This window comes from Vicia villosa, linkage group LG5 (genome assembly GCF_029867415.1).
Source record: "Vicia villosa cultivar HV-30 ecotype Madison, WI linkage group LG5, Vvil1.0, whole genome shotgun sequence".
NCBI lineage: Eukaryota > Viridiplantae > Streptophyta > Magnoliopsida > Fabales > Fabaceae > Vicia > Vicia villosa.
Window position 1 is genome coordinate 32,957,910 of NC_081184.1, and position 72,089 is coordinate 33,029,998.

Here is a 72,089-nt window from a genome sequence, read left to right on the forward strand (position 1 = left end):
TGCTACGAAATCTGCCAAGACTTGTGCTTTAAGGGCTTTTCTTCCCTCGTATTTGATGTCGAACTCCGCGAGTTCCAACGACCACCGGAGAATTCTCCCGGCCATGTCAGGGCGTGCAAGCAATTGTTTTACGGGTTGCTCAGTTCGTACGACTATGGTATGTGCTAGGAAATAGTGTCTGAGTCTTCGGGCTACGGTTATTAACGCGAGTCCGACCTTTTCGATCTGTTGATACCTGATCTCGGGGCCCTGGAGTGCTTTGCTTGTGAAGTAAATGGGTTTCTAGCCTTCCGAGGTTTCTCGTATCAAGGCCGCGCTAACGGCCTCGGTGGCCACGGCGAGATAAATGTATAAGATTTCTCCAGCTTCCGGTCTAGATAAAACTGGTGGGCTGGACAACGTCCGCTTGAGATGGGAGAGGGCGCGCTCGCATTCTTCCGTCCATTCAAATGTGGTCTCTTTGTGGAGGAGTTTGAATAGTGGTAGGGCATGCTGCGCGGATTTGGCCACGAATCTGGATAGTGATGTGAGCATGTCGTTCAAGGTTTGGATTGACTTTTTTGAATTTGGAGTGGGTAAGTCTGAGAAGGCCCTGCATTTATCCGGGTTGGCTTCGATTCCTCTTTCTGTTAGGTAGAAGCCGAGGAATTTTCCGGCGCGGACGCCGAATGTGCGTTTTTCTGGATTGAATCTCATTTTACACTTCCGGGCTTGCTCGAAAACTTTTTTAAGGTGAGCGGCGTGATCGGTTTCCCGTTGGGATTTAACGATCATATCGTCCATATATACTTCGAGCATATCGCCTATCTCTGCTTGAAAGACTTTGTTCATCATGCGCTGGTATGTCGCACCAGCGTTCTTCAGACCGAAAGGCATTACGTTATAGTAATAGTTGCCCGATTCGGTCATGAAGGCCGTATATTTCTTATCAGTTTTAGCCATGGGTATTTGATTATATCCGGAATATGCGTCCATGAATGAAAGTAATTTAAAACCAGCGGAATTATCGACTAATTTATCTATGTTAGGGAGAGGATAAGCATCTTTTGGGCAAGCCCTATTAAGATCAGTGTAGTCAGTGCACATGCTCCATTTTCCATTTGATTTTTTAACAAGTACAACATTGGAGAGCCAAGTAGTGTACTTGGCCTCGGAAATAAACTTGGCCTCTAGGAGGTCTTTTACAGCTAGTTCGGCCGCAACCGTTTTTTCTAGTGACTGTTTTCTTCTTCTCTGAGCGACGGCCTTGTAGGTCGGGTCGATGGTCAGGTGATGGCAAGCCACTTCTCGGCCAAGTCCGGGCATTTCTGCGGCGCTCTAGGCGAATAGGTCGGCATTCTCATGGAGGCAAGCTTTGAGTTGCCTTTTGGCCAGATCTGGCAGGTCTGCTCCGATCTTGACTCCCCTGGTTGGATCTTCTCCGAGGGCAACGAGCTCAAAGTCTCCGTCCGGAATTGGCCGGAGGATCCCTCCTGACGCGTCCGCGTTGATGCTCTGCTCGGGTTCTCCCAGAAAACGACTGTCGAGGTCGACAGTGTTGATGCGGGGCATAGATTTGCTGGTTTCCGAAGTAGCGTTGGTTGTTGTCTTCTCTTGGGCCGGTATCTTTACCGCGCTCAGGCCTTTGGCGGAGGCTTCGAAACACCTCCTGGCTGCTTCGATGTCGCCGTTGAGAGTTGCTACTTGTCCTTTGGTCGTATATTATTTGAGCTTGAGGTGTACGGTTGAGGGAACCGCGATTAGTTCGGCCAGAGTGGGGCGTCCGAGGATGCACTGCTATATTGACGGGCAGTCGATGACCAGAAATTGGACTTTTACTGCCCTGGTGGTCTCGCCGACCCGATCGAAACTATAAGTTCCACGAATTCCCATGGCTTGGTTACTGTGCCATTGAATCCTTGTAGGTTAGATCCTACGTATGGTGTAAGGTGACTGTCGTTCAGCTGCAATGTTTTGAACAATTAGGAGTACATGATGTCCACTGAACTTCCCTGGTCGACCAATATGCGTCGCACGTCAAAATTAGCCATCCGAGCTCGGATGAGGAGAGGGATGGTCGCGTTAGGTGCTCCTCCGGGTAACTCTTCTTTATAGAAAGATATTGAGGAGGGACTGCCTTTGGCGTGGTTGAAGGCCGAAGCTATGTTCGCGCTGGCCGAGATTAGCTCGTCGAACTTGCGTTTCACAGATCCGATGGTCAGTTTGCTGAAACCCCCGCCTGATATAACCATTGCGGACGGGAACCTTTCCCATGTGCTATGGGAGGAATAGGTGGTTGCTGCGTTTGCCCAGTCAGGGAGGTAAAAATCTTCCGGCCTGGTAACGCTCATGGCCACTTGCATGGCGGGCGTATCTTCCGCCGGCTTTTCCTCTGTGACTGGTTTAGCTTCTCTAGCAGCCTCTTGCTTCTTCGCATACTGTTTCAGATGTCCCTCCCTGATTAATATCTCTATGGCATCTTTAAGATGGATGCAATCTTCGGTGTTGTGCCCGTGGCCTTTGTGGAATCTGCAGAATTTTGATTTATCAACGTTTGGCCGGGCGGGCATGCTCTTAGGGAATCGGACCTTGCCCGTCTGAAACTCGGCGTTCACGCATTCGTTCAAGATGCGCTCTCTTGAGGCGTTTAGCGGGGTGTACTCTCGGAATTTTCTCGTTGGGGCTTTGTAGTCCTTGGGGTCTCGAGTTTTATCATCTTTCTTTTTGTCAGTTCCCCGGCGAGATTCATCTTGGCGCGTATTTTTACTGCTCTCTTCGTGCCTGGAATTGCGGACGGCGTGGGCAGCTTCTTTCTCCTCATATTGAATGTAGGCTTGGGCTTTGAGGAAGAATTCGTCCAGAGTGGTTGGAGTTTCAATTCCGACGGCTTTAGCGAAGTCCGAGCGTGGTCGGAGGCCGCGCTCGAGCAAGAACTTCTTCATTTGGACAGTGGTGGATACCTGTACGGCTTCTTTATTGAATCTTTCTATGTACGCCCGTAGGGACTCGTCCTTTCCTTGGATAATGGCCTCCAAGGAGGCTTCTGATTTTGGATGTCTTCGGGAAGCCGTGAAATGTCTGGAAAAAAGTTTCCCAAGCACCCTCCATGATGTGATGGACTCGTCCGGCAAACTTTTATACCAAGTCATGGCTCCTTTTCGCAGGGTGGTAGGGAACAAACGGCATTTAATGGCACCGGGCACTCCTCTATAGTCGAGAAGGGCGTCAATGTTCTCAATATGCTCGTCCGGATCCGTGATCCCGTCGTAGGTCCCTAACGGAGGGGGTTTTTCGAGACCGGTTGGCAAGGGAGCCTCTAAGATTGACTGGGATAGAGGACCATGGCGCTCCTCTTCGTCGTCGCTGGCGGATGGAGAAAAAGATCGGCTCTGGCTATGCCTGCGTCGCCTCCGGTTGTCTTCGTGCTTGGCCGGAGGTGATCTAGATTTCCTTCTTGGCCGAGGGGACTGTGAACGGTGTCGGGGACGTTGCTCGCTTGACCCTTTCTTGGAGGAAGGATTCACCTTCTCCCTGGAAGAAGGGGAACGTGGGCGTTTCTTGGTGATCATCTCATGTCGAGAACGAGTTTTGTGATCGGGGGGAGTTTTTGAGCGGCGCTTCTGCTCGAGGGCTTCGATCCGGTTACTTTGTTGTTGTAAGAGCGCATTGGTCTGGGCAAGAGCAGCTAAGACAGCGTTTATGGTCTGGTCCTGAGGAGGCTGTCCTTTGGAGAGAAAGGGGTTGCCCAGACTTTCTTCGTGGTTGTCCTTCCCGCTGGTATCTTCGAAATGATGAGATTGATCATCTTGAAGATCTTTAGGGGACGGGGACGCTGTGACACCGTCTCGAGAAACGGTGTTTCTTGACGGAGGAACGATCGAGATGTCGTTTTTCTTGAGAATTGCAGCGTCTATTGACGAGGGATCTTCGTTATTACCGGCCATGAGTAATGATTTGATTTGAGCTTTGGTTCCTGGGTTCTTGTAAGAGGCAAGAATGGATCAAGAAGGTGCAAGAAAAAGGAACGGGGGAGCTCGATTCCCACAGACGGCGCCACTGATCTTACCGAGCAGATCAGATGACCAGCAACAATGAAGGCTTGAAGTTCAGGATGACAAATATGGAGAAAAAGGGTGTTGTACCTGCAAGGCACTCCGATGCCAAAGTAAGTGCGTATTCCACAAGGTACATCAAAGTAATAGGATTTTAGTGGTAAGAAAAAGATTACCTTGCCCTCTGTATATAGAGGGCTATTTATAGGATGTTTAGAACGGATTGGACGCCTCCTTTTAGGGCGAATATTTAGCAGACGTGTGGATTGGTTGTGTACCGAGCACGAGGGGTCCTCGTGGTCGGTTACTTGGCACGTTTGCCCAGTCCGGTCGGATGGAAACCACCACGTGCGTTTTGAAGCGTATTGGGCCGAAGGCGAGAATGGCCCAATTGATTGGATTGGGCCGGTCCAGAACAGTAATCATCATATTATTTTTTCCTTACAGGCCTAAATTTACTTGCAACAGTGGAGACCGAGAAACATCCCCGATGTAGCCATTAAAGGTTGAGGTAGAGGTTGATTAGGCAGTGCGACAAGATCTAACGGTTGATTATGTTGGAAAATGGGTAGAGGTTGAGATACTCCTAAAATAACTCTTTGAGTAATCGTGTTTGAGTCAGTTGGATCTGATGGCGAAGTTACAAACATTGCATTATCTGATAATGGAGGAGGAGGAAGAAGACGAACCGTGTTTGTTTATGCCGCTGCAACGACATCGACCTTGGAAAATCTAGTAGACTTGGAATCGACCATGGTAAGAGTTTTCGAATTTCAAATTTCTAGGGAGGAGATCTATAACTCGACGATCGGAGATCTAAGATCTGAATCTTCGACGTAAGAATGAAGGTTTCTTGCTGAATTTCCTAGGAATCAAAAGTCAATGTCCACATACGACACTACTATCATGCGAGGGAACCAAAAATGTGAGATGGATCGGTGATTGGACTTCCGATGCGGTGCACTGAGCTTTTCGTATAGAGGCGAATGGTGTGTTTGCAAGGTTATCACTCCAACACATAAGTTAGTGAGAGAATAAGAAATAATGAATAGTGGAGATGGATTTGAATTATTTTTAAAATATCGTCTTCTCTCATTATATAACGAGGGCGGTTTTAATCGCTTCATGTGGAATGAGAAATATCATGCTAGGGACCATGTGATTGATCTTAATGATGCGTGATGAGCTAGGGGTAGAGATCGTCTATACTCGAGAACACGAAGGTCCATATCTATTGCGTAGTCCTTCATGATATTTGATCATATGTCTTCTGAACAACTCAAAACAAATATATATTATTTTATTTTTCACATATTTTTGGAAGGGTTTATTTTATCTATTTAAAAAAATAATTTTACTTTATTTTAATTTTTAATAATATATATTTATATCTTTTCTTAGACTCCTTTACTAGTTAATTTATAAAAAATAATTTTTGAAATAATTTGATTAAAATAATTTTTTAAAACATTACTTTTAAAGCTAAACCAGTAGAACCTAATGCAATTTCCAATAAAAACTAACGGAACAAGAGATTTGATTAAAATTGAATTCTATAGTTTTTGAGATTTATTTTCGCATAAAAAGTTCATTTAAAAATATATAACGTGGCGGCTAAATTGATTAATTTCTAGAACTTAAATATTTATTAAAAAAATTAATTGAGAACCTTCCTCGTACCGTCCAACGTTGACCGACCAACAAACTTATTGTTAGAGTTTGTGCATTTATATACATTGAAAAATGAAAAGTGCTTTAAATAACTAACATTTATTACCTTAAATTATTTTTTTTATAATTTTTAGTTGTTCTGTGTTGAACTTTCAATTGCGTTTACTCAAGTCAATTTAAAAAGACTTTAATGAACAATCACGTGTAAAGAAATTTTATAGGTCGTTCAATAAATAATCATCAATATTCAATACCATAGTTCGATTTCCTGCAATTACGATGAAAAAGAAACTGGAACCACTTGATGTCAGAACTGAACCCGAACCAGACTATTCCTTTTTTAAAATATTTAGTGGAATACATTTTGTATTTTTCGGTTTAAAAAATAATTTTTTTCTTTATTCTTTCTCTCTCATCCATTATATAGTGACAGAACCAAACACACGTTTTATGTAAGTGTTATAGATTCTAAACGGAGAATAGAGTGAGAGATTCAGAATTCAGAAAAAAATGGAGAAAGCAATTGAAAGACAAAGAGTTCTTCTTGAACATCTAAACCCAAACTCTTCAAATTCTGTTTTCTCAGCCTCTCATACTCATCAATCCACTGATATTTCTGTAACTTTACATGTTCTTACCTCTTACAATTTCATGTAGTATTGTGTTGTGTTGTGTCTTTTGATTTATAGGTGTTTTGTTTTTCATTTGCAGGCTTCATTCTGTTCTGCTGGACAAACAGGTGGATCTGAAAATGATGTAGTGATTGTAGCGTAAGTTTTTTGGATTATATAGCAATATGAATGTGATTGATGATACTATGTAGTATTCTGAGTTCTGACAAAAACATTGAAAGCGCAGCGCGCGTGTCTGGTGTTTTATATGTGTCTGTGTTAGTTAGATTTAGTTGTTTTTTTCTCAAAATACTACTGGTGTTGACGTGTCTGTGTTAGTTAGATTTAGTTAATTTCTTTTTCGTTTTGTTAAGGTTAGTAAATAGTAATTGACTTTTGATGTTAATTTTACTGTGATAATGATTCAGTGCTTATCGTACTGCTATTTGCAAAGCGAAGCGTGGGGGGTTCAAGGATACTCTTCCAGATGATCTACTTGCCCCAGTTCTCAAGGTAACTTCTTTGATTAATTAATTGGTATGGAGTATGGAGTATTGGAGTATAAGTGTATGTATTTGTTGATAAGCGAGAAGTCGCGCGAGCATGCTGTTGAAAACGTAGACTCAATCTTGTGTTTTTGTGTGCGTTTATTGATCGAACTCCATGATCAAATCTTGTGTTTATTCATGAGTTTTATGTAGGCTGTGATAGAGAAAACAAATGTGGAACCTAGTGAAGTTGGAGACATAATCGTTGGCACAGTTTTAGGACCAGGATCAGAACGAGCAATTGCGTGCAGAATGGCAGCTTTTTATGCTGGTTTCCCTGGTAAATTTTACATGCCTTACTCAAACATTCGTCAATCAATGATAGCAACTAGAATGAAAATCGCTAAACGTAGAGTTCACGTAGATGATCTCGTTTGGTTTCTAACAATTTCCAATATGTGATTATCTCTTAATTTCAACCAGAGACGGTGCCACTTCGAACTGTCAATAGACAATGTTCGTCTGGACTTCAAGCAGTTGCTGATGTTGCTGCTTACATAAAAGCTGGATTCTATGACATTGGTAAGAAACTAAGAATGATTCTAGACTCTATTTAAAAGCTAAAGTCCTTGAAATATTTTGGCCTAATTTTCTTCCTCTTATTCGATGAAGGAATTGGAGCTGGAGTGGAGTGTATGTCACAAGATAATATTTCGAGGATCGTCAAAACTAGCGCAAAGGTACATTGAAATTGCGCTAATAGCTAATTTCTATAATCTCTTTGGAATATCTTATGAAAACAGCTTACTACTTGTCTTGACTTTTTTTGTTGTTTTAACAGGCGGAAAATTTTGCGCAAGCCCGGGACTGTCTTCTTCCGATGGGAATCACTTCAGAGAATGTCGTACAACGTTATGGTGTGACAAGGCAGGAGCAAGACCAGGCTGCGGTTAGTATGAAATATGTTTTCAATGTACTATAAGAATCTTAGAAAAAATGATATAAGTGAATTAACTATATTAATTATGTGTAATTAGGTCGAGTCTCATAGACGCGCTGCAGCTGCAACAGCCTCTGGTAAATTTAAAGAAGAAATTGTTCCGGTTTCTACAAAGGTAAGTTCGAACTGCCAAGAAGAGTTTCCTTTTAGCATTTGCAATGCTATTATTTATATTGATGATTTTGTTTATGAAGATTGTGGATCCTAAAACTGGAGAGGAGAAGCAAATTATTGTTTCAATTGATGATGGTATCCGCCCAAACGCCAATTTGACTGATCTGGCAAAGCTTAAGCCTGCATTCAAAAAAGACGGAACCACAACTGCAGGGAACGCTAGCCAAGTTAGCGACGGTGCTGCAGCCGTGCTCCTCATGAAGAGAAGCGTGGCCGTGCAAAAGGGGCTTCCTATTCTTGGAATCTTCAGGTACCCAATAATATGTATACAGATAGTGTCCGTTTGTTCGCTTTTTTAGTCTGTCGTTTTCCATTCCCGATTTTGCTAGGTAAATATAGGCCTAATTTAAAAACACTAAATTCAATGTTGCAGGAGTTTTTCTGCTGTTGGAGTAGATCCGGCTGTAATGGGAGTTGGTCCAGCTTTTGCTATTCCAGCTGCAGTGAAATCCGCTGGTCTCGAACTCAGTAACATTGACTTGTTCGAAATCAATGAGGTAAAGTTTTAGTAATTTCCATGATAATAATAACCAATGACTATAACTTTCTGTTCTACATTTTCTGAGCATTTATCAATTTGATCGTCTTTTGCGTAGGCATTTGCATCACAGTTTGTTTATTCCAGCAAGAAATTAGGACTTGATCCAACAAAAGTCAATGTCAACGGTGGCGCCATTGCTCTCGGACATCCTTTAGGCGCCACAGGTAAAATCGAGATATTTAAGGCCCGTTTATATTAGAAAGGCACTAAGAAATCTTAAACTCACGACAGTTGAACAGATCGACTTATTTATCTTTCTGATGCGCTTACTACTGGTTAATTTTTCTGCTGTCATTTATATCAGGTGCGCGCTGCGTATCAACTTTGTTGAATGAGATGAAGCGTCGTGGGAAGGATTGTCGCTATGGTGTAATCTCAATGTGCATAGGTGATTATTTTTATAATTTTCGCTAAATCACATTCTAGAAAAAAGATTATTAAGAAAGCTTATAACTCAAGTAAAAGTTGCATTATTGAATTGTGCATCATTTCAGGTTCTGGTATGGGAGCTGCTGCAGTGTTTGAAAGAGGAGATTTTTGAGAATTTATAGAAGTTTAGAATGGCTAGAGAAATTATCAATCATGTGTCACAAGTATATGCTTGATCTATGCATCATTTGAAGTTATGCAAATGAAATAAGGAAAATAGAAAATTAAAATAAAAGAATAGAGTGGAACATCATTTTATCATAATTTACTTATATCTAGATGAAGTAATTAAGTTGCTCCATCTGTTGATTTTTATGTGTTCTTTGAGGTTTTTGTACACTGATCAAAGAGTTAATAAATTTTGTTGTTTTGGTTTTGGATTAAATTATTGTCTTTTTTGGTGATAATTTTTGTGTGTGTTGCTTTTATTAGCCCATTGCATATACATGTCTCAAAACGGATAGTTAAGGTTATAAATGAAAAATATATATTTAATGTAATTTTAAACTCTAAGTAATAAGTAGTTGCATATTTTGATTTTTAAATAGAAAATTAAAAAAAGAAATTAGAAAGTTATGATGGAATTAGAAAAAACAAACAAAGGAACTAAACTTCAAGAATTATGATTCAAATCCTTGAGCGAGTACAGGTTGGGCTTAGGATTTACATAGGCCCAATGGCTTAAGTTAGTTAGAGTAATTTTATCTAACAAATATTAAAAAATGAGAATTTCTTAACTCACCTTATTATATACTTGAAAAATACCTTATCTAATTTTAGAAATGACCCTTAATTTTCAGCGGTGTATCTTCGGACACACCTTTAGTTGTTAAACGTTAGATTGTTTCGGAGATGTATCGGTAGACCTTTATTTGTTAAGTGTCAGATTATTTTGGAGATATATCTACGTAAAGTATTCAGAGATATATCCCCATATCCAGTGCATATAATAAACTCTAAATATTTTAAGTGATTCTCAGATCAAATAGTCAGAAGGTTACTATGATTCGACAATACTAAGGTTATGAAGAATACATAAATCTAATGCAAAAGTTATAATAGAGTCGATAAATAAAATGCAACCCAAAATATATCAAAAGTACAAATACTATAATTTATTGTGTATGACGGACTCAGACTCAACCTCGGCCTCGTGCCCCCTTGTTCCTACGCTACCTCCTATACTGCAGTGCCTCCCGAGCCTCCGCCATCATGGCATCTACAACGCACTCGCCTCAGCGCATCTAGAAAGAGTCCTCCGTCAATACCTTCCTGCACAATCTCCATGATACAATGACATTTAGACAACATATCAACAACGTGACTTGTCTTGAAGTTGCTTGTTGTTGCTTGATGTTGCTTGTAGTTGAATGTTTGAAGTTGCTTGATGTTGTTTGATGTTGCTTTAATGTGGTTTGAGAGATAAAATGGGGTTCGAGAGAGTTTGAAAAAATGGGTTTTGAGAGAGTTTGAGTAAGTGGAGGACGTGAAGGACTTCTGGCGCGTTTTTGAAAGAAGAGCGTCCAGAGATGCATCTACGTAAGCTTTTCAAAAATGTATCTCCGAAATAATTGCACGTGGAGGTTAGGATTTTCTGACATGTGCGCATCTAAGTGTCAGAGTATTAGGACAAAATTAGTCTCTAAAAACCCTTATGGATTGTCACAAACAAATCCAAATTTTGACATCCCCTACATGAGTAGGTATGGAACCCATTGAGATCTATGATGTCGACAAATCAGGAACAATCTCAGATTCCCCAAGTGTCTTACAATGATAACTGGTTTACCTACCGAGGGCTTACTTGGCTCCTCAGGGCATTCTAAAATCATCAGCGGAGTTTAGGTTCAATAAGCTATGTTCACCTATGTGGCATAAGTGTTAGGAAGTGAAGATTCGCATGGGGTGAGGCACCACATCTCTATTTGTAACCAATAAGCTAAGTCTTATGATTAAGAAATAATATGCATTAAGGATCATAATAAGATAGTCAATAGGGCGTAGGGCTTGAATATCATACAAATCAAAAAGAAATTATCCAAAGTATTACAAAAATACATCCCCATAGATAACTAAAAATTAAATCATAAAAAAAGAAGAAACATAAGATCAGCCTTCCTTGTTCTCCTTTGCATGAACTTCATGAGTACCTTTACCACTCGCACCTTCATTAGATATCTCGGCGCCAGGGTTACAATCTTTTTCCTTCAGATATACTAGACAACCATCCACCACCGTCTTAAAGTAGTACATCTCAGATACGTAAAGTCCAAGATGAAGGCATAGATCCCTAGCTTTAGACCTTTCAAAGGATTCATCACCCGCAGAAAGGATTGTTAGAACAAGATTTGTTCTTATCAATTATCTTAGTTTTGATGATAACAATAATATGAATTTTGCTTAAGATAATATGGTACTCTAATCCAATGCAATTTCCCTTTCAGGAAATATATTAAGAGTACGCATAATTCAGCGCTCAGAAGATGTGTCTCAAATGGTTCAGCATGCAACATCAGAACATGGTCTGGCAAGACATCAGAAGATGGTCGAAGCAGAATCAGAACATGGGTCTATGGAAGCATCAGAAGAACATGAGATCAGAAGCACTGAAGATCAGAAGATGGTATCACGCTCAGAAGCACTTCAAGGTCAGAAGATCAGAAGATGCTGTGCACCAAGCTGTTTGACTCTGATGATATTCAAACGTCGTATTCACAAACATCAGATCAGAAGGAAGTACACGTGGCAGACTACGCTGACTGACAAAAGGAACGTTAAAGCTACTAAAGGCTACGTCAGTAGACACAGCGTGAACAAGGCTCGAGGTAGTTGACAAAAGCGTATAACATTAAATGCAAAGCTGTACGGAACACGCAAAGCATTAAATGCATTCAACGGTCATCTTCTCAACGCCTATAAATATGAAGTTCTGATGAGAAGCAAGGTAAACGATCCTGAAAAAAGACAATTCAAATTAACCTGCTGAAACGCTGTTCAATCTAAACTCAGAATCTTCATCTTCATCAAAGCTCACTACATTGCTGTTGTAATATCTTAGTGAGATTAAGCTTAAATTGTAAGAGAAATATCACAGTTGTGATTATCGCTTTTAAGAAGCATTTGTAAACTCTTGAATAGATTACATTAAGTTGTAAGGAACTAGAGTGATCAGTTGATCAGTATACTCTAGGAAGTCTTAGCAGTTGGCTGAGCAGGAAGTCTTGGCAGTTGGCTGAGCAGGAAGTCTTGGCAGTTGGCTGAGCAGAAAAGTCTTAGGAGTGAACTAAGCCTAGAGTGATCGTGTTGATCAGTAGACTCTAGAAAAAGTCTTAGGAGTGAACTAAGCAGTTGTTCCTGGAGTGATCAGGTTGTGATCAGAAGACTCTGGAAGACTTAGTTGCGGCTAAGTGGAAAACCATTGTAATCCGTGCGATTAGTGGATTAAATCCTCAGTTGAGGTAAATCATCTCTGCGGGGGTGGACTGGAGTAGCTTCGTTAACAGCGAACCAGGATAAAAATAATTGTGCATTTTATTTTTATCGTCCAAGATTTAAAGTCACACTTATTCAATCCCCCCCTTTCTAAGTGTTTTTCTATCCTTCAATTGGCATCAGAGCGCCGGTTCTAAGGTGCAAGCACTTAACCGTGTTTAGAAAAGATTCAGGAAGAGAAAAACGCTTCATTTAAAAGATGGTTGATGAAAGTGAAAGGACTATACCTACACCTGCATCTACATCTGGCTCTGCTGAGCAATACAACGGTAACAATGGTTATACTAGACCGCCGGTATTTGATGGTGAAAACTTTGAATACTGGAAAGATAAACTGGAAAGTTACTTTCTGGGTCTAGATGGTGATCTATGGGATCTTCTGATGGATGGTTACAAACATCCTGTAAATGCCAGAGGCGTAAAGCTGTCAAGGCAAGAAATGAATGATGATCAAAAGAAGCTTTTCAGGAATCATCATAAATGTAGAACTGTTTTGCTGAATGCTATCTCTCATGCTGAGTATGAGAAGATATCTAACAGGGAAACGGCCTATGACATATATGAGTCCTTGAAAATGACTCATGAAGGAAATGCTCAAGTCAAGGAGACAAAAGCTCTTGCCTTAATCCAGAAGTATGAAGCCTTCAAGATGGAGGATGATGAAGACATTGAAAAGATGTTTTCGAGATTTCAAACTCTTACTGCTGGATTGAGAGTTCTTGACAAAGGATACACCAAGGCTGATCATGTAAAGAAGATCATCAGAAGCTTACCCAGAAGATGGGGTCCTATGGTGACTGCATTCAAGATTGCAAAGAATCTGAATGAAGTTTCTCTGGAAGAGCTTATCAGCGCCTTGAGAAGTCATGAAATAGAGCTGGACGCAAATGAGCCTCAAAAGAAAGGTAAGTCTATTGCATTAAAATCAAATATCAAGAAATGCACTAACGCTTTTCAGGCTAGAGAAGAAGATCCTGAAGAATCAGAATCTGAAGAAGAAGATGAACTGTCCATGATTTCCAGAAGACTAAATCAACTCTGGAAGACCAAGCAAAGGAAGTTCAGAGGCTTCAGAAGTTCAAGGAAATTTGAACGTGGAGAATCTTCTGATGAAAGAAGATTTGACAAGAAGAAGGTCATGTGCTATGAATGCAATGAGCCTGGACACTACAAGAATGAATGTCCAAATCTTCAAAAGGAAAGTCCCAAGAAGAAGTTTCATAAGAAGAAAGGTCTTATGGCAACCTGGGATGAGTCAGAAGATGATTCAGAAGATGAGCAGGCCAACTGTGCGCTGATGGCGACAGAAGATGACGGATCAGAATCTACATCAGAATCAGATTCTGAAGAGGTATTTTCTGAACTTACTAGAGATGAGTTAGTTTCCGGTCTAACTGAACTTCTGGAACTCAAGTCTCAGATTAGTCTCAAATACAAAAGGCTGAAAAAGCAATTTGAATTTGAAACAAAGAAGCTTGAGTTGGAGAATTCTGAATTAAAAGAAAAACTTTTAAAATTATCCAATGATGTTGGATCTCCTTCTGATTCAGAAAAATCCACTCCTAGTCTGAACCATATTCTGAAAGAATATGATTTAAGTTTCAGAAAGTTCTTATCTAGAAGTATTGGCAGAAGTCAGCTAGCTTCTATGATATATGCTGTGTCTGGAAACAAAAGAGTTGGCATTGGTTATAAGGGTGAAACCCCATACAAACTTGAACCTGTTGATGAAATGAAAATTACATACAAGCCATTGTATGATCAGTTCAAGTATGGCCACTCTCATGATATTAGGCACACCTCACATGCACAAAGTTTTCACATAACACACACTAAGAAGCATGTGACACAACCTAGGAAATATCATGAAACTCACATTAAGAATTATCATGCTGTTCCTCCTATTGCTTACAATGTTAAACCCAAGTTCAATCAGAACTTGAGAAAATCTAACAAGAAAGGACCCAAAAAGATGTGGGTACCTAAGGATAAGATTATTCCTATTGCAGATATCCTTGGCTGCAAGAAGGACAAAGCACAACATGTCATGGTACCTGGACTCTGGATGCTCGCGACACATGACAGGAAGAAGGTCTATGTTCCAAGACCTGGTACTTAAGTCTGGAGGAGAAGTCAAGTTCGGAGGAGATCAGAAGGGCAAGATAATTGGCTCTGGAACTATAAAATCTGGTAACTCTCCTTCCATTTCTAATGTACTTCTTGTAGAAGGATTAACTCATAACCTCTTATCTATCAGTCAATTAAGTGACAATGGTTATGATATAATCTTTAATCAAGAGTCTTGCAAGGCTGTAAATCAGAAGGATGGCTCAATCCTATTTACAGGCAAGAGGAAGAACAACATTTATAAGACAGATCTGCAAGATCTTATGAGTCAGAAGGTGACTTGTCTTATGTCTGTTTCTGAAGAGCAGTGGGTCTGGCACAGAAGATTAGGTCATGCTAGTTTGAGAAAGATCTCTCAGATTAACAAACTGAATCTTGTCAGAGGACTCCCTAATTTGAAATTCCAATCAGATGCTCTTTGTGAAGCATGTCAGAAGGGCAAGTTCTCCAAACCTGCATTCAAGTCTAAGAATGTTGTTTCTACCTCAAGGCCATTAGAACTCTTGCACATTGATCTGTTTGGCCCAGTCAAAACAGCATCTGTCAGAGGAAAGAAATATGGATTAGTCATCGTAGATGATTATAGCCGCTGGACATGGGTAAAATTCTTGAAACACAAGGATGAGACTCATTCAGTGTTCTTTGATTTCTGCATTCAGATTCAATCTGAAAAAGAGTGTAAAATCATAAAGGTCAGAAGTGATCATGGTGGTGAATTTGAGAACAGACCCTTTGAAGAATTCTTCAAAGAAAATGGTATTGCCCATGATTTCTCTTGTCCTAGAACTCCACAGCAAAATGGGGTTGTAGAACGAAAGAATAGGACTCTTCAAGAAATGGCCAGAACCATGATCAATGAAACCAATATGGCTAAGCATTTCTGGGCAGAAGCAATAAACACTGCATGTTATATTCAGAATAGAATCTCTATCAGACCTATTCTTAATAAGACTCCCTATGAATTGTGGAAGAATAAAAAGCCCAACATTTCATATTTCCATCCTTTTGGATGTGTGTGCTTTATTCTAAACACTAAAGATCATCTTGGTAAGTTTGATTCCAAAGCTCAAAAGTGTTTCCTTCTTGGATATTCTGAACGCTCAAAAGGCTACAGAGTATACAATACTGAAACATTGGTTGTAGAAGAATCAATCAATATCAGGTTTGATGATAAGCTTGGTTCTGAAAAACCAAAGCAAGTTGATAATTTTGCAGGTTGTGATATTGACATATCAGAAGTTGTTGAGCCAAGAAGCAACGCATCAGAAGCAGAGCTTCTCAGAAGCAAAGAATCTGAAGATCAAGTATCAGCTTCTCTGGAGGATCTAAGTATTTCTGAAGAACCATCTGTCAGAAGATCATCCAGACTCATCTCTGGTCATTCAGAAGATGTCATTCTTGGAAAGAAGGATGATCCAATCAGAACAAGAGCATTCCTTAGAAACAATGCAGACTGTCAATTAGGTCTTGTATCTTTGATCGAGCCAACTTCTGCTGATCATGCTCTAGAAGATCCAGACTGGATAATTGCTATGCAAGAAGAACTAAATCAGTTTACAAGGAATGATGTTTGGGATCTTGTTCCTAGACCAGTTGGATTCAATATAATTGGTACAAATTGGGTCTTCAGAAACAAGCTCAGAATGAGAAGATGAGAAATTCTTACGTATGAGTATCCTTTGATATGAAATTTTTGTTAAGAAGTTCTGATAGAAATCAATTAGAAATTGTGATTCAGTTATTACTAACGTTTCAGTGTCTAAGTTGATTCAGAATCTCTCTTTAAAGCAAAACAGCTGTAACTGGCTATCCAGATGGTAAACACGTGTTCACTATTCCTGGACAAGCGTGCGTGCAGTTGAGGGGACGTCTACTTAGGTAACTGTGCAAATCACGTCTTTTGTCATTATTATCTCTCCTCATGTCACGTAACATTAAATGCTTTTCATCATTTACTCTCTTTCAGTTTTTTTTATATACTCTTCAAACGTTTCTTTTCCCTCTCATATTTCTCTCTCTCTGCATTTGGTTTCTTTTTCATCTCTCTATTTTTCATATCATAAACCCTAGCAGTTTCCAATATCTGAAAATTCATCATGAATCCATCGTCAAACTCTGGAAATCAAGACAATGATAGGAAACAAAAGAGAAAAGCATCTGCTGAACCAAAAACCAAATCTAAAAGAGTTAGGATCTCCTATGACCCTCTCAAAGTGTATCAACCCTTTGACGGTTCCCGTCAATCACCTCCCTCTTCAAAGACCTCCACCACCTCTTCCTCCTCATTCATCCTCCTCAACCACCGCACCTCCACCTTCTATATCTCATCCATTACCTACCAGAAAATCCCAACCCTACTGTCTTCTCTATCCAGTCTACAAATTTACCTTCAATCCGCCTGAACCTGAACCTTCTACATACCTGGAACTCTTCAGACATGAGGTGATTAGTAGTCTAAACCTTCTGAAGGATGCATTCCTAAATGGTCTGGATGATGTTTCTACAAGAAATCTCTGGAGAAGATTTCGCAAGGATTTTCAAGTAGAAGCAATGGGTGTTCAGAAAAGACTAGTGGCTGCTGCCCCTGGTTACCCTGGTTACCTTCTGGAGGAAGATAATGGTATATACTACCATCCTCTCAGAAATTGTGTTGCTGCTGAGGAGAAGCCCTTTGTGGATGAATTGGAAGTATTGAGACTGGCTGCTGCAATGGAAGCAAACCCATGCAGGGACATGGTTATCTGGATTCCTGAGTATCCTGTTCTGCTTGGAGACTTCAAGACCTTATTTGACTTTCTGAGGGAAAACCCTTCTAAGAAAGACCCTGGCTTGGTCATTCCAGAAGTTGTTGACCCACCAGAAGTTGAAGGTCCCTCTGCTCCAAGGAATCTAGCTGCCATTCTTCAGGCACTTGAGAATGGCGACTCGGAAATTCCTGCTGCAGAATATGGAGATGCTTCTATGCAAGAAGCAGATGCTGAAGATCATGTTGCTAAATCAGACCCTGTTGAGGACATCCCAGCAAATGATACTTCTATGGAAGCTGCAGATCATGTTGTCATTCCTGTGGTTGAAAGCGGTGAAGCTTCCTCTGATGAACCTTCTCGTCTTGCAAGGACTCTAGAAGCGATTCAGAGGAGACAGGATGAGCAAAGCTCACTCAATGACAAGTATGATGCTTTCATTGAAAGGCAAGAAGGACACAACAACGATGTTAAAGAGATGCTGGCCAAGATCTTATCAAGACTAGGGCCATCTTAGATTGAGTCTGTGGTGTTTCTTTCTTTTCTTTGCATCTGTTTTGTTTCTGTGCATCTGATTTTTTTCATCCTGTACTTTTGTACCCATTGGTTGAACCTTAATGAAATCATCTTCTTCCTCCATGTGTTCTGTTTTATGCATCTGAATTTTTTTTTATTCTTTTTGATGTTATGACAAAAAGGGGGAGAAAAATAAATGATAAATGATTTGATTAAATCTATCAGTTGCTGGGTAAAGGCTCCCACACATTCACTAACAAGAACTACAAGTTCTATATGGTTTAAGTGTTTTGCAGGTACAGAGAAGTGAAGTGAATCTTCAAAGCAAACACTAGAAGCAAAACCATGGAAACTGAAGCAAGCTGAGTGCTGTCAAGCTTCAGAGATCAGAAGCAAGAAAGAAGAATGAATCAGAAGCACTGATAATAGAATTTGAATATCATTGTCTATCCTGTTATGACAAAATTCTATTTGCCCTGATACATATAATGTTATGGCTCTGATACATTATTTGCTCTGATACATGTTTTTAGCCTAAATGCTCTGATACATTTGGCTCTGATACATATCATGTATTTGAATATACATTTTATGTTCTAACTCGTTCATGCTGACTTTTGTCGTTTAGTTTTTGTTCTGTAACATTTCAGGATGTAGAGATGCTCAGATGATGCTCTGGTACATTCAACAATGTTCTGATACAAATCTAGCATGAAGTGATGTTGGTAGACATTCAAAGTTCTGAAGCTATCCGAGGGAAGCAGAAATCAGAAGATGTGAATGTTCTAAAAGATCCAGTAATTCAAGTTCTGAAGCTGTCCTGAATGGAAGCAGAAGACAGAAGCTGTGAATGTTCTGAAGATCAAAGAAATTCAAGTTCTGAAGCTGTCCAATGGAAGCAGAAGTCAGAAGCTATGAATTCTCTGAAGGCAGAAGCTTATATGATCGTCTCTACCGAAATAATCAGGGAAGTCTTTTATCAAAGTTCTTCGAGTATTTATTTCAGGGGGAGATTATTTATCTCAGGGGGAGATTGTTAATCTCAGGGGGAGACATATTCATATGCTTATGCTATAGCTGTGTAATTTGTCTTTTGCCGTCTACTCTTTCTGATCGCAAATTCATATCATTTATATATGTTTTTGTCATCATCAAAAAGGGGGAGATTGTTAGAACAAGATTTGTTCTTATCAATTATCTTAGGTTTGATGATAACAATAATATGAATTTTGCTTAAGATAATATGGTACTCTAATCCAATGCAATTTCCCTTTCAGGAAATATATAAAGAGTACGCATAATTCAGCGCTCAGAAGATGTGTCTCAAATGGTTCAGCATGCAACATCAGAACATGGTCTGGCAAGACATCAGAAGATGGTCGAAGCAGAATCAGAACATGGGTCTATGGAAGCATCAGAAGAACATGAGATCAGAAGCACTGAAGATCAGAAGATGGTATCACGCTCAGAAGCACTTCAAGGTCAGAAGATCAGAAGATGCTGTGCACCAAGCTGTTTGACTCTGATGATATTCAAACGTCGTATTCACAAACATCAGATCAGAAGGAAGTACACGTGGCAGACTACGCTGACTGACAAAAGGAACGTTAAAGCTACTAAAGGCTACGTCAGTAGACACAGCGTGAACAAGGCTCGAGGTAGTTGACAAAAGCGTATAACATTAAATGCAAAGCTGTACGGAACACGCAAAGCATTAAATGCATTCAACGGTCATCTTCTCAACGCCTATAAATATGAAGTTCTGATGAGAAGCAAGGTAAACGATCCTGAAAAAAGACAATTCAAATTAACCTGCTGAAACGCTGTTCAATCTAAACTCAGAATCTTCATCTTCATCAAAGCTCACTACATTGCTGTTGTAATATCTTAGTGAGATTAAGCTTAAATTGTAAGAGAAATATCACAGTTGTGATTATCGCTTTTAAGAAGCATTTGTAAACTCTTGAATAGATTACATTAAGTTGTAAGGAACTAGAGTGATCAGTTGATCAGTATACTCTAGGAAGTCTTAGCAGTTGGCTGAGCAGGAAGTCTTGGCAGTTGGCTGAGCAGGAAGTCTTGGCAGTTGGCTGAGCAGAAAAGTCTTAGGAGTGAACTAAGCCTAGAGTGATCGTGTTGATCAGTAGACTCTAGAAAAAGTCTTAGGAGTGAACTAAGCAGTTGTTCCTGGAGTGATCAGGTTGTGATCAGAAGACTCTGGAAGACTTAGTTGCGGCTAAGTGGAAAACCATTGTAATCCGTGCGATTAGTGGATTAAATCCTCAGTTGAGGTAAATCATCTCTGCGGGGGTGGACTGGAGTAGCTTCGTTAACAGCGAACCAGGATAAAAATAATTGTGCATTTTATTTTTATCGTCCAAGATTTAAAGTCACACTTATTCAATCCCCCCCTTTCTAAGTGTTTTTCTATCCTTCAAGGATATCTACCAGAGCCCCCTGTAGAGATTTCTGCAGCCATTCATTAAATTTTTGGGTTGATTCCACATCCTTGATCAAACCAACAATGGTCATTTCGTGATCCGAGAATTGGCCTTTGCGGTCTCCTTTTGATTTTGCGCTTCCATCAACTGTTTTTCTAGCTCCTCTACTCTATCAATGTGGATCATTAGGTTTTCTTTCAGGTGACTGATCTCCTTGTTGAAACAAATTTCATTATTATCATACGCATCCCCAACTTCAAATAGACCTCAGGTCATGACCGCACATCACATTAGGTAAGACGTGATATTTTGGGTCATTTTTTGGGATCCTATAGACTTTACCTTTTCAAAGTCCTCGGTGGTATTCAAGTGGTCATAAAGGTACTTCTGTCCATCAAAACTGTTAGACCAGAACTTGAACTCCTTTGAAGAATGGGATAATTGTTGGAGCGGTAAAGCGGCAAGCAACAAAAGGTTTGGAAGTATTTATCCGGGAATTTATCGTGTCCACAGAGATTATTGCTATTGAACTGCCGTTCGACGGATTCTTAGTTCTTGAGTTTGGGTTAAATGGTTTTAAAGTAAACAGGAAAAATATAACATATGAACATAAAATAAATTCATTCTTGATAGAGAATAACTTATCTGGTTTGAATCTAAACTACTCCTCACAAACTTAGATTTATTACTCCGCCGTACTCAATCTACAATACTTATCAGAATAACCACATATCTCTCACATCAATGTCCATTTCTGCAACACCGACGAGAGTTCAACTATATTGCTCTTTCGACGATGTCTCAACCGATCGAATAACACAGAGACATTAAACTTAGATATTATGTGAATGTTAACCCCAAACTCTATGTCTAGAATCTAAAGCTAACAGATATCCCCCTAATCAAGATTTATGATGTTTATTTCTACAACAACACCAATCCAAAGTATTTAAGCAAAAAGATCAAGGAAACACCGATTAAGATTTGTAAAGCAAACTTTATACAACTAGTAGAAAGAGTAACAAACATCCATGGGTTTAGAGTAATTTACATACAAACTCACCAAAAGAGAAATAAAAAGAGAAGAGAAGAAGAAGAACAAAAAATCTCACGGATTGTCAGCTCCGATTGATGAATAATCCACCTCCGATCATCCAAATGCAAGCTCCAATGGTGTTTCCAAGCTAAATCTAGCCAAAAATGACCTAGGATAAGTTGGGGTTCAAAAATACCCAAAACATCACCTAAAAAAAATCTGATTTTCGCCTATTTATGCAATTTTGAGTTCTGTACAGCGCGCGTCGCGCCTTACCTGCTGTCATGAAAAAACAACTTATAGTAAAAATGACGTAACTTGAGAACCGTAACTCCGATTTGCATCCGGTTCGAAGCGTTGGAAACCTTATTCAATTTCCCATATAACAATGACAACATATCAACCAAATTGGTGATTTATTATTCTTTGTTTTTGAGCTTTATTCGTTGACGAGTTGGTTTCGTTGCTAAAAAACGCGCGTTTGAAGCCGTGTCTTCGACACGTTATTGCTCATGCTCCAAATACGCCTCAATACCTACAAAATGAATAGAAAACTATCAAAAAGTATAAAAGTATATGAAAATACATCTATTCACAAAGTATACGTATTTATACACAAAACGGGGTATTATTCAAACGATATTAACAAAACGTATCGATAAGTGCAACAAAACATATATACAAAATAAGTACATTTTTGCACTTACCAATAATGCATCAAGGTGGTGACCTCCAAGTAGGCATCACAAACCGTATCGCTTATTAAAGTTTTCATCTTCTTTCGAGAGCTTGGATTCAAACCACCATAAGAGGGAATGATATTGACTTCAGGATCAGAGATGCTTGGGATGCTTTACCAATATCCATCTTCCTCTTCTTGATGGCTTAGGTTTGGATACCTGTCAAGTCGGTCTTAGAGGCAGAGTGCTCCCCGCGTCTCGCTCTGGCCTCAACCGCTATTTTCCTTTGTTCCTTCAGCTTTAGGCTTGTCATTTTGGATGAAAAAGGAACACCAAAGCAAATCAGCAGGTTGATATAAAGATGTAAGTATAATATATTAAAGAATATATAAGCATTACCCATGAAGTTTTAGATTTGTTCTGGATCGTCAGCCATATTCGTTAAATCTCAGACCTTTACCACCTAGAAAGCATCTAAAATAGCTAAAGCTTGGACCTCTAAATCATCTAATTTATCATAGACAAACTCGGACACCGATAACAGGTTATCCGTACAGTAGGTCAAAAAAGCGATGGCTCTCGTTCAACACATACATTACTTGAGGGAATCTACCCTGCTTTTTACACATGAAACTTGTCTTAAATCCTTTATAGTTGGTAGTATAAGCTTGGAGGAAACTTTTTCCTGGGATACCGCTAAAGGAAATCCATCCTCCCTTTTCGGCCCTTTTAGTTCAAAAAAGAAGAAGAATAAACCTAAGGTGGGGATTATATCCACTGCTTCGCAAACCATCTCAAAGGCTTTTATATAACCCCAACCATTTAGGTGTAGCTGGGAAGAGGTGATATTTAGGATTTTGAGGAGGTCGGATTCAAAATCAGTAAAAGGGATATAGATATTAAAATCTTGGGTTAATAGTAATTCACCCCCTTGTAATGTTAGCGAATTTTGCTTTTCCCCCTCCCTACCTTTTGGCAACGGTTTTTTCAAAAAAACCGTTGCCAAAACCTGCCTTTGGCAACGGTGGGGGGGTAAACCGAAATTCGCTCATATTACAGGGGGGTAAACTACTATTAACCCTAAAATCTTCAATCACCCTCAATTAAAAATAACAATAATCATCCAATAGTCCTGTTGGCCGAGTAATACAAACCCTTTCGTCGGGAATGCAGGGTTCCAACACAATGTCATCTTCGTTACCAGTGGAAGAAATCTGCCTATTAGATTAAAGATTGGAAATGTATTTGACATCAATAGTGATATGGTCATAGCTTAGAACCTCTTGATCAATAAAAGATCTAATCATCTCCATCACGATTTCCACGGAACCTGATGATGAAGATTCTGAATCAGATTTGCTAAAAGATGAAAAATATCACCGTAAACTTCCTTAACAATGTGATTAAATTCAACTTGCCCCAAATGGTATTTACATTCTCTCATAGATGAATCCCAGAGTTCTCTTATCTCTTGGGCATTTTGGGAAATCGATACATTTGTTAGATCACCACACTAACGTATTATAACCATGGTAAAAGAATTAAAGTAGAAAAAAGTAAGGTAAAGAACAATACCTGAAATATGTGTGCTAGCGACTGATAGGAAGTGTAGTACTTTGAGAGCAACCAGGGTCCTGTCGAACCAGGGTCATAATGGAATTGGTTTCCTAATAAAGAGTCATCATGACACGGAGAGAGAAGAAATCTAACATAATATTTGTAATCATTATTCATAAAAACCCACCATCACACGTCATCAGGCTATGAGGTGACTTATGGACTGATTAAAGTTAGGTTGGAGTACAATCCCCGTAAAACACAGAGAATTCCAGGACTCTTTGTCCGAATATTTCACCCATTTAGGCCTTATGGTCGTGGGGCTTATATACGTCCCGAAATTCTTGAAGCCTAGTTGTACATTTCACTAGGAGCCGATAGGTGAAGACCTAATTTGTTGGGTTACCCTTAATCAATAAACAACTAATTTAGTGCCTACAAACTAGGAACGAGTAAGATACCAGATCGAACATATGATTCTTGGAGACACACATGTGATTGGTGTTTAGCTAGAGATCCGAGTTGAGAATCCATCGTAACAGTTCTGTGTAATCTCATGGTCGCACATGTGTTTCGAAATTGAAGGGGAAGACGTTACGTGGTATAAGTTGTAACATGATGATGACGACACACGTTACTAAGAGTCATTTAATCATGAGACTTGAAGGGGCAATTCTTAATGGCCCAAATAGATGAGACATAGGGAATAAAAAAGCTTCTCATGAAAGGGGTAAGGCATCTGAAAAATAGACAAAGTACTCTAATAGTAGAGCCTAAATCAATATACTTCCATACATTTGCAACCTCATTTAACCAACATCAGGAAGGTTACCTAAAAAAGTGTTTTTAGCGAGAACACACACGAAAACAAGATTTCTAAATGTGACCAACAATTATATCGTCAATGAGATAGTTGAGTTATTGAAATTCTTGTTGCATCAGTAAAGAAAAAGTCTTATTTATTGAAGGAAGAGGATGTATGAGCATTGATTATGATCTTATATTGAGGGCATTGTTTATTAAATCCCTTGAGAAATTGAATGATATAATCACTCTCTCGACAAACTTTAATGATAGGAAATAGTTGACATCTATAAGTGGCAGTGCATGTACAAGTAGGTAAATGTATGAAATTATTAAACCCCTACGAAAACTTCTTAAGGGTGGTGAAGTATTATGACATGGTGTTCTCACCTTGTGTGAGGGAATAAAGTTCTTTTTGGAGGTTAGATATACGAAAAACATCACCTTAATAATATCTTTCATGAAGCTCTTGCCAAATTTCAAAAGCAATTTACATCCATAAAACACTTTACAGAGATTTTGCTTTCTGCTTTCTATGGAGTTTGTGAGCCACGACATCACCATTGTGTTGGAGCGATCCAAGGAAACTGGCATGTTGTTGACATCCCAGTTATTCACCTTTAAAATGGTAGATTTCAACCACCAAATTACTTTAGAAAAAAATATCCAAACAAAGCTATGTGCACATTTAATAATGAATTTCAGCTAATCCATATCAACTAATAAAATCGACAATAAAATCAACAAGAAAAATCCAAATAAGTCTATGTGCACATCCTTTTCACCATCAAAACCACAAATAATAAAATAAGTAGTTGAACTACTAAATGCTTATGTTGAACTATAATCACATTCTTTTAATTCAAGTAATTCATCATGATAAACATAAACATATTCTAAAAACACTCAAAGACAGGTCTCGTGTTATATTAATAAACCAAACACTAGATTCTTGTTCTTACTTCTCGTGGATCAATCAATAAGTCATATGTTAAGAAGCTTCATCCTCCTTGTTTCAAGTCAAGTACAAGACACTCAAAGACACACACTAATTTAACAATTACACGTTAAAAAATGGAAGTTATGAAAACAACTGGATACAAACTTTGAATTTTTTTTAGAAGTAATATATAATTGGCGCAAGTTGAAATTATTATCAATTAAAACAACATTAGAAATATTAATACATTAAACTTTTACTTTAACAACAAAGTTATTCATCTAAAACCATAAATATAAATTAGAAAAACTAAATTAACGTAGACCTAAAAAATATTTATATAGAGTGGTATTTATCAATTTAAAAATGATTTTGTAGAGGTTAATTAAGTCTTGTGTCAAATAAAAAAAAATTAAGTTAATATGATATTAAAATCTATTATTTGAGACAACTCATCATTTATACATGAACAAGAAATTCAATAACATTTTAAAATAGTAAATTTTATAAAATTATTGATATTGGTGTCCAATCTAACGATCTCATATTTTTTTTTGCCTAATTGAATTAGAATTTACCGATGATCCAATTCAACTTCTATCACATTCCTTTTAATATATACTTGCTTTTAAGTGGCAGTAAACAAACATGTCCGTCTCATTTAGATCCGTTCCATAAAAGCCTGCAAAAAAAGATAGGGTGGAACAACATAGTTAAGAGTGTAGACCAAAAATATTGGCCTGTTCCGCTTTAAAAGTGAGGCTGGATTGGGTCAGGGGACATTGCACCTTTTAAGTTTAAAAATACAGAAATTCAAGTTAATGTCTATCCTTGTAAAAAAAAAATCGCATAAAAAACAGGGTAGAACGGGACGGACACATTAAAAAATGCGGGTCTAAACTCTTGACCCGTCCTACACTAAAGTATGAGTCGAACCCAATTGGGATTCATTAATCCAAATGATTTTACAACTTTTAATTATTGTTTATGAGTTTTTATAAATGATTTTGTGACATTTTTAGTTGGTTTTTCCAAATTGTTTTGGATTTTAATTTTATTTTTCTCTTTTGTTAAATTATTATAAATGTGAATTTAATATAAATTTTAGTAATTTATTAAATTAATAAATTTCACATCAATACTTTTATAAATGTAGGGTAAAGTTTTCGAAATAAATGTTGGTTACGGAGGATGGAGACTGGAATTTTCCGGTGCTTGATAACTGACTTCCTCCTCAATGGATTGATAAACTGAAATCGTGTCTGCCCCCGGTGATGGGACAGGATGCTGACTCTTTCTATTTTGCAGGTACGGGAGATAATAATTTTTCGATCAAACATATGTTCAGTGAGCTTGAAGGCTATAATGATGCAGATATTGATGGAGATTGGAGCTTGATTTGGAAAGCGTCTGTTCCGGAACGATGCAAGACTTTTATGTGGCTGGTTAAACATAACAGGTTACTTACAAACCTAAGCAAAAATAGGAAAGGTTTGGGAAGTGCAGAATGTAATATGTGTGGAGCTGCCCAGGAATCTATTCTCCATGCATTGCGTGATTGCTACAAATGTGTGAATGTTTGACAAAGCTTAGTCCCTAGTGAGCTTTTGTTGGACTTTTTCTCGGTGGATATGACAAACTGGCTTCGCTTGAAGCTCACTCACGGGTCCAAGAGTAACAAGGGCTGGAGGGATACTTGGATGTTAGCATGTCATACCTTGTGGACATGGAGGAACCAGGAAGAACACGATGTGAATTATTTGCGACCTATAGATCCCATTAATCACATTCTAAGGAGTAATGATTATTCTCATGCTATGAATCTGACCAAGAATATTAGAACTGATAAAGGTGGGATTAAGGATTTGGGATGGAATCCGCCTACAAACGGAATGATCAAACTTAATACAGATGGTGCAAGCAAGACTCATGATGTTGCTGGATGTGGAGGTGTGATTAGAGACGAAAAAGGTATCTGGAGGGGAGGTTTTGCAAAATATGTTGGGATAAGTAGTGCTATTTTGGCTAAGATATGGGGAGTTTATGAAGGTGTTAGACTCATTCATCGATTGGGTTATAAGAAGGTGGAGATAAACATTGATTCAATGGAAGTTGTCGAAGCCTTAGACCAAGGAGTTGTTCGGCATGTGGAGTGTGTTACTATTCTTCGGCAAATCCTGAAGCAATTAAAGCTTTTGGAGATAGTCATTATCTCGCATGTTTATAGGAATGCCAATGCGTGTGCGGATTATTTGGCCAATCATGGGTGCATTGATAAGAGATTTATCTTTTTTGATAAAGCTCCTGATTTCCTTGTTGATCTGTTAGATCTTGATGCTGTGGGGATTTCTTTTCCTTTAGTCGCCTTGTAGATGTTTTTCTTTTGGGCTTTTTAGCCCTCTGTATTATCAAAAAAAAAAAAGAATAAGATCAAAATTGCAATCTCAAATCCACAATTCATTAAAAAAACTAAAATTATGGATGTAAAAAAGTTAAGCTACAAATAAATAATAAAAATAGAATTTAAAAATGCAATTACATGTAAGCGGATCAAAATAATCAATAAAACGAACAATTTAAACCAAATAAATCAAAATAAAATCGATTATTTTTAGTTCGGTTCTAAAATCGAACCGAATCAATAAAACTCAGCATGGTTTGGTTCGGTTTTCTATTTTAATTATTAAGAACCGACAAATCGTTGAATCGAACCAATAGATATAATTACACTATGAACTTTTATTTCATCCATCATTAACCTCACATTTTATATCAGTTCAACCATTATTCATCTTTGTTTACACTTATTTTTTATTTTTTTTTTAACAAAAAATATTTAGAACGTCCGACCTCCAAAATATAGAAAGTAGAAATCATAAGTCATAAAAACTTATTTTCACTGACCTGTTGCTCTCGCTGCCCGCGACAACTGTTGCTTTATCTACCATCATTCTAATATGTTATGGTTGTCTTCTTTGTGTTCAAGTTCTTTTTGTTAATTTTTATATTTTTTAACCCTATTTTTAGTTGTTCTTCTTTATCAAAATTTCTTTTAGTTTTGTTACAAAATATTTTGATGTGTTTGAGGTGTGAAACATGTTAATTAATGTGTGTTTTGTTGTGTTGTATTTGTTAAACTTTTAAGTTCCTTCCCAACCTTCTAATGCCAAGTGTCAACTTTTATATTTGATAGTGAACTTATTTCAAGATGCATTAGAAATCATGTCACTTTTTCGTACGTATTAAGAGAAATTTGTAAAAATACAACTAGACAGCTGAGTTTGAATTATAATTAACATCCTTAAGAACCAGCCGACATTATTTAAGAATTCCGCGGCTCACTCATGTGTCTGGTGAAGCCTTGGGGCAACTGTTACGGGCCAGACAAAGATCAAAATAGCAAAGGCCTAATTCATTTCAAATCCACTTCACTTGACCCAAGCTATAAAAGTCAGTTTACACAAAAAGCAATGTACAATCATTGATTTCCACATTTTACTACATTGTCTTGAATCTTTAACTGACTTGAGCGTTTGAGTGTTAATCATGTAGGTTCATCCGTGCCACCATAAAGAAGATAAGAACCTCCGTTCATGAGTATTAGTTTTTCAACTGCATCTTTTTCACCATGGCTTCGTCACTCCTTCATTGTCTTTGAAATAGAGGTTCTAAAACATTTGACCATCGCTCCTTTGCAATTCCATCTCACATGATGGCCATATATGAATGTTTATCAGTATTGGTGCAAGCAGAAAGCCTTTTGTGACCCTGTTCTTTCATCTATTCAGATTCAGCTGCAACCTATATGACAGTAGAGGATTAATCTACCTAAAACCAACCATTCATGGCCTTGGAACTCTTTTAGAGCTTCGGTCCTTTGAGGGCCTGTTTTTTCTAATAACATTTGTCAGCTTTAAAGCACATGCTATAATTTATTGCATATACGACGGGGATGGATGGCAGATGTTGTTCTCCAAGTAGTAGACCGAGGATCACTTTTTCGTACGTATTAAGCTGTCCATTATATCAGGTGCGCACTGCGTATCAATTTTGTTGAATGAGATGAAGCGTCGTGGGAAGGATTGTAGCTATGGTGTAATCTCAATGTGCATAGGTAATTTTTTTTTTTTTACTTTTCGCGAAATCATACTCTAGAAAAAAGTTTATATAAAAAGCATATGATTCAAGAAAAATTGCATTATTGAATTGTGCATGATTTCAGGTTCTGGTATGGGAGCTGCTGCAGTGTTTGAAAGAGGAGATTTTTGAGAATTTATAGAAGTTTAGAATGGTTAGAAAAAGGATCAATCATTTGTCACAAGTATGTGCTTGATCTATGCATTATTTGAAGTAGTGCAAATGAAATAAGGAAAATAGAAAATTAAAATAAAAGAATAGAGTGGAACATCAATTCATCATAATTTACTTTTATGTAGGTGAAGTATTTAAGTTGCTCCATTTCTTGCTTTTTATGTGTTCTTTGAGGTTTTTTTTACACTGATCAAAGAGTTAATAGTTTTGTTGTTTTGGATTAAATTATTGTCTTTTTTTTGGGGATAATTTTTTTTGTGTTGCTTTTATTACCCCATTGGGCCATTGCATATACATTTCTCAAAATGGATAGTTATGGTTATAAATGAAAAATATATATTTTAATGTAATTTTAAACTCTGAGTAATAAGTAGTTGCATATTTTGATTTTTAAATGGAAAATAAAAAAAATAATCTGTTGACATTTTTCCAACGAAAGTTGTTTCCTCGTTATGATGGAATTAGAAAAAAACAAACAGAGAAAATAAACTTCAAGAATTATTATTCAAATCCTTGAACGAATACAGGTTGGGCTTAGGATTTACATAGACCCAATCGGCTTAAGTTAGTTAGAGTAATTTTCTCTAAACAAATGTTAGGATGCTAGAACCCTAAATCTAATAAAATTATGAAAAGCTGTAAAATTAAGAGAAAGATAAAACTAAGCTATAAAAATAAAGACTCATTTCTTTTCATTGATCCTCTAAAATGTGTCAAAGACACTACATATATAATGCTCCACGACATCACCATTATGTTAGAGCGATCCCAGAAAACTCGCATGTTGTCGAGATCCTGCTTATTCTCCTTTAAAATGGTAGATTTCAACCACCAAATTAGTTAAAAGGAAAAAAAAATCCTGTGAGATTTTGGATCGAACTCTAGTATGGCCGAAGGGTAGCTTCTTGGTTCGACAGGGTTAAGCATGAAGTCGAAGGTTGTTCACATGCTTGTGTCGAAGATGCTAGGGTTGTTAGCATGTTAAATTAGGTTTTAGTGTTTAAACCCTAATTTGTTAAGTTAGCTTGTTTATTAAGTTGACTTGTGTAATGGGCCTTGTGGAAAAAGCCCATTAGTTAGTATGTTAGGTTTTATTATAAATAGCATACTAGTCTCTCATCATTGCTAAGCTGCAAATCCTAATTTAGGGTGAGAGAGGTTATTTGTTATTCTTGTAAACTTGTAATCTTGTTTTAAGAGAAAGTAAAAGAATAACGGTTATAACCAATTATTGTGTTCTTCTTCTCCCCTATAATTCCCTATTATACTTTGTTATTGGTATCGTTTTTCACAACAAATTGGTGCGGTGAGCGTGGAGAAGATGCCGTCAACAAAGTATGAGATTGAAAAATTCACCGGAGTGAATGATTTCGGTCTGTGGCGCTTGAAGATGAAAGCCCTACTGGTTCAGCAGGGTTGTTTGGAAGCGTTGAAGGGAGAGGCAGGCATGAATGCTGCATTAACGGCAGCGGAGAAGACAACTATGATCGAGAAAGCACACAGCGCAATTTTGTTGAGCCTTGGTGATAAGGTTCTCCGACAGGTATCAAAGGAGACGACGGCATCAGGGTTATGGGTGAAACTTGAAAGTTTGTATATGACCAAATCGCTGGTAAATCGACTCTACCTGAAGCAAGCTTTGTATTCATTCAAGATGATTGAAGACAAAGTATTGGCTGAGCAGTTGGATATGTTCAACAAGCTGATTCTTGATCTTGAAAATATTGATGTGAAGATCGATGATGAAGATCAAGCGCTGTTACTATTGTGTTCTTTGCCTAGATCACATGCTCACTTCAAAGAAACTCTCTTGTATGGAAGGGAGTCCCTGACGTTTGAAGAAGTTCAATCAGCCTTGTACTCTAAGGACTTGAATGAACGAAAGGAGCATAAACCTTCGACTGTTGGCGAAGGTTTGGCCGTTAAAGGAAAACTCTTACGAAAGGATGGTAAGTTCGACAAGAAGAAAGGCAAAAGCCAGTCGAAGTCTTACAGTGGCGAAGCATCTGGCATTCGATGCTACCATTGTAAAAAGGAGGGTCACACAAGAAAGGTGTGCCCTGAACGCCTGAAATATCATGGAGGTAAGGATAATGGCAACGCTGCCATTGTTCAAGATGATTTCGAATCATCTGATGTTCTTGTGGTTTCAAGCAGTGACTCTAAGAGAGAGTGGATTATGGATTCAGGTTGCACTTGGCACATGACTCCAAACAAAGACTTGTTCGAGGAATTATGTGATCAAGATGGTGGATCAGTATTGCTGGGAAACAACAAGGCTTGCAAGATTGCAGGTATTGGATCTGTTAGATTCAAGCTCCATGATGAGTCAATAAGGTTGTTGACTGAAGTCAGGTATGTTCCTGATTTGAAGAGAAATCTGCTTTCTCTTGGTGAATTCGACAAGAAAGGATATATTTTCCAAGGAGAGAAAAGTATCCTAAGAGTCATGAAGGGTTCGAAGGAAGTCTTGAGAGGCGTGAAGAAACAAGGCTTGTATACCCTTGAGGCTGAAGTTGTAAGTGGTTCGACAAATATTGCATCCACGAAACCTTTGTCGAAAACTGAAATCTGGCACATGAGATTGGGCCATGTCAGTGAAAGGGGTCTGGTCGAATTAGGGAAACAAAATCTGCTTGGTGGAGACAAAGTCGAAAAGCTGAAGTTTTGTGAACCCTGTGTACTTGGAAAATCTTGCAGAGTGAAGTTCAACAAAGGCAAATCAAGAACACATGGATCCCTTGATTACATCCATGCTGATCTTTGGGGGCCTGCAAGGTGTGCATCACATTCTGGGGCAAGGTATTTCCTATCCATAGTAGATGATTATTCCAGAAAATTATGGGTATTCATCCAGAAGACTAAGGATGAAACGTTTGAGAATTTCAAAAGTTGGAAGACTCTGGTTGAAAATCAGACTGGCAGAAAGGTCAAGAGGTTGAGAACCGACAATGGCCTTGAATTTTGCAATGAGGCATTCGACAGTTTTTGTGCTACCTCTGGTATTGCAAGGCATAGAACTACTGCAGGTACTCCACAACAAAATGGTTTGGCTGAAAGGTTTAATCGAACTATTTTGGAGAGAGTTAGATGTATGTTGACTAGTGCGGGGTTAAAGAAGGTGTTCTGGGCTGAGGCTGTTGCGACAGCAACATATCTGATAAACAGATGTCCTTCGACAGCGTTAGATATTAAGACACCTGAAGAAGTTTGGTCGGGACATCCACCAGATCTCGACAAACTGAGAGTATTTGGCTGCATAGCCTATGCTCACATTAGGCAAGACAAGGTCGAACCTAGAGCTCTGAAATGCATGTTCATGGGATACCCAGAAGGAGTCAAAGCTTATAGGCTATGGTGCCTAGAGCCAGGTCACAGGAGGTGTATCACCAGTCGAGATGTTGTTTTCAATGAAGCTGAAATGGCTTTTAAGAAAACTGATGATGTTGGTCGAAGTACAGAAACATCTGACGAAGAGCTGGAACAGGTAGAGATTCCTGTTGAGGTGGAGCATGTTGATGCTGAATTGCATGTCCCTGATGAAGTCGAAGAAGAAGCAGAAGATGCTGAGGAAGTGGAGGAAACTGACGATGACTACCTATTGTCGAGAGATAGGTCGAGAAGAGTCATCAAACCACCTCAGAGACTTGGGTATGCAGATCTTATAGCTTATGCATTAATCTCTGCCAGTGAGGTTCTTGATGATGAACCTAGAGATTATAAGGAAGTTATGAGGAGTCAAAATAAGACTGAATGGCTGAAGGCCATGGATGATGAGATGAAATCTCTTCATGATAATCACACTTGGGAACTGATCAAGAAACCTGCTGGGGCAAGGTTAGTCAGCTGTAAATGGATTTTCAAAGTTAAGGAAGGAATTGAAGGAGTGACGTCGAAAAGATATAAGGCAAGGTTAGTCGCAAGGGGTTTCACTCAGAAAGAAGGTGTCGACTTCAATGATGTGTTTTCTCCTGTTGTGAAACATAGGTCCATTCGAATGCTGCTTGCCATGGTGGCACAGTTCGATCTTGAACTGGAACAGATGGATGTGAAAACTGCGTTCTTGTATGGTGATCTAGATGAAACGATCCTGATGAGGCAACCTGAAGGGTATGTCGAAAAGGGGAAGGATGATTATGTGTGTAAGTTAAAGAGATCCTTGTATGGGCTGAAACAATCTCCTCGACAGTGGAATAGGAGATTCGACAAGTTCATGGCACGCATAAGTTTCATTAGAAGTCAGTTCGACCACTGTGTTTACTTCAGATTTCGACCTGGTAATTCATTTGTTATTTTGTTGCTTTATGTGGATGATATTCTCATAGCAAGCAACAGTGTCGAAGATGTGATGAGGGTGAAGGCTGAACTCAATAAGGAGTTCGATATGAAGGATCTGGGAGCTGCTTCCAGGATTCTTGGAATTGACATTCGAAGAGATAGAAAGAAGTCAAAGTTATGCCTATCTCAAGAGGCATATCTACGGAAGATTCTTGAAAAGTTTGGTATGTCGAATTCGAAGCCAGTTGTGACTCCAACAAACCCTCAATTCAAGCTGAGTATTGATCAGTGTCCCAGTACTGATGTGGAAAGAGCCTATATGAATAGCATCCCATATGCTAATATAGTTGGTTCTTTGATGTATGCTATGGTTTGTACTAGACCCGACATAGCATACGCAGTAAGTCTTGTAAGCAGGTACATGGCGAATCCTGGAAAGGCTCACTGGCAAGCATTGAAGTGGATTTTAAGGTACATAAATGGGTCTCTGAATAGAGTCCTAATTTATGGTGGAGCCTTGGGTGAAGATGGTAAAGCAGTAATCGAAGGATATGTCGACTCTGATTATGCAGGTTGTATGGATTCCAGGAAATCTATTTCTGGATATGTTTTCACTATGTTTGGCACAGCAATTAGTTGGAAAGCAACACTTCAGAAGGTTGTTGCTCTATCAACCACTGAAGCGGAGTACATTGCATTAACTGAAGCTGTGAAAGAAGCATTGTGGCTTGAAGGTTTTGCGAAGGAGCTGAAACTTCAAGGTCGAGGTATCACTGTTACATGTGATAGTCAAAGTGCAATACACCTGTCGAAGAATTCAGCCTATCATGAGCGAACTAAGCACATTGATGTGAGGCTGCATTTCGTCAGAGGAGTAATCGAGCGTGGAGAAGTCCAAGTGCTGAAGGTTTCGACTGAAGACAATGCTGCTGATATGATCACCAAGACATTGTCGAGTTGCAAGTTTTTCCACTGTATGCAGTTGATAAAGCTGCATGAAGAAAGCTAGTTTGTTCCCTTGATGTTGTAGAGTTAGATCCAAGGTGGAGATTTGTGAGATTTTGGATCGAACTCTAGTATGGCCGAAGGGTAGCTTCTTGGTTCGACAGGGTTAAGCATGAAGTCGAAGGTTGTTCACATGCTTGTGTCGAAGATGCTAGGGTTGTTAGCATGTTAAATTAGGTTTTAGTGTTTAAACCCTAATTTGTTAAGTTAGCTTGTTTATTAAGTTGACTTGTGTAATGGGCCTTGTGGAAAAAGCCCATTAGTTAGTATGTTAGGTTTTATTATAAATAGCATACTAGTCTCTCATCATTGCTAAGCTGCAAATCCTAATTTAGGGTGAGAGAGGTTATTTGTTATTCTTGTAAACTTGTAATCTTGTTTTAAGAGAAAGTAAAAGAATAACGGTTATAACCAATTATTGTGTTCTTCTTCTCCCCTATAATTCCCTATTATACTTTGTTATTGGTATCGTTTTTCACAACAAATCCAAACAAAGCTATGTGCACATTTAATTATGAATTTCAACTAATCCATATCAACTAATCAAATCGACACTAAAATCAATCAGAAAGATCCAAATAAAGCAATGTGCACATCCTTTTCATCATCAAAACCACAAATAATAAAAAAAGTAGTTGAACTACTAAATGCTTATGTTGAACTATAATCACATTCTTCTAATTCAAGTAATTCATGATAAACATATTCTAAAACCACTCAAAGACAGGTCTCGTGTTATATTAATAAACCAAACACAATATTCTTGTTCTTACTTCTCGTGGATCAATCAATAAGTCATGTGTTAAGAAGCTTCATCCTCCCTGTTCAAGTCAAGTACAACACACTCAAAGACACACACACTAATTTAACAATTACACGTTGAAAAATGGAAGTTATGAAAACAAATGGATACAAACTTTGAATTTTTAAAAAAATAATATAATTGGCGCAAGTTGAAACTATTATCAATTAAAACAACATTAAAAATTTAATACATTAAACTTTTACTTTAACAACAAAGTTATTCATCTAAAACTATAAATATAAAGTAGAAAAATTAAATTAACCTAGACCTATAAAATATTTAGATAAAGTGGTAATTATCAATTTAAAAATTATTATAAACTAAATGGAACTATATAGAGATCAAAAGATAGGAAGAGAAGAGAACAAGCAACATTGTATTATATTCTTCTCAAAGGTGAACTTTACATTGTAACATGAGTCTTATTTATAGGACCCAAGGAAGGTAGAAAATTAAGTACATTAAAGTGGAATAGGAAGATGAAGAATAAGAAGAGGGATGGACATCCACTAGTATAAATGTTTATAACACTCCCCCTTGGATGTCCATTGAGGATATGCCTCGTTAAAACCTTACTAGAAAAAACCCAGTGGGAAAAAAAATCTAGTGAAGGAAAAAGAGTACAATATCCTTTCATTTCTCCCCCTCAGTTGAACAGTCATTTCTTCGATGAAGACCAATCTTGTGTACCAGTTGATTAAAAATTCTGCTTGGGAGTGACTTTGTGAAAAGGTCTGCAAGGTTATCACATGAACAAATTTGTTGGATGCTTATATCACCATTCTTTTGGAGATCATGAGTAAAGAAGAACTTTGGGGAAATGTGTTTTGTCCGGTCTCCTTTAATGTAACCATCTTTCAATTGAGCGATGCATGCGGTATTATCTTCATATATGATCGTTGTATTTAATTTTTCAAAAGATAAACCACAAGTATTTTGGATGTGCTGAATTAAGGATCTCAACCAAACGCATTCTCGACTTGCCTCATGTAATGCTAAAAGTTCTGCATGATTAGATGATGTTGCTGCTATGGTTTGTTTCACCGATCTCCAGGAAATAGCTCTAAGGTAACGAAGTATATGTTTGACTCCGTTCCAATGTCTTCGTGTAGGTGAAGAACTGTATCTTGCTAATAGATTTACAGCAAATGATATATCAGGACGTGTATAATTCGCAAGGTACATTAGTGCTCCAATTGCACTGAGATATGGTACTTCAGGACCAAGCAATTCTTCATCCTTTTCTCGAGGTCTGAAAGGATCTTTCTCCACATCTAATGATCTAACAACCATTGGAGTAGACAACGGATGACTTTTGTCCATATAGAAGCGTTTTAACACTTTTTCTATATAGCCTTCTTGATGTACAAATATTCCTTTGTCCAAATGTTCAATTTGCAAACCTAGACATAATTTTGTCTTTCCTAGGTCCTTCATCTCAAACTCTTTCTTTAAACAACTCATAGCTTTTGGGAGCTCTTCAGGAGTTCCAATAATATTTATGTCATCCACATAGACAGCTATTATTGCGAATTCCTTTCCTGATCTTTTTATGAAAATACAAGGACAAATGGAGTTATTTGTATATCCTTCTCTAAGCAAATATTCACTGAGGCGATTATACCACATTCGTCCAGACTGTTTCAGCCCATAAAGAGACTTTTTCAATCTTATGGAGTATCGTTCTCGAGATTCAGAGTTGTGTGCATCTGGTACATTGAACCCTTCAGGGAGTTTCATGTAAATTTCACTATCAAGTGAACCATACAGATAAGCTGTTACAACATCCATCATGTGCAAATTAAGCCCTTCATGTGCTACTAGGCTTATTAGATATCGAAAAGTGCTTGCATCCATTACAGGTGAATATGTTTCATCAAAATCAATTCCAGGTCTTTGGGAAAATCCTTGAGCGACAAGTCGAGCTTTGTATCTCACAATTTCACCTTTTTCATTTCGTTTTCGTACGAAAACCCATCTGTATCCAACTGGCTTCACACCTTCAGGTGTTCGGACTACAGGTCCAAAAACTTGTCTTTTGTAGAGTGAGTTTAATTCTGCTTCAATTGCATCCTTCCATTTTGGCCAGTCCTCACTTTGTCTACAAATTTTGATAGACGTTGGTTCCTCATCCTCTTTGCCATTTATCTCATTTAGCGCTATATTGTATGCAAAAACATCATCAATGTCGACTTCGTTTCGGTTCCATTGTATTCCATTTTGGACATAATTTATCGAGATCTCTTTATTTTCATGAGTTTCAGGTACCTGATCAATCTCTTCTAGAGATGAAATGTCTATTATGTCTGACGATTCTTTTAGATTTCCTATATCCTCACTTGGGCCATCTTTATTCTTAGCTCCCTTTCTTGTTCGAGGATTTTTATCTTTGGAACCGATTGGTCTACCACGCTTCAAGCGTGGTTGAGACTCATTAGATTGTCCAACAGGGATATCAATTTTTATTGGAGCATTTGCAGCTGGTATATATGATTTAGTCACACCTTTTGGATCAGTGAACGCATTTGGCAATTGATTTGCTAAGTTTTGCAGGTGAATTATCTTTTGAACTTCTAGTTCACATTGTTTTGTTCGAGGATCAAGATGAGATAATGATAATTCATTCCAACTGATATCTTTTTCCAGCTTCTTATTCTCTCCCCCTAATGCTGGAAAATTTGATTCATCAAAATGACAATCAGCAAAACGAGCAGTGAATAAATCTCCTGTTGTTGGTTCAAGGTACTTTATAATAGACGGAGATTCATATCCAACATATATTCCCATCCTCCTTTGAGGACCCATCTTATTACGATGTGGTAGAGAAATTGGAACATACACTGCACATCCAAAAATTCTTAGATGGGAAATATTAGGTTCTTTACCAAAAACTAATTGTAAAGGGGAAAAGGTGTGGTAACTCGTTGGCCTGATGCGAATTAATGTTGCAGCATGCAAAATTGCATGTCCCCAAGCAGAAACTGGGAGCTTGCATCTCATAATCAGTGGTCTTGCAATTAATTTTATTCGTTTAATAAATGATTCTGCAAGTCCATTTTGTGTATGAACATGTGCTACTGGGTGTTCAATGTCAATCCCAATAGACATACAATACTCATTAAATGCTTGAGATGAAAATTCTGCAGCATTATCAAGACGAATTTTCTTGACAGGATAATCGGGAAAATGAGCTCTTATTCGAATCAGTTGAGCTAGCAATCTCGCAAACGCCTGGTTACGAGTTGACAACAAACAAACATGTGACCATCTAGTTGATGCATCAATTAAAACCATAAAATATCTAAATGGTCCACATGATGGGTGTATTGGCCCACAAATATCACCATGTATACGCTCTAAAAAGCTGATAGATTCATTTCCAATTTTTGTTGGTGATGGCCGAATTATCAACTTCCCCTGTGAGCAAGAGCTGCATGAGAACTTATTCGATGGAATAATTTCCCTACTCATTAATTGATGACCGCATGAATTTTCAATTATTTTTCGCATCATTATATAACCGGGATGGCCCAACCGGTCATGCCAAATTAGAAATTTATCATTATTTGTAAACTTCTGGTTTACAGTTGCATGTGCTTCAGTTGTACTAATATAAGTGTAGTACAGGCCAGAGGATAAAACCGATAACTTTTCCATTACACATTTTGTGTCTGAATTGTGTTTTGTAATATACAGATGTTCAATCCCTCCATCATCTCCTGTTTCAATATGGTATCCATTTAGGCGGATATCTTTGAAACTTAATAAATTTCTATGGGACCTGGGGGAATATAATGCATTATCAATGTGCAATATTGTTCCACCACGTAACAACATATGGGCTCTTCCGGAGCCTTCAATTATTTTTGAGGTGCCAGAAATAGTACTGACATCAGTTTTTCGATTCACTAAATTAGAGAAATATCTTTTATGCTTGAGAATTGTGTGAGTTGTTGCACTGTCAGCAAGGCACATATCTTCATTACTGGAGCTAGCGTCCATATTCATTCTAAGAACAATAATAATTTTTTTTAACAATAAGTTATAAGCGCACATTAAAAACACAAATTATTTAAATAGTAAATTATGTAAACAAACAAGTAGAAAACACACTTTATTATTATTAGAAAATAAAATTCAAAACATCCATAAAACATAAAAAGAAAATTTCCACAAATTTTATTTCTTGACGCTTCCATCTCCAATAAGGTGATCAATTTTTCCATCTGGATCAGCAAAGAAGTCACCAATATCTAAATGGGTAACATCCATATTACCATAATCTGGATCATCATCTTCATTAGCAAAGTGAGTCTCGATCTTTTCCTTTTTATTTTTCAGTGATTTTTGATAAAGATCAACAAGGTGTTTTGGAGTACGACAAGTGCGACTCCAATGACCTTTTCCTCCACAACGATAGCAAATATTTTCATTTGTTTTGCTACTCTGACCCTCTTTTTCATTCTTTTCAACATTTTTCCACTTCGGGTGGAAATATGTGTTTTTATGATTCCCATTGCGACCACGATCAAAACCAAGACCATGAGCATAATTACGACCACGACCACGACCACGTGCATATGCACGACCGCGACCACGATTTTTCCTATAGTGGTCGTGCCTTGCCACATTCACTTCTGGGAATGGAGTTGTACCAGTGGGACGGGCCTCGTGATTTTTCATCAATAGTTCATTATTTTGCTCAGCCACAAGAAGACAAGATATTAGGTCAGAATATTTAATAAACCCCTTTTCTCGATACTGCTGCTGCAGGAGCACATTGGATGCATGAAAAGTGGAAAATGTTTTTTCTAGCATATCTTCATCAGTTACTTTTTCTCCACATAATAATAACTTAGAAGTTATTCTAAACATTGCAGAATTATAATCACTTACACTTTTAAAATCCTGCAAACGTAAATGCATCCATTCATATCGAGCTTTTGGTAGGATAACCGTTTTTTGATGATCATATCTATCTTTCAAATTTTTCCACAAGACATGTGGGTCAGTTACGGTAAGATACTCATTTTTAAGATCCTCGTGAAGGTGACGACGGAGGAATATCATGGCTTTTGCCTTTTGTTGATCAGATGATTTATTTCCTTCTTTAATAGTATCACCGTGACCTTCTGCGCTTAAATGAATTTGGGCGTCTAGGGCCCATGTCAAATAGTTCTTTCCCGAAATATCAAGAGCCCCAAAATCCAATTTTGTAAGATTTGACATACTTAGTAGTTCTATCATAAAAATAAAAGAAATAAAAATATTATAATGAGATAATTATCATAAAGGAAATATTAAATATTAATCTTTAAAATAATACTTTTGTAAATTCTAATATTTAGAAATAACACAATAGTAAACTAGATTGTCACATTAGTCTTAAAATTATTTGTTTTTTTTTTTATAAAAAAAATATATCAATTTAGTGACATATTACATCTTACATATACAAAATAAATAAATAGATAAATAAATAAAAATAAAGCATTATGAGTTCTTCATGAACTATACAATGTTATTTCGCTATCCTTCAGGGATGCTCTGCTTTTGTTACAAACAATGATCTAAAAATTATAACCATCCTTCTGGGATGCGTTAAAATTAAAACCATATATCCTTCTGGGATGCAAAAAGTTATTTCTTCTTTCTCTAATTCAATTCCATCGAATAAACAAAAATAATTCTTTCATGCTTTAAGCCAAATCCACCTTTTAATCCTTTGACACAATTAAATTTATTTGTGCACTATCCATCAAAATTGGAATCATTGTAAAACCACATGTGTTATCCACAACCTCAACAACATCAACCCATCTTACAAAAAGTTGAGTTGCTACCTAAGATTTTTTTTTTTTATAATATTCTTAAACATACATCAATTCTATGACAAATAAAATTACAATAAAATTACATAATCTTAACCATAAAATTACAATAAAATTATCGAACAATAAAATTACAAAATGTTAAATGTCCTAATATGATTATAAAATTACTGAATATCATAAAAAAAATAATCTCCTCCAAATCATACCTGAGAGCGTCGTGCTGATAACGTATTATAAACTAAATGGAACTATATAGAGATCAAAAGATAGGAAGAGAAGAGAACAAGCAACATTGTATTATATTCTTCTCAAAGGTGAACTTTACATTGTAACATGAGTCTTATTTATAGGACCCAAGGAAGGTAGAAAATTAAGTACATTAAAGTGGAATAGGAAGATGAAGAATAAGAAGAGGGATGGACATCCACTAGTATAAATGTTTATAACAAAAATGATTTTGTAAAGATTAGTTCAGCCTTATGCCAAATAAAAAAAAATTAAGTTAATATGGTATAAAAATCTATTATTTGAGACAACTCATCATTTATACATGAACAAAAAGTTCAATAACATTTAAAAATAGAAGATTTTATAAAATTGTTGATGTTGGGTCCAATGTTTTTTTTTTGAGTAATCAAGAATCAATAAAAGGAAGAACAAAGGGTTCTCCAATTCTTTTTACACAAAAGCGGACAAGTCCTCACAAAAAAGAGAAAATACCAACCAATCCTAGCTACGATAGGAACAAAAGAGGATCCTTTACAAAAACGTAAAAACTATAATTGGAATTAGAATTATCTCCCAAAAAGGACCACTTCCAAGCGAGCAACTTTACATTCCACACCGTATTATCAACATTCCAACCGTCATTCCGGAAACATATACCATTCCGAGTTAACCAAATCGACCACGTGGTTGCCATCCAAATAAGGCCCCACTTGCTTTCCCTAACTTTGTTAACTTTACAAAAACTATACCAATCCAAAAAATTAGCTAAACAATCCTCCTCCTTACCAACCGGTTTACCGACCCAAATCGCAATATCCTTCCAAATTAAATCCACCACTTTACAATTAAAGAAGGAGTGATTTCTACTTTCTAGATCCACCTCACAAAAAGAGCAACATAAAGAGTTTAAAGGAATAGGAATACCTCTAGTCTTCAAAAGATCTTTTGTCGGTAATCGATTAACAAAAAGTCTCCACCCAAAAATCCTTATTTTAAAAGGAACCGCCAACTTCCAAATTTTGGCCACCAACTCTTCATTTTTATTACACGGACCAAACGGAGTACGAAAAGAAGCGTAAAAAATGTAACAAGAAGCTACCGAAAACTCACCTCCTTTGGTCCCTAACCATCCAACTTTGTCTCCCTTATCCGAACCAAAAGCCATCAACGGAAGAGAGGAGCGAAAGGAATTCAAAGAAAGACGAATGTCGGTAGTCAAAAGGCTAGAATTAATACCGAAATCACCCCAACCCCATACTCCATTGTTCCACCCTCCCATCGCTCCCACCGAAACCTTCTTGAAACAAGACAAAAAATAAAGGTCCGGATACTCATGACTTAGGATATTGCCTTCCGTCCATCTACCTTCCCAAAAAGGAATAGAAAAACCGTTACCAACCTCGAATTTACAAAGATTCGCCATTGGATCTCTATTAGTCGCCATGCCAATATTGATTAAGTCCTTCCACCACAAAGATTTGGATAAAGATGAATGCGCCTTCGAATCCCCACAAAATACCGTCGTCGAAATGTCTCCATAACGGGCTCTTAGCACGTTGTACCAAACATTATCATCACCTTTAAGGTAGATTGACTCTCTTAAAATCTATTCTTTGTTCTTTATCTATTTTCACCATGTCTTTTTACAAGATGCCGAAGAAAGTAGCCAAGGAGTTTTCGCAACTTCAAGGTAACTTTTTGTGGGGTGGTGTGGAGGAAAAAAAAAGATTCATTGGGTTAGTTGGAAGAAGGTTTGCCTTCCTAAAGATTTGGGAGGATTGGGTATTAAGAATGTGTTGGACTTTAATCTTGCGCTTCTTAATAAATGGGTCCAATGTAGCGATCACCGGTTTTTTTTTCTAATGGTATTAGAATTTGAATTTTTCTTTACCCACCGGTCACCCCCAGCGAAAACCCAAAACTGCCCCTGCTTCGGAGATGCATCTCCGAAGTTATTTTTTTTTATGAATTTTTTTTGACTTCGGAAATGCATCTCCGAAAACACCAAAAAAATGATGTTTTCGGAGATACATTTCCGAAGTCAAAAAAATTCAAAAACCGTGAATATTTTCGGAAGTTCATTTCCGAAAATATTGCTGCATATACAAATTTCCCTCCTACACTATTTCATCATTTTTCTCCAAAACTTCCCCAAACCCTCTCCAAAACCCAATCAATCTCCATCCATTTTTCGTCCTAAAATCAAGTTTCAAACCGTTGATCACGTTAAAGGGAGCATAGAAAGCTACAATTTCAGGTAAACATCTCTCATTTCATCCCCTATTTCACTACATTGATTCAACAAATTTATGCTGAAACTGATATGGTTCGGAAGTTCATTTTCGAAATATATTACCTAACAAATTTCGGAAATGAACTTCCGAAATATGCCCTGGCAGTAAAAAAAAACTGTTTTGGCCAACTTTTGCTAATTTTTTCATTTGTTAGGTATGGTGCATCCGGACAACATTGTGCAAGACGATGACGCAGTAGTTCCAGTAGTTGTCAGCGTTAATAACGATGCGGTTATCGACGTTAATCATATGATCAATGCGGTTGATGTTCGGCAATAATTTACAAATGATCGGAGCTTCGGTAGTCGCGAACAATTGATTGAGTGGGTTAGGAACGAAGCTAGTAAACTTGGATTTGGAATTATTATTTTAAGGTCGGACAACGGAAATAGTAGGCGGAAAGCTTTCGTTGTTTTGAATTGCGAACGGGGTGGGAGTTATGTACAATCAAACCGGGTGCCAAAACACGACGACACGGGATCGAGAAAGTGCGGGTGCCCTTTTAAGTTGCGTGCTACTCGGAGGGTTGATGACTTGTGGCGGTTAACCGTAATTTGTGGAATTCATAATCATGCCTTGGATGTCAAGTTACACGGACATCCAATGGCGTGTCGTTTGTCCCGCGAAGAGAGGAATGTGATATCGGACTTAACGATAGTCAAAGTGGCGCCTCGCAACATACTTGCCGATTTGAAGCGTAAGAAACCGGACAGCGTTTCAAATATCAAACAAGTTTACAATGAACGACACAATCTCAAAGTTTTGAATATGGGCCCTCGGTCGGAAATGCAACAACTTTTGAAACTACTAGGCGATAACAATTATGTTTCAAGCTTCCGAACCTCCTAGGACAAAGTTACGGTGCGTGATATTTTTTGGACTCATCCCGAAAGTATCAAATTATTCAACACATTTCCAACTGTTCTAGTCATGGATTCGACGTAAAAGACAAACAAATATAGGCTTCCTCTTCTAGAGATAGTCGGTGTGAACTCGACGGACAAGACTTATTCGGTCGGGTTTGCTTTTTTGGAGTGTGAAAAAGAAGACAACTTTACATGGGCCTTGGGAATTTGCAAGTCTTTGTTAGTTGATCAAGAGGTTATGCCAAACGTCATTGTCACCGACCGGGACAATGCTTTGATGAATGCGGTTGATACCGTCTTCCCGACATCGACCGCGTTACTTTGTCGGTATCACATAACTTGCAACGTGAGAAGTAAGTTGAAACCCGCGGTTGGGACAAAAGATAGGTCGGATGAAAATGGTAAAGTTATCAAAGTCGGTGTTGTAGTTGAGAGGATAATGGCGGCATGGAGGGAAATTTTGGATGCACACTCCGAAGAGGTGTATACCGAGAAATTGGTACACTTTAGGTCTTTGTGTGGTTCCATTAAGACATTTTGTCATTACGTCGAATCCACCATTCTTGACAAAGTTAGAGAAAATGTCGTGTGCGCTTTGACAAATCGAGTTAGACATCTTGGTTGCACCACGACTAACCGAGTTGAATCCGCACATGCGGTCTTCAAGAGGTGGTTGGGTGATAGCAAGGGAGATTTGTGTCGGGGATGGGACACCGTCAACCAAATGCTCCAAAATCAACACAATGAAATTCAAACATTGTTCGGTCGGAGCAAGACGGTTATGGAACACCGGTATAAGGGCCAAATTCTATTCTCCGAATTCATTTTCTACGGGGCCGGATAGTTCTTTATGTGGGTGTACCATTAGAACTACATACGGCCTTCCATGTGCTTGTATACTTTCAAAAAAGAAGAAGTTGAATTCACCAATACGCATGGATGAGGTAGCCGACCATTGGAAGAAACTTCGTTTTGATGATTTTGACCCGCCGAAGGAAAATGACTCCAAAATCACCATCTCCGACGAGTTGGAAGTGATAATGGAGAAGTTTGCTAAAGCGGATGACACCACCAAAATGCACATAAAAGAACAATTGCGGAAAATTGCATTTCCGGAGACCACCGATTTGAAACCGCCATCTCAACCGGTTAAAACGAAAGGTGCACCGAAAAAGTCCAAAGTTACACAAGAAGACACATCAACAAAACGATCTCCATCCTACTTTGAACATGTTGATGCATCATTCCCGGATTCACCGACCCCGAAGTCCAAGTGTAGTGGTAACAAAGGAGCCCGTATTTCGAAGCCACCTCGCACACCGCCAATCAAAAAATCACCGATTGTCTACATTGATGAGATGCCACTTTTTATGCACAAATATATCGATAACATCGTTGATGTTGGAGGCGACAACAATTGTGGATATCGGGCCGTTGCGGGTTTGCTTGGTAAAGGGGAAAATAATCACACTTTAGTCCGAAGGGAACTCATTGCGGAGTTGACTTCGTATCGGGACATCTACGACCGACTATATGAAAATCAAGAAAAGTTTGTGAAAATTCATGATGCACTTGTTCCATCACTTACCGGTATCGCTCCGGTTTCGAAGTGGATGTCATTCCCCGAAATGGGTCATCTAATAGCAAGTGCATATGATATGGTGTGCGTCGATTTGACGAGGTTTGGAATAAGTGAGACTTTCTTTCCACTTCATAGTCGACCGCCGTTGGACGCGTCGGGCCGCATCATATGCATCGGGTATCTACGATCGCGGCACTTCGTTCAAGTGTTTTTGAAACCGGGTTGTCCTATACCGGCTACTTCTTTTCAATGGACGGCACATCGTTCAAATGAGGCGGAGACTTGGCCGGATCCGTTCGTTTCGAGAATGGCGGAGTTTGAAGAAATGATGAGCAAAGAGCGCGAGCAAAATAGAGAGCGGTCGAAGAACATACCTATTTTTGGACTTAGGATCCACCGATTGGTTCGGTGAATTTTAGTTTGTTCCGGATCGTTTTTGTTTGTAATGATCATTTTTGTATGTATTGTTGTTTATCATGTAAAATCGGACCAATTCAATACATATATAATATAAGTATGTTTTATGTCATCATTGTGTAATTTAAGTCTATTTTGAATTCCATTTGTCCAATTTACACAACACACTAAGCAATCAACAAAATGCAAAATTTTGTTCTGTTTCTGCATAATTTGGAAATGAACTTCCGAAATATGCTTGTTTGCCTCCTATTTTCGGAAGTTCATTTCCGAAAAGTCCCCTGAGGCAGGATAAGGTTTGTTGGGCCATCATTGCTCCAATAAGTCTATAAATACAACAAACTCTTCTTCATCCTCTTCACACCACAAAACACAAATGACACAAACCTACCCCACCTAGCATTCGTCTACTTCACCACCGGCTACCCGATGCCGTTCCAATTTCGCTTCTCGCGCGACAAGCTGTTTGCGGAGTTGATAACGTCGCTCAACACGCTTTTGCACTATCCCGAGAATCGAAAGGTTGTCAAGCTCGAGTACCGCTCGCCATCGCTTAACGACGAGGGAGCCATTGAAGTCACACCTTTTGAGATCAAGAACGACGAAGATTTAGCGGTTATGTGGACAACGTTCGACCGATTTTCTTCAAAGGGCCCGATCGAGTTGGACACGAAACTTCAAAGATCGGCGGACGACGTTATCAAAATGTTGACTCATCCCCACCTACCCGTGTTTAACAATATGTAACTTTAATCTTATGTAATGTGATCAATGTAATCTTCACCCGATTAAATAAAGCGAATCGTTCTTGTTTTTCATATTTCTTCTGTCCAGACAATATTTCGGAAGTACATTTCCGAATTCCTCCAAGGGGGGTGAATTCGGAGATGAACTTCCGAAAACACCACATTTTCTGAAAAATAACTTTATTTCGGAGATGCATCTCCGAAATCAATATTTTATATTAAAAAAAACACTTTTTCGGAGATACATTTCCGAAAACACCTTTTTTTTTCAAAAAAAATACGTTTTCGGAAATGAACTTCCGTAAATAGGGGTATTGTGGTAAATTCACCAGAGGTGGCCAAAAAGGTTAGGAGATGGGTGAAGAAATTTTCTTAGAATCTACTCATGATACAATTCAAATTTTATCACATTCCTTTTAATATATATTTATTTAAGGGCGGTAAACAGACATGTCCGTCTTATTTAGATCCGTTCTATAAAAGTGTGAAAAAAAAGTAGGGCGGGACGACATAGTTAAGACTTAAGAGTGCAGACCAAAAATATAAACATGTTACGTATTAAAAGTGAGGACGGGTGAGTATGTGGACATTGCATATTTTAAGTTTAAAAATACCAAAATTTATGTTAATGTCTTTACCTGCAAAAATTTGCATAAAAACATTGTGGAACAAGACGGATAGATTAGAAAATGCTGGTCTAAATTTTTTGTCTGTCCCGCACTAAAGTGCGGGCCGAACTCATTTTATCACCATTTTACTTTAAAAATTGTATTTTATATTTTTAAGGGAAAAGCTAACATGTGCCCCAAGGGCACAAGATAATAAGATATTTATAGAAATATTTTTTTGGAATGCGTGCATTCAATATATCGAAACTTTAAATATGACTTTATTGCATTTAATTACTTTTAAATTTTTCTAATTATAGTATCTTAACATGTGCCCTTAGGGCACATGTTAGCATGACCCTATTTTTAATTAAGACCTAATCCATATTCTATTATATATTCTTAATTTATAACTTTTTTTTATAAAAAAAATTAGATGAGTTGGCTCAGGGACTCACCAAAATTAATTAGGGTAGACCTCAAAGTCTAAAAAATACTTAGAATTTTCTATATATCATTTTTCAAAGAGATTTTCACATCGTAAAATTAAACCCATACAATTTTTCAATAAGTCAACCAAACAATCTACCTTGACCTAATCCATATTTTATTGCTTCTAATTTTATATTCTTAATTAAGATCTAATTCATTTTTTATTGGTTCTAATTTTATATTAATACCTAATCTATATTTTATTAGTTCCATTCAACACCTCTGAAATCAGACGTGTCGGTGTCGATGACGGACACCTGCACCAACACTTACAATTACATTTAATTAATTTATTTTTTTAATTATTAACAGTGTTGCCGTATCAATGTCGGGATCGTTTTAAGGTGTCGTCGTGTCAGTGTGAGATCATTTTAGGAGGATCCGTTTTTCGTAGGTTATCAATCCCATTCCTTATCAAATATCAAACTAAAATGGTTCCCACTCCCATCACAAACTATTGGAAGTAAAATTCACCTAATAAAACACAAACAACTCAGACAAAACATAACAATCCCTTTCATTTATCACTAACAAACACTATCACCCACTTTTTTCACCAAACAAAAAACATAATCACATGAAACATTATACTCACACACTTAGTTCTTTGTAACTTATCACATAATCTCCTCATGGAACACGCAACTCCGGCCACACATCCACCGCCACTAACCGCCGCACAAATCGCCATCCTCACAACCCCACCACCGCCTTTCCCTCCTCACACCGTCGATCTCTCCCCTCTCGAGTTCCTCCTCGCCCTCATCGCCATCGTCACCATCCCCGCCTTGATCTACACCTGTATCTTCGCCTTCGGGTTTCCGTTTTGTCGCCGGCGAACACACCAAAACGCTAACGAACTCTCTGTTTCTTCCGACGACACCACCAAAGTTGACGCTGCAGCTTCCATCTTCGATCTAAAGTACAGTACGGACGCTCATCTGAAGGAGATCGGCGGCGAGTGTCCGGTTTGCTTGTCGGTGTTTACCGACGGTGAGAAACTCCGGCAGCTGAGTTGTTGTAAGCACTATTTTCATGCGGATTGTATTGATTTGTGGCTTAGAAATCGAGTTACTTGTCCGATTTGTCGAGCTACCGTTGCCGGTAAACGGCGGTGTTCATCGGCGGCGGCGGAGGCTCCGGCGAGAAATTATGATATGATGCAGGGTCTTCCGGATGCTTCCGGTTTAGTGTAAAATTGTAATTTGTTAATTCTGTTAAAAAAATTGTGCCATTTTATTCTGCCAAATCAGTTTAATTGATAGTTGTGTAAGTCGTGTAAGACTCTAGAGGATAGATAAAATTAATCCGACCAAGATGATATAGGAAATTTCTAAGAGTAAAAGTATAGAGTTTCTATTTTCTTGTTATTGCAAACTTATGTAATTAATTTTTATTTTTATTTTTTAATATTGTTTTTGATGCATGAGGTAGTAGATAGTAAGGACTAATAAGTTTAACTTTGTATGAAAAAACCTTAAATGACTATTTTATTACTCATATCTAATAAATTAAAAGACTACAATCTAAAGCATCGTAGGGTTTATTTGACCTATTATATGTAAACAAGTTTTTTTTTTTTTGTGAAAGATGCATATTATATAACCTCCGTTTGTTAAACTCGGATAATGGACTCGGATAATGGTGCAGTTAGAGCTGTCAAAATGGGTTAGCACATATGGGCCGGTTCGTCGTACCCGAAAAATCATAGGGCTTAGCCTTAAAATTAGAGCCCATATTTTTCAGGGCCTTTTTAGCCTAGCTTTGAAAAGCCTGCTACCCATTAGGGCTAGCCCATATGGGTCGTGGGTAGCCCATCAGGCCCGCATAATTATAAATTTTAAAAATATATATTAATTTTTATATTATCTTACTCCAAAATAGCATATTGATTTTTCTTACTTCACTAAATTTTATCTCTATTTTATTCAACCTCTCTCTTTTAAATATTATACATTAATATAATCAACATTTTTTCATCGTATTATATTAGTTTTTCTTTTATAATAAATATTTAAATATTATTTTATACAATTTAAATATATATTGTATTTAGAAACACATTATAGTATTTATAAGAGATAATATAGTACTTAAAAATGTATTATGTTTAACATAACATAATTTTTAATTTTATTTATAATAGATATCATGGAGTTTTTATTTTAGTTTTTAGGCTAAATTACAGTTTTGGTCCCCCTGTTTTGAGTTTTTCACGATTTTGGTCCCCCTATTTTATTTTTAAGCAGTTTTGGTCCCCCATCCCAATTTTGATGCAACTGTTCATGCACTGTTCATGTACGGACATGTACTGTTCATGCACTATTCATGGACAAAATTGGGATGGGGGACCAAAACTGTTTAAAAAGAAAATAGGGGGACCAAAATCGTGAAAAACCTAAAACAGGGGGACCAAAACTGTAATTTAGCCTAATTTTTAAAATAAAAAGCCCATTTAGGGCCGGGTAGCCCGAAGCCCATCTAGGGTCGGACTCGGGTAGTAAATCTCGAGCCCATATTATACAGGACCTTTTTGGCCCAGCCCTGAAAAGCCCAGGGCCCGCTAGGGCTGGCCCGTTTAGGGCCAGGTAGCCCATATTAACAGCTCTGGGTGCAGCACGGTCATTCAAAAAATTGGAACGGAATGGGAACGCGGAACAGAACGAATGTTATTTTGGTGATGCGAATACTAATATATTTAATATTAATAAACACATAACAATTAAAAACTAAAATAAATTACTCAAAATTTATGAAGCATTCATAAGTAAAAATAAAAATCATAAGTTTTAAATCAAACACACTTTCAAATGTCAATAAAATTTTAAAAAAACAAACACTTAATTCAATTCTTCATCATCACTTTCTCCACCACTAGATTTTTCTTTCTTTACTTTCTTTTCATCCTCCTCAATATCAACATCTAACCTAGATAAATCATCACCATCCGCTAAATCTGATTGAGCTTCATCTTCAACAACTTCATCTCCCAACAACCATTCATTACTACTATCAGTATCATCTCTAACTATAGGATCAATCACATCATCACTCTCATAGAGTTCTTTCAAGGTTAGGTTATACTTGATGAAAACCAAATCTTGCAACATCTTATACTCTAAACTATTCCATCTCGATGCTTGGGAATTAGGATGTGTAGTCATAGCTGTTCAAAATTTTTGGAGAAGTAAAGAAAATAAATAAATAATGAAACAATAAAATAGTAAAACAATATTAATGAACAATGATCAAAGAAAGAAATAAAACAGAAGAGAGAAGAGAGAAGAGAGAAGAAAGGAAGAAGAAATAAAACAGAAAGAGAAGAAAGGAAGAAGGAAGGAAACAAAATAGAACAAACCTGCCTGTGAAAGAGAGAAGAGAGTGCCTTTGAGAGAAGAGAGAAGGGAAGGATTGTACGTGAGAGAAGAGAGAGAAAAATAATTTTAAATGGTGAAATAAAAAAAAATAGGGTTAAAAAAGTAAATCTGAAAAATGACAAATTTTAGGGTTTTTTTAAAGTTTAAAAAGACAAATTTGCCCCTTCCAACTGTAAGAAGAAAGCACACCATAAAACGGTCGTTCCAGGTCGTTTCACCGCCGTTCCGCGCCGGTTTCGTTCACGATTTTTCGGCCGTTCCAACCGCATCACACGTTTGCGCCGTTCCGACTCAAGCTGACGCAGTTTTGTCCACTGTGTCGTTCCACGCCGAGATCTCGGCCGTTCCAGCCGAGGTTAACAATAGAGTATATAACAATGTTTTCACATATAAGAAGGGGTATTTATGGTTCATAAAATGAATTGAAATGGATTATTTTAATGATTTGGCTTGATTTTTAAAAAATACTTTAATAAAAAATCTGAAATTTTGATGTCAAAATATGAAAATGAGTTGATTAAATGTTAATATTTTTAGAGAGTGATTTTTTTAAGTGATTATGTTAAGGCAGGAATTTTGCCTTTTAACTATGAGTTTTTATAAGTATTCTAGAAAACGCATATGGAAAAAATTAAATTATTAGTCTTAAAAATTCATAAAAAATAAAAGTAAAGATAAAAATTAAAATGCATAAATAATTTGATTAATTGATTGATTGTTTTAATGATGATTGAAAATTTATATTAGATGGTATTTATAGTGGAAGTTATCATTCAACTATTTATGTGATTCTCCTTTCCATTTGTAGGATACGTGGTGCACCATGTTTTAATGATACTTTTTATTCTTCGACATGTTTTGTTGACCTCTTCCACAAGTGCACATCTCCCTCAACTCATGGATACATCCTTTGGGCTTTCTCTAGTCTTGTTGCGCTTTTGACTAAATCTAGAGTTTAGACAATCAAGGTAAATCTCAGTCAATTTGATAAAGATTAGGTTGGATATTGCTCAATTATATTTGCTTTCACATGACTCTACTTCACTGGGTGGACAATCAGATAACCCTAAAATCGCTCATCTGCCAAACTTGACTAGCATTTTATTTATTTTTAGATGTAAGCAAATACCTCCTGCCGCATTGTACCATCGCTAAATCTAGAAATGTAAGATGATGCGACGTAACAAATAGTTTTTACGTGAGAATAATGTCATCATTGCATCATGAAACATAAACAATTAGCTATTGTAAACCTTGTCCCGGCATATAAAACACCAATAATAAGACACACTTGATTTTTGTATCGTTTTTTGAGTTTACAGAAGTGATTAGTCTTATCGCCTTTAAGGAACTTCCTTATAAATAGTTTTAATCAATATTTTCTACCTTTACTTTTTTCTCTCTATTTACTCGAGTTTTTCTCGACTTTTTGAGAATAGTTATGATCACGTTCCCCATTCTTCCATGTTTTCTCTGCCAGAAGAAACAATGTATTTCTTTGATTCCTAAAACCATGATCATATACATGATAGTAATCACTGCCTATACTCTACCTCTTCAGCTTCGCCTACCTAATAGGTCAAATTTATTTTTCGAGAAACATATACTTGCCTCGACACTCTGATACCAATTAAGGATCATTTCACCTTGGTTCATTCCACCTTGTTTGTCGATGATAGTACAATGTTCTTGGAATCTTGTTTGCGCCTTGTCAAATATTATAACCTACCAGTTTCAAAGGATTATGTTTTTCTTTGAAGGGATGTCAGGTGACTTCATAACCTTTCCTCATCCAAATTTCATACTTCATGTTTGGCTGGCTCGAATGAACATATCTAAGGCCCAAAATTTTAATAAATAAGGAGTATTTGATATGATCCATCACACATCCAAAGATAGGAAGTTTAACATGGAACACCTTTTTAGGTTCTTGGCAACTAGTTTATGAGTATCAACTCATTCATCTTTCCACATGGAATCATCACTCATACTCTTTTTGACGTGGTGACCATTCCTTGCCAACAAATTCTTGAAAATGAGGAACCATTTATTCAATGTTTTTATCACTCACTTGTTCTTAAACTTCTTTAAGAATACCCCGAGTATTCAAATTCTTGACTGTCAATGCCAAATTCTAAAGCAACATTAGTGATGTCGAGCATCATGATTTTTTTGTTGTAATGATTCAAAAACTTCTTTGTCTGCACTAAATTTTGCATCTTCGTATAGGAATAACAATTATACATTTTCACCCTTAAAAATGATGAGAGAATGACAACCACCTGGCCCTTTTTACTTTTTTATCTTGTTGCTCGCTCTTCAATATTTTGGATTGAGTGATCAAGAAGAAAGATTTCAAATCTATCACTTGTCCTCTTTAGTTTCTTGTTACTTTAAAAGTTGTACAAGGATAAACATTCCAATAACTAGCAAGTGATAATAAGAATATCATTTCTATTAGCTTTGTTTCAGTTAAATACCAATAAACACTCATAATGACAAATTAATTCCAGATAAAAAAGATAACAAAGTAATGACATGTATAATGGTTATGCAACAATCAAAATTAATAAAGAGTACACGTCAGAAATGGATAGAAGGTTGAAATATGATTTATTCATTGGTTTAGCAATTAGTTGTGATGTAGTGTGGTAACATGACACTGGTGATCAAGACTTAACCTTGCACTATTGTCAACAATGTGTGAATATGCAATGATTCATTAAGATTCATTGATGTCTAACCACTCACTAACACCATTATACTTCAATTATAACTTTTCCTTTTAACCATTAAGGGCGTAAGCACTTATATATAAGTTGATTAAGTAAGCATGGTAAGTCTACTAGATCCATATTAGTTGCCAAGAACCATTTACTAAGTATTACCATAACTTAATAAACTTATATTCAATCCTAAGTTTATCAGCCTTTGAATGAAAAATATATCTTAAAGAACATAAGAACTAAACATGCATATACACAAGAAAATAATCACATTAAAAAGACCACATTATCATTGAACTTCATGTGTTCCAGCTCAAAGAAGTTTTGTTCAAGGTGGGTATAATAATAACAAAAAACAAAGAACTTAGATTATACATTTTTTAAATTAGAAAGTAAAAAAAAAATATAAACATAAAAAATCAATAAATTCACGAACAATATTTCAAATGTGGGTGATCTTCAGTGTAATGAATCTCAACTTCATCTTTGCGAAAACAATGGAAATAGGGGTAAAGTGTGTAAGGTGGCCCAACCAAATCTCTAGAATTTGTTTCGTGTTTGGAAAATGGTTTATTTTTTCTTATACATCTTATCCCTTAGTTATTAGGTCAACCTTAATTGTCCATGAAAGATTAACTCAAAGAGCGAAACATATTCTAGTGTGTGAACTATGATACTACAACTTTGCATATGGTGTGAAAGATCTTTGTTCTTTCCTGTGCAAATTTAATTCCTACCTATATCTTCCAACTCAACAATAAAATCCTTCATTGGAAAATTTATAGAGGATGAATGCTAGATTATAGTTTATTTAGTAATTTTATGTATTTGGCTATTTAGTTGGACTCTTATTAGTATCGGGGCTTTGGAATTTTAGGTTTATGATTCATTATTAGTGTTATATATTGTACTCTCATAGAGACATTAGGTATGAAATGAATGAAAAATATTATCTTTATTTTAATTCTCTTAGATAACTTTTAGTGTTCTTTCTTTGAAATTGTAGTTCATAGTCTTGATAGGAAAATATTCCTATCAATTGGTGCTTTCATCCATGTACTCAAATCCTCCTATGGATTATCTTTATCATACACCTTCATATCATCCATGGAATATTCCTCCTACCTATCCCACAAACCCTTCTTTTCCATCTCTTACCACATCTTCATTTCCATCTTTTCCATGGAAACTCTTTACACCTTTTTACACTCATGTTGAATCATCATCAAGTTTGTATCCAAATTATGGGTATTCACCACATCCACCTAATGCTAACCCATATTCATCCTATTCAACATCTCATTATTCATGCCTCTACAATAATTATCACCAACTACTCTAACCAACAAACACCTTCATATTTAGTCATAAATATCATAACCACTACAATATTGGAAGAGATTTTGAGAAACATTTTCGAGTGGTTCATCCCTATTTCAAGAAATCATCAAAAAAATCGCAAAACCACCAGATTCCGAAGTGAGAACTAATCAATGGAGACGACCACCGAAAATCCGACGTCGTTCATTTCTGATACATTCTTAAACACTACTTGAAATACCCGGTATTATAATTGTCCAATTACTAATTCTAAATTAAATTGATATGAGTAATGGACAAATATGATACACATTCTTGCTAATAGGTTCATTATATAAAATTATGCCAATTAGTAACAATGAGGGTAGTTTGGACATTTTCTCCACTTAAATAGGAATAAGGACTTGTTTGGTTTCCTCATTCTTTCCTTGGACAAAAACAGAATTTTGTGAGGGAGAGAAAGAAAGAGGGAAGCGTGGAATAGGAGGAGAAGAGGAGGGAGCCATCATCATCATCATCTTCAACATTTGCATGAACCAAGATCCAACCTCAAGCTCTGATTTTCGTCCTCATTTCTGCTCCAGCTTCATCATCTTCATCTAGGTGAGTCCTTAGTTAGTGACTTTGGGAAATATTTTGGGGTTTATGCCAACTTTGGGGATTAAGGGTTTGTGAGTAAATGCTTTTGATCCTCAATTTATGCATGTGTTAGACTCTATTGGTAGTAATAGTTTGTTTACATCTTGTTTCTATATCTCATTATTCGATTAAAGAGGATTGCCTGTAGAAATTTGGGGCTTGGGGACCCCAAATGCGTTTCTGCATTTTGCTGATTTTGCAGAGTTCGCTGCAGCGAACTTTCATTCGGTGTAGCAAATGGTTCGCTGTAGCGAACTGTGTAGCGAATAAACCTGGGATTTGAATTGATTTATTCGCTGTAGCAAACTTTCATTCGCTGTAGCGAATCGGGGCTTCGCTGCGAGTTCGCTGTAGCGAACTGACCTGGATTTGAGAAAGTTTGCTTCTGTTTGAGTTCGCTCTAGCGAACAGAAGTTCGCTGTAGCGAACTAGTCTGACACAGAATCTGTATTTCATCCCTAATAAGTGCAGTTTCGTTCCGTATCGGGAACCGAAAGCCTCGTATGACTTGTATGATATCCTGATGCATGTTTAAGTACTAGTTTAATTATTCATGAATGTTTACTCATGCTCAATGATGTAGCATGATGTAATACAATTGTATGAAATGAATCATGAATGATTGTTTTGGCCCGTTGTTTTGGTTAAAAATTCGGGATTGTTGCTTTGTATGTTCCGACGCTTGTTATGCGTGTGGTATGCTAGAATCGTAGTGGGCCACTACTAGGTGGTAAGGCACCATTGTATATGGACTAGTTTCCGACAATACCATTGCAAGTGTGCTTGTGAGAGTCTTTATGGCATGTCTCACGTGGAGAATACACCTTGGCGTTCTTGGTTTGATTAACACACCTGAGCTACCATTTCCAGTGTGCTTGTGAGAGTCCTTATGGTGTGTCTCACCTGGAGAATACACCTGGCGTGTTTGGTATGGTGGAGTTGTGATGCCAATTAGGCGATATCACTTGGATAACTCACCTCTAATGGTGCCACTTATGCTACACCATTAGGCTCCTAACCGGTTGGGCTTGTACAGTCAATTAGGCGTATTCGCACTTGCGGGAACCATATTGCGTATGGATGATGACGGGGCCATGACGTCATGTAGGCAATGTCACCGCTGTAACTCGTCACGGATAGGATTCCATGTAGGATTTGTCTGTTTCATCTAGCGATGGTCTTGTGCGAGTCTTCTTGACGTCATGTACTTGGTGACTCACCGAGGGTGTGTGTGCAGCCTTGGTAGTTTGGTTGTTACCACTTCTGGATTCCCCGTACATGGGTATGAGTTGCATACAAGTTTGCTATACTATTTGTGTACTTATGATATGATGACTCCTATGGTTGACGAATCGTGTATTTGCTCCGTATTTGTACCGGACGTGAGGACAAACCCCGAATCAATGGAGGATTCGTCCTGTTATGCATGTACCCCTTTAGATCCGAGCGGACCCATAGGATAGGCGGACTCACTGAGATTTAGTCATCTCATCCCATTCCAATTCTATCTTTTTCAGGTGGTTTGAGGCAAGATCGTGGCAAAGGCAAGATGGACTACCCCTTTAGCGTTTCTTGATGGATGCTTACCTTTTGTTCTGTTTCGTGCTTATCTTAGTTTTATGTTTTGGATGATGTACTAGCTTATACGGTGTATTATTTTGGCCATGATACATTCGGCTTTTGTACCTTGTACTGATGATGTACTTTCTTTTCCGCTGCGATATTATGTTATGTTGTCTTTATGTACCATTATTAGCATTACATGCATATTATTCTAGACATATATGTGTGGGGTGTTACAGTTGGTATCAGAGCAAGTCGATTCTCGGCATTGCTAAGACACATCGTAATGCAGTACAATTCTGCCTCATATGTGTATAGCCAGCATGATTCCTTATGTCTTACTTATGGCATTAAGCCTGATCAACTTGATTCCGTGTGTAGGATAGACAGGGAGATAGATGAGCAACGCAGAGGTCCTGGAAGGCCCAAAACAAGGAATGTGGAGCCCGAGCAAGAAGCGGGAAATGCAGGCGTGCCTTGGCAACAGATAATGCAACAAATGCAATAGCAAAATCAGATGATGATGCAGATGACGCAAGGTATGCACGGGCAACAACCTCCTGCTTAAGTTCCCGTTCCTCCAGTCGCGACCGGTCCAGACTTTCGTGCTTTCTTCAGAATGGATCCCCCGGAGTTTGCAGGCGGTCTTGACCCGGTGTTAGCTCATGATTGGTTGGCTGGTATGGAGAGATTTTTCCAAGCAATCCAGTGTAATGAGGAGGAAAAGGTGATTTTTGCCACACAGAAGATGAAGGGACTAACTCTTAGGTGGTGGAATACTGCATCGACCTATTTCACTACACAAGAGATTCCGAAGGACTAGCATCACTTCAAGGCGGCCTTTTTGGAGAAGTATTTTCCTAATAGTGTTCGGACCCAAAGAGAAAGAGAATTTCAGAACTTCAAGCAAGGCAATATGTCTGTGTCAGAGTATGCTGAGAAATTTGAGGACATGGCTGATTACTCACGATAGGCTGTTTATGCTCCTGATGAGTTATGGAAGATTGATCAATTCTTGATGGGTTTGAGGGCCGACATTGCTCATAGTATATGCCAGAGGGAGTTCACTACATATGCTGAATGTTTGAGGCAATGTTATGTTGCAGAGAACAGTTTGAAGAGGGTTCAAGAAGAGAGGAACCAGAACAGAACCAATTTCTGGGAACAAGGAAAATCTGCTCAACACCTAAAGCCCCGTAACCCTCCATCCAAGAAGAAGCAGGGTTATGGTGACCACTCTAATTATCCTCCTCAGTGTGATAAGTGCAAGAGAAGACACCATGGTGAATGCAAGCCATATTCAGTTACTTGCTTCGAGTGTGGGGAGCCGGGCCATGTTATTAAGAATTGTCCAAAGAAGAAAACTCAGGAGAAGACTGCAGGGCGTGTTTATACTTTAGATGTGAAGAAGGCCAAAGGAAACAACAACCTCATTGCGGGTACGTGTTATGTAAACAACCAACCTTTATGTGTTTTAGTTGACTATGGAGCTACTCATTCTTTTATCTCTACCGAGTGTGCATACCGACTTAGTTTGGAATTTACTCCATTACCCGACCCTATGGTCATTTCTTCGGCGACGGGTGATACAGTGGAAGCTCGACTAATTTGTAAATATTGTTCAGTGTCTTTTAATGGTCGTGACTTCCCTATTGATCTAATTTGTTTACCCCTTAAGAGACTCGATGTCATTCTTAGAATGGATTGGTTGTCTCCTAACTCGATGTATATTGGTTGCAAGCAGAAGGCGATATTCATTCCTGCATAAGAAACCATTTCCGATGATGCAATTACCAAGTTGATTGAAGGTACGATCAGCATGGTTAATTATCTCTTCTCTCAAGGAAGATCCTTTCTTTTGGTTCTTTCCAAGGAACCTTCTATAAGGATGGAATTGTCTGAAATTTCGGTAGTGTGTGAGTTTCCTGATGTTTTTCCTGAGGATATCACTTCTCTTCCTCCGGAAAGGGAAGCGGAATTCTCAATTGATCTCGTTCATGGTACTGCCCCTGTTTCTATAACTCCGTATAGGATGTCTCCTATCGAACTCAGAAAATTGAAGAGTCAGTTAGAGGAACTTCTAGCTAAGCATTTCATCCAGCCCAGTGTTTCTCCATGGGGAGCTCCTGTTCTTTTGGTAAAGAAGAAGGACGGAAGTATGCGTTTGTGCATCGATTATCGTCAACTAAACAAGGTTACCATAAAGAACAAATATCCCCTACCACAGATTGATGACTTCCTAGATCAGTTGAAAGGAGTCAGTGTGTTCTCGAAGATTGATCTCCGGTCAGGGTATCATCAGATTCGAGTAAAGAGCTCGGATGTACCTAAGACTGCATTCAGAACTCGGTATGGTCATTATGAGTTCTTGGTTATGCCTTTTGGGGTGACTAAGGCTCCGGCAGTTTTCATGGATTACATGAATCGAATATTCCAACCGTATCTGGATCAGTTTGTGGTGATTTTCATTGATGATATCTTGGTATATTCTCGAACTTCTGAAGAGCACGAAGAGCATTTGCGGATTGTGTTGACTACTCTTCGAGAAAAGCAGTTGTATGTAAAGTTCAGCAAATGTGAGTTTTGGCTATCTGAAGTAAGTTTTCTTGGGCACGTCATATCTGGAGGAGGTGTAGCGGTAGACCCTTCTAAAGTAGAAGCAGTGGTGAATTGGGACCGACCGAAGAATGTGACTGAAGTCAGAAGTTTCTTAGGATTGGATGGTTACTATCGAAGATTTATCATGGGGTTTGCTAAGTTAGCCTTACTGTTGACGAAGCTTACACGGAAGGAAGTTGCTTTTGAATGGAATTCTGAGAATGAACAGGGTTTTCAGAAACTTAAGGAGAAATTGACTTCTGCACCTGTGTTAGTAATTCCAGATCCGAACCAATCGTATGAAGTGTTTTGTGATGCTTCTAAGAAAGGTTTAGGAGGAGTATTGATGCAAGATGGCAAAGTAGTAGCTTATGCATCTTGACAGTTGAGAGCCCATGAGGAGAATTACCCTACTCATGATCTTGAACTTGCCGTGATAGTTTTTGCACTTAAAGTGTGGCGACACTACTTATATGGAGTACACTTTGAGATGTTCAGTGATCATAAGATTTTGAAATACCTCTTCGATCAGAAAGAGCTGAATATGCGTCAAAGGAGGTGGATGGAATATCTTAAAGATTATGAATTTGAACTAAGGTACCATCCCGGAAAAGCTAATAAGGTAGCAGATGCCTTGAGTAGGAAGGAATTTCGAGTTGCAGAATTGACGATGTTGGAATATGGACTATTGGAGAAATTTCGAAACCTCAATCTTCAGTTTGAGTGGACACCCAATGGTGTATTTATTAGTAACTTGAGTATCCAAAATGAGTTGAGAGAAAGGATTCGAGTAGCTCAAGGGTATGATGAACAATTGCAATCAAATGAGAACATGTCGGACTTTGTTCGAGCCCCTGATGGAACTATTTTGTTTAAGCAGAGGATGTGCATACCAGATAATTCAGAACTGAAGCGTCTGATTCTTGATGAAGCCCACAAGAGTAGATTTTCTATTCATACTGGATCGACCAAAATGTATCAAGATTTGAAGAAGGACTTTTGGTGGCCAGGAATGAAGAAGGAAATTGCAGAGTATGTAGCACGGTGTTCCATTTGTCAACAGGTTAAGATTGAACATCAGAGGCCAGGAGGAATGTTGCAGCCACTTGAGATACCAGTTTGGAAGTGGGATAGTATCTCGATGGACTTCATTGTGGGATTACCTCGTACTCGAGGCGGATACGACTCTATATGGGTGGTAGTGGACAGATTAACTAAGTTTGCTCACTTTTTGCCTGTAAAGACAACTCACAAGGTAGTACATCTCGCAAGATTGTTCATATCAGAGATTGTGCGATTACATGGTGTACCATCTAGTATAGTGTCCGATCGAGACCCAAAGTTCACTTCAAGATTTTGGAGGATGTTTCACAAAGAGTTGGGAACTAGGTTGGATATGAGTACATCTAACCATCCTCAATCTTATGGACAGACGGAAAGGACAATCCAAACAATTGAAGATATGTTGAGAACCTGTATTCTGGAAGAAGGTGGAAGTTGGAAGGACCATTTGCCTTTGGTAGAGTTTGCATATAACAATAGCTATCATGCTAGTCTGGGCATGACTCCCTATGAGGCCCTATATGGGAGGAAGTGCCGATCTCCCGTGTGTTGGGCTGAAGTGGGAGAGAAGAGTATTCTTGGACCAGAGATTATACACGAAACCACGAAGAAAGTCAAGGTAATTCAAGATAATCTTAGGAAAGCCCAAGACCGACAAAAGAATTATGCGGACAAACGAAGGAGAACTTTGGAGTTTAAAGTGGGAGATCACGTGTATTTGATGGTCACCCCGAGATTGAGGTTGGGAGGACCGTTCAAAACGCGTAAACTCAGTCCAAGATACGTGGGACCATATCAGATTATAAGTCGGGTAGGTGAAGTGGCCTATCAATTGACTTTGCCACCTTCGCTATCCGGTCTGCACGATGTGTTTCATGTCTCAACTCCGAAAGTTCGTGCCTGATACTTTTCATCCTATTCTTCTGGATTATGTTGAAGTAGAACCAGACCTTTCTTATGATCCACAACCTTGGCGTATTTTGGAACATGCTAGCAAGTCTCTAAGGAACAAAGAGATACCCCTTGTAAAGGTTTTGTGGGATGAGACTCGTCCTGAAGAAGCTACGTGGGAGCTTAAGTCAGAGATGCAGGAATCTTACCCTCACTTGTTATGGTAAGTTTGAATTCGAGGACGAATTCTATTTAAGGGGGGGAGAATGTAATACCCGGTATTATAATTGTCCAATTACTAATTCTGAATTAAATTGATATGAGTAATGGACAAATATGATACACATTCTTGCTAATAGGTTCATTATATAAAATTATGCCAATTAGTAACAATGAGGGTAGTTTGGACATTTTCTCCACTTAAATAGGAATAAGGACTTGTTTGGTTTCCTCATTCTTTCCTTGGACAAAAACAGAATTTTGTGAGGGAGAGAAAGAAAGAGGGAAGCATGGAATAGGAGGAGAAAAGGAGGGAGCCATCATCATCATCATCTTCAACCTTTGCATGAACCAAGATCCAACCTCAAGCTCTGATTTTCGTCCTCATTTCTGCTCCAGCTTCATCATCTTCATCTAGGTGAGTCCTTAGTTAGTGACTTTGGGAAATATTTTGGGGTTTATGCCAACTTTGGGGATTAAGGGTCTGTGAGTAAATGCTTTTGATCCTCAATTTATGCATGTGTTAGACTCTATTGGTAGTAATAATTCGTTTACATCTTGTTTCTATATCTCATTATTCGATTAAAGAGGATTGCATGTAGAAATTTGGGGCTTGGGGACCCCAAATGCGTTTCTGCATTTTGCTGATTTTGTAGAGTTCGCTGCAACGAACTTTCATTCGCTGTAGCGAACTGTGTAGCGAATAAACCTAGGAGTTGAATTGATTTATTCACTGTAGCGAACTTTCATTCGATGTAGCGAATCGGGGCTTCGCTGCGAGTTCGCTGTAGCGAACTGACCTGGATTTGAGAAAGTTTGCTTCTATTTGAGTTCGCTGTAGCGAACAGAAGTTCGCTGTGGCGAACTAGTCTGATACAGAATCTGTATTTCATCCCTAATAAGTGCAGTTTCGTTTCGTATCGGGAACCGAAAGCCTCGTATGACTTGTATGATATCCTGATGCATGTTTAAAAACTAGTTTAATTATTCATGAATGTTTACTCATGCTCAATGATGTAGCATGATGTAATACAATTGTATGAAATGAATCATGAATGATTGTTTTGGCCCGTTGTTTTAGTTAAAAATTCGGGATTGTTGCTTTGTGTGTTCCGACGCTTGTTATGCGTGTGGTATGCTAGAATCGGAGTGGGCCACTACTAGGTGGTAAGGCACCATTGTATATGGACTAGTTTCCGACAATACCATTGCAAGTGTGCTTGTGAGAGTCTTTATGGCGTGTCTCACATGGAGAATACACCTTGGCGTTCTTGGTTTGATTAACACACCTGAGCTACCATTGCCAGTGTGCTTGTGAGAGTCCTTATGGCGTGTCTCACCTGGAGAATACACCTGGCGTGTTTGGTATGGTGGAGTTGTGATGCCAATTAGGCGATATCACTTGGATAACTCACCTCTAATGGTCCACTTAGGCTACACCATTAGGCTCCTAACTGGTTGGGCTTGTACAATCAATTAGGCGTATTTGCACTTGCGGGAACCATATTGCGTATGGATGATGACGGGGCCATGACGTCGTGTAGGCAATGTCACCGCTGTAACTCGTCACGAATAGGATTCCATGTAGGATTTGTCTGTTTTATCTAGCGATGGTCTTGTGTGAGTCTTCTTGACGACATGTACTTGGTGACTCACCGAGGGTGTGTGTGCAGCCTTGGTAGTTTGGGTGTTACCACTTCTGGATTCCCCGTACATGGGTATGGGTTACATACATGTTTGCTATACTATTTGTGTACTTATGACATGATGACTCCTATGATGGACGAGTCGTGTATTTGCTCCGTATTTGTACCAGACGTGAGGACAAACCCCGAATCAATGGAGGATTCGTTCTGTTATGCATGTACCCCTTTAGATCCGAGCGGACCCATAGGATAGGCGGACTCACTGAGATTTAGTAATCTCATCCCATTCCAATTTTATCTTTTTCAGATGGTTCGAGGCAAGATCGCGGCAAAGGCAAGATGGACTAGCCCTTTAGCGTTTCTTGATGGATGCTTATCTTTTGTTCCGTTTCGTGCTTATCTTAGTTTTATGTTTTGGATAATGTACTAGCTTATACGGTGTATTATTTTGGCCATGATACATTCGGCTTTTGTACCTTGTACTGATGATGTACTTTCTTTTCCGCTGCGATATTATGTTATGTTGTCTTTATGTACCATTATTAGCATTACATGCATATTATTCTAGACATATATGTGTGGGGTGTTACACCACTATTTGGGGCTTCTGCAACCAACACACATAACTTCTCTTCACGTTTGGATTACCATCAAAGTTCTTTGGATAAATCACTATCATCAAGGGATTTAGATGAAAAATTGGAGTCAAATCTGGAACCAACTAAATTCATGATAGAGAAAATTTGTATTACTGAAGAGGACCTAGAAGAATCATCTGATCCAGACTCAAGAAAACTCATTGAAGAGACATATTTTCATGAAGCTTTTGTTGTGGAACGAGTCAATGAAGTTGTCCCTGAAATGGTTATAACCCTTTTGCATGATCGGAAGCAACAACATATGCTGGTGATTTCTTATGCGGCATTTGCAAAATCATGCAAGAATAACAAAATTGTTGCTATTACAGGTGAATTCTCCGTACCCACAAACTCAATCACAGTTAATATATGCTACGCCTACTAGTACTAGAGTTGATATACTGAAATGCTAGTAGTACATCAAACCCGTGTTACAGTTTGGTTCAGGAAATTTTATTAATGCCAGCTGCCCTACCTGTCACTTTATTCAAATACCTACCTATTAATAGTGGGATGTACAATGTCTCAAATTCTAGCACGTTTCATATGTTGATTGGCTGAGAAGGCAGTCATACAAATTATTGTTTCAATCAAGTGCGTAAATATATGTTTTACACAACTTTAATTTAACTTACTTATATCAATGATATAATTTTGTTGTGGACCTATTCCAAAGAAATGACATGATTATTTTTGTATAATTATGAATTATAATTTAATAATGAACTAATCCTAACTTATCATATCTCTATTCGTTTACTAGATACCTTTATTATGCCAAGATAAAAAAATATTTTAAATATTTTATTCATATATAATGTTGTTGTAAATAAATTTTGAACTCTACAAAAATTATAAATATTAAATTACTAAAATATTAGAATATATTTAACTATAATGATTTGATTTTAATATGATTTGAAAATTAGATTAATAAAAAATTGTTTTTGTAATACTTACAAATTTGTAATTTTTAATATTTTTATTTTAAAAAAATTTATAATATAAATGAAATATATAGTTTTATATGCAATTAGAACATTTTTGGTAATTACAATATGTCCAAGAACAATTTTGATCTAAACTATTCAAACAATATCAATCAATCCTAATGACTTTTACATGAATAGAACCAAACGTAAATTAATTTACAAAATTTACTTTAAGTTAAAATTAATTTTATGAAAATGAATTCCATTAAATCAATTATGAGAAAACCATACATATAATAATATTGGGTTAAATAAGTTTTTAGTCCTTATAAATAAGGCAACTTTCAATTTTAGTCCCTGCAAAATTTTTCTTCAAACAATGGTCCTCGCAATATTTTCCGTCCCTATGTTTAGTCCCTCCCGTTAAATTTCACTAACGGAGGCTTACGTGGCACGCCACGTGTAACACCACGTCAATTAAAGTCAATACTAATTAAAAATAGATAGATTGCGGGGGTTTTAAACCCCCTTTAAATTACTTAAAAAACCAGAAATTTTTAGGAGCAATTTTAAAAACTTTTTTTTTTCATTTAAAATTATTATTCCATAAGCAAAAGCAAGTTTATATTTAAGGTAAATGTTCAAATCAAGGAAAATAGAATCACATAAATTTATTGTATTATATTGTCTCATAAAACGAATTAAAGTATGTAGAATAAATTACAATTGTTATACATTATTGTTGCAATATTATAATTAAAAGGAAAGCTTGTTCTAATGGATAAAGAGTACTATTTCAATGTAAGGGGCATGGGTTTAACCCGAATTGGGACAAAAAATTTATCTTTTGCATTTGATTATAAGTATAGCATGTACTCTTGCAATATTATAATTAAAAGGAAAGCTTGTTCTAATGGATAAAGAGTACTATTTCAATGTAAGGGGCATGGGTTTAACCCGAATTGGGACAAAAAAATTATCTTTTGCATTTGATTATAAGTATAGCATGTACTCTGCTAATACTAGTAATATTTAAGAAAGAAGTAGAATCACGCAATAGAAATTAACTTCCTAAGCAAAGAAAACTAATCCTTGCAAACACTGTGTGACGTTCTCATTTTCAATACAGTTCAAATCATGACACACACAAAACAAAAATTTCTTGCTTATGACAGAAGTATATGAACACATTAATTTCCAGTGAAGACTAGAGAATGAACGGATTTCCTATTTCTAGTTATAGAAAAATCTTAAGGATCAAGAATTTTACAATCCTCAATCATCAGCTACACACAAAAAATGAAAAAATAAATTCTATATTCAAAATTAGAATGTACAAACATTTGAAGCTCTTTTCAAAATTGATTTTACAATAATCAGCTACTAATTAGAACCTAAACAAGCAATCATTCATCAAATTATTCAGTAACAATAATTCCTATGCCCTAAAAGCTAGAACAAAGTTGAACTTAAAGCAAATAACAAAACAAAAAAATAAATAAATTATAAACTAAACAGAAAGGATTGAAGTAGCAGAGTTTATACCTCAAAAACGATTGTAGCGAATCAAAGCTTAAAACGAAATCTGAACAGGCATGCATGAACTAAAGTGAACCACGAACTCCATGAAACGACGAAGCCTGAGAAACAAACGGCGGCGATTCCATCAAACCTGTACGAAGTGGTCACTCACACACACCCACTTAGTCCTATGTATTGTATAATCATAATGAAAATTCAATAAATTAACATATGTGGAAAAGCTCCACCTACGTAAGACTTCCATTTACAAACCTAACCACATTTAATCCATTTCTTTTTCAGTGCTTTTTTAACTTAGTGCAGCATAAAGAGTTTTCATTTTTTAATTAACGTACCATGTTCTTACTGCATAGTCAAACTATGAACAGGAAACATACACATATACACATATGATGTTTTGACACAGTAGTGTGATGCGTATTGGATTTCACAAAAACCGAACAGCGCGGTGACGCGTTCTTCTTCATACTACTAATTACTACAACCAACTCACAACGTACAGTACAGCATATTAAGATGCAGAAGTAGGACTGAAGAATTATTTGAAAAGTATTCAAGATATAGTTTACTTTACAATTATACAGCAGATTAAGTTTCCTGATTATTTAGAATTATGATAAATTCCCTTTCTCACTAATGCAGGTTGTGGTGCTGATATACATGTAATTGTAAAAATTGAAAGTGCAGACTCTATACTGAACTTGCATTCAATTAATACGGCATCTGATGGGGTGATAACCTAATCCTGTATTATTTCATTAAGATTGTTGACTAATTGGGTTTTTTAAGTTTGACTGTGGATGCTGACCTGTCTGTTGCCATCCTGTTTAGGCTATGGTTGCAAGAGGAGATCTTGGTGCAGAACTCCCTATTGAGGAGGTTACGCTTTTGCATGGGAAACGTTGTTATTGTGGTTTTTTAAGTTATTTAGGGGGGTTTAAAACCCCCGCAATCTATCTATTTTTAATTAATATTGACTTTAATTGACGTGGCGTTACACGTGGCATGCCACGTAAGCCTCCGTTAGTGAAATTTAACGGGAGGGACTAAAAATAGGGACGGAAAATATTGCGAGGACCATTGTTTGAAGAAAAATTTTGCAGGGACTAAAATTGAAAGTTGTCATGTTTATAGGGACTAACAACTTATTTAACCCAATAATATTTCATATTTCTGAGAAAATGAAATACTACGTACTCAATTATGGTTGAATGAAAAAAAAGTAGAGTACTTGCATCATTGCAACAACACATGATAGTGTTTATCACTTTCCAAACCACAGTTATTGTGTGCTTTATGCCTTATTTCAATTATTATATACTCAAAACATACCAGCACAAATTAAATTATAATAAAAGAGATGAGTAAATATAATAAAAGCAAACTGTGAATGAAGTGGGTTGGAAAGCAAATTTTTCATTGATGCATTTTCATAAATTTTCCGTTAATTTTTACACGTAGCTGTGATACTCATTACTTTATTTCAATTATTCCTTACCCAAAATGTACCAACATATATTAAATTGGAATGGCTGGATTTTCCCAAAAAAGAAAAGAGAGGAGTAAATAAAAGCAAAATGTGAATTCTTTGATATCAATCATTGTGTTTAAAGCTTGAAAACAAATTTTTCATTGGTGTCTTTTCATAAGTTTTCTTTCATAATTGATACGTTATTATGAAACAACACATAATGGTAAGTTAGAGATATTTAAAACTCAACCAAACAAAATCAAAGACAAAATTATAATAAAAAGGCAAAATTATAATAAAAAGGCTTCAACGCTTTTCATATTTTTTTCTGCCATTTATTTTATTAGATCAAATGTATAAGTCGCACTATCGAATGTAATAGCATAGCTTTTACTTCCTTGTATTTTTTTTCTAAATAATATAACTGCTTATGGGATCTAATAGCTTAGGTTTAATTCCCGCACTTTATTTTCTGTATAAATATTAACGGTTAGATGTATATTAATAGGCTTGCCAAGAATCATTTACTAAGCATTACCGCAACTTAATAAACTTATATTCAATCCTAAGTTTATCAGCCTTTGAATGAAACATATATCTTAAAGAACATAAGAACTAAACGCGCATAAACACAACAAAATAATCACATTAAAAAGACCACATTATCATTGGACTTCACGTGTTCTAATTCAAAGAAGTTTTGTTCATGGTGGGTATGACAATAACTAAAAACAAAGAACTTAGATTATACATTTTGAAAATTAGAAACTAATAAAAATTTAAACATAAGAAATCAATAAATTCATGAACAATCTTTCAAATGCTGGTGATCTTCAGTGTAACGAATCTCAACTTTATCTTTGAAAAAACAATGGAAATAGGGGCAAAGTGTGTAAGGTGTTCCAACCAAATCTCTAGAATTTGTTTCTTGTTTGGAAAATGGTTTCTTTTTTTCTTAAATAGTTGCTCCCTTAGTGATTAGGTCAACCTTAATCATCCATGAAAGTTTAGCTGAAAGAGCAAAACATATTCTATTGTGTGGACCAAGATACTACAGCTTTGCATATGGTGTGAAAGATCTTTGTTCTTTTCTGTGCAAATCTCATTCCTACCTATATCTTCAAACTCAACAATAAAATCATTCATTGGAAAATTGATAGAGGATGATCGCTAGATTATAGTTTATTTAGTAATTTTATTTATATGGCTATTTAGTTGGACTCTTATTAGTATTGGGGCTTTGGGCTTTTAGGTTTATTATCCATTATTAGTGTTATATATTGTACTTTCATAGAGACATTAGGTATGAAATGAATGAAATTTTTTATCTTTATTTTAACTCTCTTAGATAGCTTTTAGTGTTCTTTCTTTGTACGCATAGTTCATAGTCTTGATAGGAAAATCTTCCTATCAATTGGTGCTTTCATCCATGTACACAAATCCTCCTATGGATTATCTTTATCATACACCTTCATATTATCCGTGGAATATTCCTCCTATCTATCCCACAAACCATTCTTTTCCATCTCCTACCACATCTTCATTTCCATCTTTTCCATGGGAACTCTTTACACCTTGTTACACTCATGTTGAATCATCATCAAGTTTGTATCTAAATCATGGGTATTCACCACATCCACCTAATACTAACCCATATTCATCCTATTCAACATCTCATTATTCATACCTCTACAATAATTATCACCAACTACTCCAACGAACAAACATCTTCATAATTAGTCATAAATATCATAACCACTACAATATTGGAAGAGATTTTGAGAAACATTTTCGAGTGGTTCACCCCTATTTCAAGAAATCATCAAAAAAATCCCAAAACCACCATATTCCGAAGTGAGAACTAATCAATGGAGATGACCATCAAAAATCCGACATCGTTCATTTCTGATACATTCTTCAACACCACTATTTGGGGCTTCTGCAACCAACACACATAACTTCTCTTCACGATTGGATTACCATCAAAGTTCTTTGGATAAATCACTATCATCAAGGGATTTAGATGAAAAATTGGAGTCAAATCTGGAACCAACTAAATTCTGTTAGACGCTGGCCTGAGGATCTAGAGGGGGGGGGGGTGAATAGATCTCACAGAGTTTTTCGGAATTATTTCGAACTAAAGCGAAAGCGGTTCTGAATCGACTTGCGTCTATTCCGGACCGTTATTGCAAGGGTCGTATATGTGACAAAACCACAAGATAATTGAGATTGACGATGAAGTGATATGTTATCGAATCAATACGTTTCACAGCTGAAAATCAATTAACTTCTAAATTGACAAACTTTGGTTTGCAATGTAGTAATAATGGAATAAGCAAAAAGACAAACACTTGGTGATAATGTTCAAATTGATGATGATTCAAGATGTGGTGAATTGTGATGTTTATGCAGAACCTTAATTCACAATTTTAACACTTGAATCGTTAATCAATTTTGCAATTATGACCAAATATGAACAGAACGTAAATGAAAAGATAAAAGCGACAAGAACACGATATTTGTTCAGGCAGTTCGTCGATCGTCCTCGCTACGACTACGTCTGCCCCCAATTCCAAATTGAAATTGGGAAATCTTCCATTAATGTTGAAAGCAGTTTATACAAAGAAGAAAGAAAAGCGATAAACAATAAACCGAATTTGTCGATCCTTTGAATCTTCTTCCCCCTTAATCTTGAACCAGATCAAGGTGATCCAAGA

The 72,089-nt window shown here is 37.3% G+C and overlaps 6 protein-coding genes and 1 long non-coding RNA gene across 8 annotated transcripts; 3 read left to right on the forward strand and 4 right to left on the reverse strand.

Annotated features, from left to right (window-relative positions):
- Positions 1–1,961: 1,961 nt before the first annotated feature.
- LOC131604476 (uncharacterized) lies at positions 1,962–3,923 on the reverse strand. The gene has a single exon (XM_058876911.1). The coding sequence runs from the start codon at positions 3,921–3,923 to the stop codon at positions 1,962–1,964; it is 1,962 nt and encodes a 653-aa protein (XP_058732894.1).
- A 2,217-nt stretch (positions 3,924–6,140) lies between these two features.
- LOC131601542 (3-ketoacyl CoA thiolase 1, peroxisomal-like) lies at positions 6,141–9,321 on the forward strand. 2 transcript variants are annotated; one of them, XM_058873392.1, is made up of 13 exons: positions 6,141–6,320; positions 6,414–6,472; positions 6,742–6,826; positions 7,015–7,138; positions 7,282–7,383; positions 7,474–7,541; positions 7,643–7,750; positions 7,839–7,916; positions 7,996–8,225; positions 8,349–8,472; positions 8,572–8,680; positions 8,821–8,904; positions 9,011–9,321. In XM_058873392.1, exons 1-13 carry the CDS (start codon positions 6,213–6,215, stop codon positions 9,055–9,057), a joined length of 1,326 nt encoding a protein of 441 aa, XP_058729375.1. In that variant the 5' UTR covers positions 6,141–6,212; the 3' UTR covers positions 9,058–9,321. The 2 variants fall into 2 exon arrangements, with proteins under 2 accessions (XP_058729375.1, XP_058729376.1); XM_058873393.1 differs by having other exon boundaries at positions 6,142–6,320; positions 7,015–7,141; positions 7,285–7,383.
- Positions 9,322–19,867: 10,546 nt separating this feature from the next.
- Positions 19,868–24,965, reverse strand: LOC131606478 (uncharacterized). Its single transcript, XR_009284845.1, has 3 exons — positions 22,009–24,965; positions 21,578–21,836; positions 19,868–21,455 (listed from the first exon to the last, which is right to left on the reverse strand). It is a non-coding gene; the product is annotated as an uncharacterized LOC131606478 (long non-coding RNA).
- Positions 24,966–39,860: 14,895 nt separating this feature from the next.
- On the reverse strand, positions 39,861–40,910 carry LOC131604477 (uncharacterized). The gene has a single exon (XM_058876913.1). It carries the CDS (start codon positions 40,908–40,910, stop codon positions 39,861–39,863), a length of 1,050 nt encoding a protein of 349 aa, XP_058732896.1.
- Positions 40,911–42,248: 1,338 nt separating this feature from the next.
- On the reverse strand, positions 42,249–43,187 carry LOC131604478 (uncharacterized). Its single transcript, XM_058876914.1, has one exon. It carries the CDS (start codon positions 43,185–43,187, stop codon positions 42,249–42,251), a length of 939 nt encoding a protein of 312 aa, XP_058732897.1.
- Positions 43,188–49,209: 6,022 nt separating this feature from the next.
- Positions 49,210–50,248, forward strand: LOC131606479 (RING-H2 finger protein ATL33-like). Its single transcript, XM_058878700.1, has one exon. It carries the CDS (start codon positions 49,381–49,383, stop codon positions 49,942–49,944), a length of 564 nt encoding a protein of 187 aa, XP_058734683.1. The 5' UTR covers positions 49,210–49,380; the 3' UTR covers positions 49,945–50,248.
- Positions 50,249–58,992: 8,744 nt separating this feature from the next.
- LOC131604479 (uncharacterized) lies at positions 58,993–60,141 on the forward strand. Its single transcript, XM_058876915.1, has 3 exons — positions 58,993–59,100; positions 59,347–59,395; positions 59,480–60,141. Exons 1-3 carry the CDS (start codon positions 58,993–58,995, stop codon positions 60,139–60,141), a joined length of 819 nt encoding a protein of 272 aa, XP_058732898.1.
- Positions 60,142–72,089: the final 11,948 nt, after the last annotated feature.

Excerpts from the sequence above, each read along its gene's own strand:
- LOC131604476 (XM_058876911.1), bottom strand. The coding sequence starts at position 3,923 with ATGGCCGGTAATAACGAAGATCCCTCGTCAATAGACGCTGCAATTCTC.
- LOC131604477 (XM_058876913.1), bottom strand. The coding sequence starts at position 40,910 with ATGTCAAATCTTACAAAATTGGATTTTGGGGCTCTTGATATTTCGGGA.
- LOC131601542 (XM_058873392.1), top strand. The coding sequence starts at position 6,213 with ATGGAGAAAGCAATTGAAAGACAAAGAGTTCTTCTTGAACATCTAAAC. Across the intron at positions 6,827-7,014 it reads TACTTGCCCCAGTTCTCAAG|GCTGTGATAGAGAAAACAAA; the intron begins GTAACTTCTTTG and ends AGTTTTATGTAG. Across the intron at positions 7,542-7,642 it reads TCGTCAAAACTAGCGCAAAG|GCGGAAAATTTTGCGCAAGC; the intron begins GTACATTGAAAT and ends TTGTTTTAACAG.
- LOC131606479 (XM_058878700.1), top strand. The coding sequence starts at position 49,381 with ATGGAACACGCAACTCCGGCCACACATCCACCGCCACTAACCGCCGCA.
- LOC131604479 (XM_058876915.1), top strand. The coding sequence starts at position 58,993 with ATGGATCCCCCGGAGTTTGCAGGCGGTCTTGACCCGGTGTTAGCTCAT. Across the intron at positions 59,101-59,346 it reads AGTGTAATGAGGAGGAAAAG|GCTGTTTATGCTCCTGATGA; the intron begins GTGATTTTTGCC and ends TACTCACGATAG. Across the intron at positions 59,396-59,479 it reads GATTGATCAATTCTTGATGG|AGAACAGTTTGAAGAGGGTT; the intron begins GTTTGAGGGCCG and ends GTTATGTTGCAG.
- LOC131604478 (XM_058876914.1), bottom strand. The coding sequence starts at position 43,187 with ATGGCGACTAATAGAGATCCAATGGCGAATCTTTGTAAATTCGAGGTT.